This window comes from Neomonachus schauinslandi, chromosome 7 (assembly GCF_002201575.2).
Source record: "Neomonachus schauinslandi chromosome 7, ASM220157v2, whole genome shotgun sequence".
Classification (NCBI taxonomy): domain Eukaryota; kingdom Metazoa; phylum Chordata; class Mammalia; order Carnivora; family Phocidae; genus Neomonachus; species Neomonachus schauinslandi.
This window is the reverse complement of record NC_058409.1, coordinates 37666861-37738949: the sequence shown is the minus strand read 5'-3', so window position 1 is coordinate 37738949 and position 72089 is coordinate 37666861. Positions and strand designations below refer to the sequence as shown.

Below are 72089 nucleotides of genomic sequence, written 5' to 3'. Positions count from 1 at the left end.
TTGATATTTTCTATATCTCCCACTAGTCTACAGTATTCCTTGAAGACAGGGACCATGTCTCCTTCTTCTTTACCTACTTCCATAGTACAAGCGTGGTATTTTTCATAATACCGACTCAGCGCAATTTTATAAAGTAAAACAAAATATAACAATGACTATCATTTGTGGAGCACTGTGTGCCAGGCAGACTTATAAGTGCTTTACCTATTTTATTTTTTTTTATTTTAATTTTATTTATTTTATCCTTACAGCAATCCATTGATGTGGGTGCCTTTGGTCTTGCTTTAAAGAGGAGCAATAGAAGCTTTAGGAAGTTAAATAACTTGCCCAAGGTCACATAATTAGTAACCAGCAAAACTGGGACACAATCCCTATTTTTTCTGATGCAAACACAGAGCAACTTACACACTAATCTAGGCTGCCTCTTTGTACTGTTTCACTTTAAAATTAGAAGAGAAGAGCTGGAAGGTTGAGACAGAGCTAGACAAGCAGCCACTTGCATTAAGGAAGCTGGACCAGTTGAACTGCCAGGCAGAGTCCACATTCTTGATGTGTACCTGGGTATTAGAGGGTGGGCAGGTATCTGTGGGAAGGAACTCATTTCAGATGGTAAGCTAGTTCCCATCCTCTTTTAACACCAGACAAACAAACTGAAAGGGAGCTGCCCTGTGTTCAGTGTACTGAATGTTAATCCTATTTTCCCTGGGAGAAGAGAAGGAGTAGGAGATGCTTTCTACAAGTCCTTGCCTGGTTTTGCAGAGAGCTGAGTCAGAGAGAGAGTTGGCAGAAATTGTGGAAAGACACACTGGCGGCCGAACCCAGGGTGGTGCAGAGCTCTTGATAGTCAACCTTTCCCAGGAGTTGGAGAGCAGGATGCTCTTGTCATACGGTGAGAGTAGATATTTAGTAACTGTGGGAGGTGTATTGGTGGAAGTGGAATATGCCATTGTCACTTTGGAAATCCAAGGTCTTGAAGTTATTGAACAAATTATGGAAGTGAAAAAGCTAAAGACAGCACAAAGGGGGTGTGGTATAGTAGAACAAGCACTAGTTATGGACTTGGTGAAGTTGTGTTTTGGATTTTAAACAACATGAACCTTAAACATCATGAAGATGGATAATATCTTGAAATGTTAATTAATATTCTTTTGTTTCCAGAATTTGCTTTAATCTTTGTTCTTTCCCTCATTTAGTCAGCTAAGCATTCTTCATCATTGTCTTAGAGATGAACTGACAGCAGGAGAGAAAACAAAGAGAGTCAATTGTTGGCTTCTGAGTTTAGCAGCTCACCTGTTCTGACACATGAGATTTTGAAAGAATATATGATACAATAATGATGTGAATAATAAAATTTTCCTACCTTCAAGATAAAGGATGGACTTCCAAGGCTTAGAAGAAAGAGATGGGGGAGACTTAGAGATCAGTTGGACAAAAAATGAGGGGACATAGCCAGAGGGACCATGAGGACAGTATTGAGTCAACATCCAGGGAATGCCCAGTGTCCATCTGAGTGTGCATTACCGGTAGCCAAGGCCCAGGGGCAGAGACTAGTGCCTTCATAAGTGCAGTCTTATGTGTCTGTACTGAGGAGTTATCACGAGGTTCTCTCTTTGACAGAAGTCAGTAACTAGCCCACTGATCATCTAGCAAGAGTGATAGCATTTATATCCTCACCCTTAAGCTTGTTCTGTTCCCATTCATCTTACCCTAGAATTGTCAACTCTTCATCAGCTTCCTGGGACACTTGTATACCAATTAAATGGGCACTGAGAGGGTGGTGATGTACAAGAAAAGACCTGTCACATAGTTTAGGTGGGAATGAATGAAATCATCTAGGGATTTCTCTGTGTAACTGACAGTCCAAAACAACAACAACAACAACAACAGGTTACCACCAATGACAGAATAATGGCCTCCAAAGATGTCCACATCTAATCCCCAGAATCTGTGAATATGTTACTTTATATGGCAAAGGGGATTTTGCAGATGTGATCAGGTTAAGAATCTTGAGATAAAAAGATTTCCCTGGGCTTTCCTGGTGGGTCCAATGTAATCACAAAGTCCTTATAAGAGGAAGGTAGAGTGTCAGAGTCAGCAGGGAGATATGACAACAGAAGCAGAGGCTGAAGCGATGTAAGGCCGTGAACCAAGGACTGTGGTGGAAGCTGGAAAAGCCAAGGAAATAGATTCTTTCCTAGAGCTTCCAGAAGGAAGCAGCTTGTTAGTAACACAGTATCTTGAACCCTTCTTCAGATCTACCGAAGTAGCTGGATTTGGGCCGAGATTTATATATTTTTTAGAAGTTATCCCAGGTTGGGCACCTGGCTAGCTCAGTCAGTAGAGCATGCAACTCTTGATCTCAGGGTTGTGAGTTTGAACCCCACATTGAGTGTTACTTAAAAATGAAATCTTAAAAAAAAAAAAAGTTAGGGGCGCCTGGGTGGCTCAATCGTTAAGCGTCTGCCTTCAGCTCAGGTCATGATCCCAGGGTCCTGGGGTCAAGCCCCACATCGGGCTCCCTGCTCAGCGGGAGACCTGCTTCTCCCTCTCCCACTCCCCCTGCTTGTGTTCCCTCTCTCACTGTGTCTCTCTGTGTCAAATAAATAAAAATAAAATCTAAAAAAAAAAAAAAGTTACACCAGTTTATTCTGATACAGCCAGCCTAAAGGAGCCCATGCACAGCAGGTCGAAAAATACTGAATCTAAACTGACAAATCACTCACCACTATCACATTCAGAAATTCTAATAACCTTTACCACATAAACACCAAGCAGTCACTCAGTTTCACAAGAATACCTAAAGGGATTATGATCTCATCATCTTTTGAATAATAATAACAGCTTCCATCTAGGGAACATATTCTAAGACAATCAATATGCTAATATTTTAAATATTAAATATTTTATGCATTATCACATTTAATCTTGGAGAAAACTTATAAAATAACGATTGAAGTTATAATCTATAACAGAAAAAAAAGACCTAGACAAGTTAACTGTAACTGGATGGGAAGGGTAGGAGAATAGAATTATTGTTTTGAATGAGATTGGGGAAGAGCAGGCTGGATCTCTCTCACCAGTTCTGTTTTCGCACTAAGGCAGAGAAATGAGGCTGCCCGTCCATATAAACATTCCTCCTTTCAGCATTCAGGAGACCTCCTGGCATTTCAACTGGGTCTTAGAACATACCAAACAAAAGCTTTTTCCATTCAGGGCAAGTTGGATGGGGCTAAACAAACTATGGGTCCCAAAGAGTTGTTCCTCTTACAGGACAAAGATAAGCACTCTGCTAGTGTTTCGGTAGAGGGCCTCAAAAGGAGGTGATGAGGATAGCTGATATAGCTCTATGGCAGGATGATTTACAATACTGGTGAAATTGCCTAATGTGATCCCATGATCTGCATTAAGGATTTGGCTCCCACCTTGTGATAGATGATGTTTCCCTATTGGTAGTTGATGAGTCTTGGTGCTGATTCCATTGCTCTGTCCCGGTTCCTCCTGGCACATTGAGCCCCAGGCAGGCTGGGCTCCACCAACCTCCTTCCTCGACATTATCTTTCCTCCACACATGAACCTCTAGCCCATGGAATTTTTATGTGGTCTTAGGGGGTGGTGCAGTGCGACTCCTACCCTATGTTTCCAAACATTATGTTCTAACTCCTTCCAGACATTCTAGCCTTTGATTCTAAAAGCCAGACTTCGGGCACTCAAAACCCTTTTTCTAAAACTACTCTCTTAGTCTTTACTTTCAAACTCCAGGCAGTGTAGGCTGGCAAGGAAACCATGAAGTAGAAGGACATGTGGGAAAGGGGAAAAAAGAGCTATCTAATATGGCAAAATATTGCTCCTCTTCATATCAACAGTCCCCAGGGTCATACAGGCAATAAGGATGGAGCCAGGAACCATACCCACGTCTCTCTGATGTCCAAGTCTCTATGACATCCAGTGCATCATTAGCTCTGACTAGTAAGCCCAACTCTAAATCCCAGCAAATTCTACCCATAGGTTCTAGTTCTGGGCTTATGGAGCAGGTAAGCTCCTCCTCTCTCAGGTTAGTTGTTCGGGTACTTGAAGATAATAATTTTGGCACCTGAGCTTTCTGAGCTAATATCCGCCCCCCCCCACCACCCCCTAGTTTCTTCTACTCTTCATAGTCATGGTGTTTCCCATTTTTTATTATCTTGGACCTTCTTTTAGATATGCATAAGTTTTTATGAATCCCTCCTGACTTGTGACTTTCCTAAATAGGCTGTCTCATTCCAACCAGGAATTCCAATCAAGTCCAAAATCAATTACAGAAACTTCTCCAATCTCTTTGTTCCTGGCACCACACTCCTAAAGCAAAGGATGTTTGTATCATGCAACATGTGTGCAGATTTCTACTGCACCTGTCTATGTGATAGCTGCAAGCTCAGAGAAAATATTTGCGGCCAATTTAGGGTAATCCTCAGCCTCTCCCTAGAACTCAAAGAGCACACAGGTGGCCAAAACATTCAAGACCCATAACAAGACTAGGAAAACGTTTCTTTTAATGTATTATATAGCAATATGTCTAGTGATAGAGTGAATCTGAAGTCCCCACAGGTGAGCCTTACTTCAGAAACCCCAGCCCGGAGGGCAGCAAAGCATGGGTGGGCATGTTTGTAAAATGATGTAGTGAAAAGCATAGGAGCCTGCAGCTGACTCTGCCAATAACTTGCTCTGGGACCTTGAACAATCATTTTTCTCTCTATTGATTTTATTTTTCCCACTTGTGAAACAGTAGCATTAGACTAGAGTGGTTTTCAAATGTATTTGTTTATGTGCTTTGATCAGAAAAACATTTCTGCACATGAAATTTATATATATTTTATATATAAATCATATATATGGAAGAACAACTCTGCTTATAGTTTGTTTTGTTTTCCAAACTGGAGAGATTGCCACGGAGAAAGGAGAAAAAGAGAGAGGAAAGGGAGCAGGGAGGGAGAAAAGGAAAGGTAATTTCAAATGTTCTTTCTAGCTTTGAAGTTCTACTACATTCACTTAAAATGGTGCCAAATCAACAACTCTGGGACTGGACTTCTTGAAATCTAAATATTTGTATATTAGGCTGTATTTTCGTTAGTTCTATTCAGATTTTCCTGAGTTTTGTAATCTAAATTCTTTTCTGCAAATACAAACAGCAATAATGGAAGGTAATTTCCTTACACCTGGGCCTAAAGAACCAGAGGAACAGAGAGCTTTTGGCGCCCTCTTGTGTCCATAATTTGTGATCACAACAGCCAACCCCACTAAGTGTTAGGGACGTCTATTAAGGCCCAAGGCAGTGGAGTAAAATATGAGGAACAAAGAAGTTGAGGTGGTGATAAGGGTTTGTTCATCATTTATACAGATCTGCTCTAATTGAATACATCTTCTACAAACAAAAATGTCCTACAAAGAAAGCTACTTCCTTTCTCCTCTTTATCTAAATGCCACCCATTTTTTGAGAAAGTTGATCACCCTTAGGTGTTTCTTTAGTTCACCATAATGATCCCTTCTCTGTATAATTAGAGCAGGTAAGATCATACGTTCTAACATCAGGTGTCAGTTGGATTCTCAACTGCCCTTCAGTAGCTATCTAAGTCTGGGTAAATCAATTCAGCTTCTCTCCTAAGCATCTCTGCAGCCAATTATCAATGAATGGGAATACACTTAAGCATAATTGCTTCATCTATGATTGAACTAAGCAAATCCACTTCTCCTCAAAAGTTAGAACTGGAGACCTAAGCCACAAAAGAGAGAACAAACAATGTGTACTTCATCCAAATTAAAAACTTTTATGTATCAAAGCACACTGTCAAGTAAGTGACGAGACCTAATAAATAGGAGATAATTTTTGTAAATCATATAGTCTATTCTTGTTATTGGTGAGACATTCTAAAAGTCGCTGCAACCACTGAATTAGCAAACACTGAAACACCGCTCCTAGAAATCTATATAGACCAGGGATATATACAGAGAAGGGACGTAATCACATAGATGATAGTCTTCGATCCTAAAAACAATTCATCCTGGCATTCTTTTTTTTTTTTTTTGAAAATTTTACGTGAGAGAAAACAAGGTTCGGAAGAGTTAAGCAACTTACCTGAGAGCACACTACTAATGGATGGCAGCGCTGGGATTCGAACCCCTCCAGCAGGCCCCAGAGCTGGACTGCTTGTATGACGTTGCCCTGCCCAGCTGTCTCTGTCCTCTGGTCATCTCTGTGTGATAGCTGGAACAAGAAGGTAGAGGGACACTAGATTCTACCTCAGCTGGGAATGTGTGCCTCTGGCAACTAAATTTTTCACTGTTCTGCATGTCTTCAAATGATGACAAAACCATATTGATTTTTGAGTTATGAATAAATTTTAGTAGTAGTAGGCAAATTCACAAATATAGACTCTATGAATAATGAGAATAAACTGTATCGGATAAGGGACTATTATCCAGAAAATATACAGAACTGTTACACTCAATAACAAAAAGGTACACAAACAAATTTTTTAAATGGGCAGTGAATTTAAATAGACATTTCTCCAAAGAAGTACATTAATCGAGTACAAATGGATGTCGGGTACATTAAAAAGTGGCTGACTGTTGGTGGCAATGCAGCCACTATGGAGAACAGTACAGAGGATCCTTAAAAAATTAAAAATAGAACTACCATATGATCTAGCAATCCCACTTCTGGGAATATATCCTAAGGGAACAAAAACACCAACTTGAAAATACCTGTCCTTCCATGTTCACAGCAGTATTATGTGCAATAGCCAAGACATGAAAACAATCTAAGGTCCACTGATGGATGAATGGATAAGGAAGTGGTGGTATATATACACAATGGAATATTATTCAGCCATAAAAATGAAAAAAAAATCACACCATCTGCAGCAACATAGATGAAGCTTGAGGGCATTATGCTACATGAAATAAGTCAGACAGAAAAAAACAAACACAGTATGATCTTTCATATATGTGAAATCTAAAAAAAAAAAAAACAAACTCAAAAAACAAACTCCTAGAAAAAGGGGATCATATTTGTGTTTACCAAAGGTGGGATGGGGGTAGGGGAAAAGGAATTGGAAGAAAGTGGTCAAAAGTTACAAATTTCTAGTTATGAGATAAGTACTAGGGATGCAACGTACAACAGGATGACTGTAGCTAACATTGCTGTATGGGATATAGGAAAGGTGCTAAGAAGGTAAATCTTAAGAGTTCTCATCACAAGGAAAAATCTCTCTTTTCTTTCTTCCTTCTTTTTTGCTTTCTTTTTATTGTATCTATATGAGAAGATGGATGCTAACTAAAGTTATAGTGGTAATCATTTCACTATATATGTAAGTTGAACCATTATGCTGCATATCTTAAACTTATACAATGATGTATGTCCATTATATCTCAATAAAACTGGGGGAGAAATTGCATTCGATTTCTTCAGTCATTAGGGAAATATAAATCACAACCACAGAGATAACATTTTCACTATGTTTTGACTTACTGAGGTCATTATATATTTTTTTTAAAGAAAGAAAACAGCAAGTTTTGGCAAGGATGTGGAGAAGTTAGAGGCCTTGTATGTTGCTGGTAGGATTGTAAAATGGTACAGCCATTGTGGAAAACAGTTTGGCAACTCCTCAGAATGTAAAACATAGAATTTTACCATATGACCCAGCAATCCCACCCCTATGATATGCTTGAAAGAACCTGAAATGAGTATCCACACAAAACCTGTAGCACTATTCACAACAGCCAAAAAGTAGATACAACCCAAATGTGATCAACAGATGAATGGATAAACAAACTGTGGCATATTCATACAATGGAAATTATTTAGCCATAAAAAGGAATGGAATACTGAAACATGCTACAACAACGAAAAACATTTTCCTAAGTGAAGGAAGCCAGACACAAAAGGTCACATACTGTATTATTCCATTTATATAAAACATGCAGAATGTGTAAATCCACAGACAGAAGGCAGATTAGTGATTGTCAGGACCTGGGGGCAGAAGGATGGGAAGTGACTTCTTAATGGGTAAAGGGTCTACTTTGGAGGTGATAAAAATACTTTGGAACTAAATAGAGGTGATGGTTTCAGAACATTGTGAAAATACTAAAGGCCATTGAATTGTACAGTCTAAAATGGTTAATTTTATGTTATTTGAATTTTACCTCATTAAAAAAATTAGTCTTCGACAAAGGAGGAATTAATATACAATGGGAAAAAGGCAGTCTCTTCAACATATGGTATTGGGAAAACTGGACAGCGACATGCAAAAGAATGAAACTGGACCACTTTCATACACCATACACAAAAATAAATTCAAAATGGATTAAGTACCTAAATGTGAGACCTGAAACCATAAAAATCCTCGAAGAGAGCACAGGCAGTAATCTGTCTGATATCAGCTGTAGCAACATTTTTCTAGATAAGTCTCCCGCGGCAAGGGAAATAGAAGCAAAAATAAACTATTGGGACTACACCAAATTAAAAAAAAATTCTGCACAGAGAAGGAAACAATCAACAAAACTAAAAGGCAACCTAATGAATGGGAGAAGATATTTGCAGATGACACATCTGACAAAGAGTTAGTATCCAAAATATATAAAGAACTGACACAACTCAATACCCAACAAAACAAATAATGCAATAAAAAATGGGTGGAAGATATAAGCAGATATTTCCCCAAAGAAGACATCCAGATGACCAACAGACACATGAAAAAATGCTCAACATCACTCATCATCAGGGAAATACAAATCAAAACCACAATGAGATACCCTCTCACACCTGTCAGAATGGTTAAAATTAATGACACAAAAAACAAGTCTTGGCAAGGATGTGGAGAAAAAGGAACCCTTGTGCACTGTTGGTTGTAATGCAAGCTGGTGCAGCTACTCTAGAAAACAGTATGGGGGTTCCTCAAAAGATAAAAATAGAACTACCCTACGATCCAGCAATTGCATTACTGGGTATTTACCCAAAGAATACAAAAACACTAATTCAAAGGGATACATGTACCTCTATGTTTATAGTAGCATTATTTACAGTAGCCAAACTATGGAAGCACCCATGTGTCCACTAGATGAATGGATTAAAAAAATGTGATTAATATATATACATATATATATTTATGGAATATTTTTCAGCTATAATAAAGAATGAATTCTTGCCATTTGCAGTGACATGGATAGAGCTTGAGAGTATTATGCTAAGCGAAATAAGTCAGTCAGGGAAAGACAAATACCATATGATTTCACTCATATGCAGAATTTAAGAAACAAAACAAGAGAATAAACGAAAAAGAGAGAGAGGCAAACCAAGAAACAGACTCTTAACTATAGAGAACAAACTGATGGTAACCAGAGGGGAGATGGGTGGGGGAATGCAGGAAATAGGGGATAGGGATAAAAGAATGTACTTATCATGATGAAATAAAATAAAATCAAGTGATAAAAAAGGCATCACCAAAAAAGTTAGGAATTGAAACCAAAAGTAAGATCTTTTTCTTTGTCAAGATCTCTCTCATCAGAGACATGTCATTTCAGAAACAGTCAAATGGATATCTACTGCCTACCAAGTGGACAAAAGAACAGAGAGAAAGCTGCTCTGCAGAGATGTGGAGAAGAAAGTATAATCTGTGGGCAGGAGCATAAATTCAGGATGGAGAGAGAAAACATGGTATTTCAGACTCCAGTTTCAGCTCTCTTACTCCTGCTTGTGGATTTCTTGAGGTACCTCCTAATCCTTGTAATGAACGTTTTTCTTAAGCCAGTTTTTATTCTACAACTTGTAATCAAAAGTGTACTGTCTAATGCACAAAGCCAGCTGAAGGATCACTTCTTTTTTTTTTTTTCCTAATGGTAACACTAGGGTTTATTAAGCTGTGCCTTAGTACAGTCGCTGGGGCTTGCCTGTGGTGCTCTTGATGTATAAAGCCTAGACGTTCTGCCAATTCATCTTGAGCAAGGACACCAGGAAACTGACAGCTAAGTGGATGTTGTACACAAGCTCATCTCCTGTCATCTGCACGTGGCCAACGGCCACTGCCAGACATAGCACCTTCTTCATCTGGAATTTGATGGTGGACTTCACTTCATCCACTTTGGCCACCATGTTCTCATTGTGCGTCAGCAAGGAAGGGAACTTGCCAGCCTTATGGAGGCCTGGGCCCAGGATTTGTGGGATCTGCTTGATCAGAGATTCTGAAGCCAAAAAGGCATCATACTTCTTGGCCAGCTTCTTGACTAACTTTTTATTCTTGTTGAGTTTCTTCAGTGCCTCAGTGTCCACATGGGGAATATCCACAGCCTTGGCCTCATCACAGTCCTGCTGGTCCCCCCAAAAACATATGGGGAACTTGGGGTGAGAAGTGGACTTAAGTCTGACTGTGCCTGAGAAGGATTTGTCCTTCTGAGGCTCATAGTTTGAGCTGACCTGCAGCTCCACCATCTCCAAAACCTACCCGCACTTGCACTGGCCGCCGGGCAGGACCTCCCGCACCTCCTCGTCCAGGGCGGCTCGGGAGACTTTGCTGCTCGTGGAGACTCACAGCACAACAACAGGAAAAGAGAGCCTGCTGAAGGGTCACTTCTGCCATGAATTTTGAAGTTTATTGTAGAAATAAGGACTCGTAAGATTAGAAAATACCTCAGTGGTCCCTCTCAATTAGACATAATCCCTACACTATCTTTTCCAAATATCAGCAGACTCTGCTTTAAAAACTCTAATAATGGAGACTTTATTATCTCCAAAGGCAGATAAGTTCATATTTGAACAATTCTGGCTATTAGAAAATTGTTCTGTGTAAGTGGGCAGAAATCTAGTCACCTAAAATATTATAACATCTGGGATCATTCAGAAAAAACATGGTATCCCTTTCCCTATGACAACTGTATAGCAGGTTGAAGACAATGACCATAGCTCCACCATTCTTCTTCCTGTTGTTCCCCTTGTGTGTAACACACACACACACACACACACACACACACCACACACACACACCCCCCCCCAAGCACATGCATACATACACACACTGTCTTCTCACTAAAAAATAGAATTTCCTTGCTCAATTCTCTCACAAGAAGCTTAGAGCAGTTAAAATGACATGTTTAATGTCGGACTTGGATTTGATTTCAACTCTGCCTTTGTTGGATGTGTAGCTCTGGACAAATCAGTTATCTCAGAGTCTCAGGTCCCTCACATATGAACTGGGCATAATAAAAGCGTTCAATACAAAGGAGTATTGTGAGGATTGAATGAAATGATTAATGTAAAGAATGAAGCACACACACACACACACACACAGAATGCAGCACAGCATCTGCCCCTGGTAGGCGTTCAGTAAATAGGAGCCATTATTATCCTATTAATAATACTATTGATACTGGTTATTATGATTGCCCTTATCTAGAAATCTGGTCTTATTTGACCAATGCTCTCCAACTGTTAGATATCATGGCAGCAGATTAGTAGCTCTGTGTGCTTACTATAATACCAGACACCACAGAATTGGTAGATTATCTCCCTCTGCAGAGGAAGGGGAGACACAGCTTAAGTAGTTGTCCACAGTCACACAGCTAGTAGGTAGCAGAGCAAGAATCCGAATCCAAGAATTCTGACCCAGACACTGTTGCAACGTGTCAGTTATGCCATCATAGCTCATTAATTATCCACAAAGGTGGTGCTCAGCCATGGACAGTGGCTTTTTCTGCTAAACCCTCTCAAGCAATCAGGTAAGCAATTCAAAATGAGGCCCCGTGGGCGTGAGTCAGCATTTTTAATGGAGGCATCTCCTTCCAAAAGCAGGACTTCAAGTCAGTATTTAAGGAGAGCACATAAGTCATGGGGATGTTACATATATCACGGTGACTACAGTTAATGATACTATACTGCATATTTGAAACTTGCTAAGAGAGTAGAACTTAAAAGTAAACTAATAATAACAAGGAGAGTAGATAGGAGGTGTGGTCAGTAGCACAAATCTAGGGCACAAGAGAGACACTTAAATGCCTGAAGAAAATATGGGCGAAAAACTTCTATGAGTGCGAACCAAAACATAAGCAACTCCCTACAACTAATTTCCCTATGTCTGGTCCCATCACACAAATTTCACATCCTCGTATCCACATTGCTAATTAAGTCGTTCCTTTTGAGAGATGAAAACCAACCATAATAAATTTAGGTGTAAATTAATTTGTAAGTGTTTGTTATGTTTTTCCCTTCCCCAATGTATTCAAGAAAATTCTGCCTTGTTCTGGGCTTTTCACTAGACCTCAATCCCTCCCCACCTTCAAAAAATAGATTCAAAATGCTGCAGTTCTGCTTCTGGCCTATTTTCAACAGACAATTGGCAAATGAGAAGAGAGAAGAATGGAGAAGTGGAGAGAAATTTCATCAGAAAGGCAAATATTTAGTCCATAAATAGCATAAAATACAGGGGCAAAGGATAGGAGAGAAGAAACATGGAGATCACTAAGGCTCGGTTTTGTGTTGTTTTGTGTTTTTACCCAGGTACATTCCATGGAGGATGGAAAGGTTTGGGGTGGATAGAGAGTGTGAGAGACATGAAGATGGGAGGTAGGGCAAAAGGGGGCGTGGAAGAACTGAGTAGGAGTTCCACCCCTGTTGATGTCTGTCAAGGGATTCAAGTCCGGATCGGAATCACTTCTAATCACTTTCAGATGTCACACTTGGTTTCTTTGACGACAGCTGCAGAGAGAACTCCAGCTAGCTGTAGCTCTTGGGTTTATTCTGGTTAGAGCAACACACATCAGAGGCACCCACACACATGCCCACCTTGCTGGAATGAGCAGTTCTTATCCTGTTTGCTTCTCCTTGCCAGCAAGCAGACCTGTCAAATAAATTATTTTCATGATACTGATGAACCAATATTAAGCAAATTACGCTCCCTTGCCACTTCTAAGGATGTACTATAAATACGAATCCCTAATGCACCTGCTGCTCCTTACAGTTTTAAACTTCTGTTTCAACTTGTTTGGACTTTACAACATTCCTGGAAAGCAAGCACGGGTCATTATCACCATTTTACAAGACGAAGGAAAGGCGGTTCATAGAAGATGCATGGCTTTCACAAGATCACAAAGTTGGTGTGTGGCAGAGCCAGATTTTAACTCAATTTCTGACTGCAAGTCCCGCGGGCTCCATGGGATTTGTCACCACACTTCTCCACTGTATGAGCTCCATGAAGCATGTGTTTCACATAATTACCTCATGGAGACGGATAAGCATGGAGAGGCAAAAAGCATTTGGCTTAGAGCTTGGAGGACTTGGTTCTAGTCCCTCCTTTTCTATGACTTTGGATAAGTCATTTTTCCACTCTGAAGTTTATCGACTTCATCTGTTTGTATTGAAGTATAGTTAACACAAACGGTTACATTAGTTTCAGGTGAGCAACATAGTGATTCACTAAGTCTATACATCATGCTGTGCTCATTGACTATATTCCCAATGCTGTATATTTCATCCCTAGTGCTTACTCATTCCATAACTGGAAGCCTGTATCTCTCACTCCCCTTCACCCATCTTGCCCACTCCCCACCCCAAACCCCTCCCCTCTGGCAACCATCAATTCTCTGTACTTATAGGTCCGATTCTGTGTTTTGTTTGTTCCTTTGTTTTGTTTTTTAGATTCCACATATAAGTGAAATCATATAGTATCTGTCTTTCCTTTTTTTATGTTTGCATTTTAGAACTCCAGTATTCCATATTAACAATGATAACAGCTATTATTACTGAAGGCTTATATAAGGTAGACACTAATAATAGGTACATAGATTTGTCATCCATTTAATCTTCATAACCTTGCAAGGTTTCAGAGAGGTTAAAGTAACTCCCAAACTGGCAAATAGCAGAACCAGGATTTGAACAAAGATTCTTTTTTCACAGCACCATGTAGCCTCAAAATCTCCTGTTGAATTATCAAAATATGTGAGTGACTATAAAAGAGGCAGTCCACTCTAGATTGGTGGGTTTAATAAGCAAGAGAACTTACATACAAGCCTTGTCTTGGGTGACAGCAAGACAAGTAGATCTCTGCACCTGTCTGACAGAATCTTACAAGTTTATAGAGGTTTGAACAGGATCCTATCATGTATCTAGTCCAGATGGTCTCAATAACACATTACTGCCTCAAGGCTGTGTCCTTGAAAATAACTCCTAGTGTGGACAGTGGGTGGAACGTACATTCCAAGGATGGGGGTGGGTGGGGTGGGGGAAGGAGGAGCCTCTAATTGCCTGGGTCCAGCTCATGGTTCAACCCATGATCACATCCTCTCAATGACCTCCTTCAACAGGTTTGGATCTGAGTTTGTCTTCCTCAGAGTCCACGTTCTTAGAAACTGCTTTGTATCCCCCAGATACGTGGAGCTTCTGTGTGGTCCCCATACCTGTTTCTGTCTTGAATCTATGTGGTCAGAAGGCTTTCTCTTTTGAATGTGATCAGAAGACTTTCCTCCACTACCTCAGTAGAATTTTTCCGAGTCTACAACCACTTACCTGTTAAACCCCTTGTTAAAATTGCTGGTGCATTACTATCTACCTTCCTTCCCCCCAGCACTAAACCAGGAAATATGTGCATATGCAGTTTCTATTTATTGGTATATAGGAAAGTAAACTCTAGGGAGTAAAACATGATAATAAATGCTTTTTCTTTACATCAAAAGCTTGAGAACTTTATATAGGAGAAGAGATAACCTCCAAATACCTGTTGAGATAAGCTTTGGGCTTGCTTCCTTCTGGATTGTAGTCATATTTCTGAAACACACATTCTAAGCAAGTGGGACAGGGTTGGTCACTTAATTAGGTCAGTAGGCCCTCTTCAAGCCAAATGCAGGACTCTCTAATCCTCACACTGTGAGGGAAAATACCGTTTCCAAGTCAAACAAGAAAAGCACTATCTGAACTTCACGGCCACCAACACACAGACATCTCCTCAGGCAAATAGGCATTTCCAGCCTTAGGTTCTTACACAGCTCGGACATTCCAGACCATGACAGAGTCACCAGGCTGACCCCACACCCTCTCATAGACACAGAAACTGAGGGCCAGAGACTTGCTCAATGTCAGGAGACTCCTAAAGACTGTGCTCTTAATCCCCTGCCCTTTTATTAAAACTTAATGCTTCCTCTTGGGAAACCAAACAACCACTGGGAGTCATCCTGACCAGCCACTATAGAGGACTGCCCTTGGCAAAAATCCTGCCATGGAGGAGCTGGGAAGAAATACCCCATAATACTTTCCTACTGTCCTGTGACTTCTCACCAGAGGTCACCACAAGCCAAAACCAACAGGAAACAGGAGGCAGAAAAGTCCACTGATTTAATCCAGTCAGGTTAGCCTCAGAGGGCAAAGAGCAGAGTAGAGAAAAACAGGGGGCGGCTTGGGAAGGGTACAATGACTCTATCCAAAGCACTTCTGGCTCTCTGTAGAGACTGGACCAAGCTCAATTCCACCTCTTCTTTCACCTAGGGTGGAACAAACATCAAGGGAAAAGAGGAGAGGGAAGGGGGTGTACTTTTCTACTTTGTGTCTGCACGCTTCCCCCAGAACTGGATGACACTACCATCTGTGGAAAAGCAGTATGTCTCTTCACTGGCAGGTTAGACCCTCTGTCAGTGTTCTTGACATCGGCAGAAAAACTTCTCACTCTTCTCTGTCTCTGAGTAGGCATCTCTCACTTCTCTAAGTTCTCGTCCCTCTCAGCCTCTAGAGAATTAGCTCTCAGGATTCCCCTGCTCATTATCTTACTGTTTCTTCTCAGATTCATTCCTAAGTATCTCTTCTTAAATACAGTAGTTTTTAAAAAATGTTTTATCTGCTGAAGGTTCTAACACCCTATCTTTGGGGCTTACTCTCAACCCCATTCCTCCAGTTCCATTGGCCATCTACTTATAGGGAACCCCCACTTAGATGATGAAGCAGCCCTTCAATCTCAAGTGGCCAACTACACTCAGCACCTTTCCCCTGAGCTCCCTCCTTGGCTCCCTTCTCATGATAAAGTCACCATCACCCTCCCACTAATCACCCAGTCTCAAAGCCAACTCTAACAAATTCTAGCTCCATGACATCACTACTACTTATATCCTTAGCTTCCTTCCCATTGACAAGATTGCTGTTTAATTTCTCATTTTTTTCTTTCCTTGGCTAATAAAATAATTTCCTAGTTAATTTCTTGCTTTTTTTTTTTTTTTACCTCTCTGGCCCAATTTACACACACAACCATCAGATTAATATTCCAAAAATACAGTTCTGATTATATCATACTTAAAAAAAAATCACTCAAGCTTTGAATAGCTGTTGAAGGGAAAATAACTGTGAATGTGTGAACAAGGAGGACAGGAGGCAATGTTAGCATCGCACCTCTTTGGACTGCATCTGTTTTTCTGTTCTTTACCTTCTGTATGTTTTTTTGCTGGCGGTCAGTGGTGTATTTGTCTTTCTTTTCTTTCTTTTACACAAGTTTAATATGGTACATTTTTTTCATGTTTTAAACTTATTTTAAGAATGGAAGTTAACAGGGTGCCTGGGTGGCTCAATCGTTAAGCGTTGCAAATTTTGGAGTTGGAGATAGTGCAAGAGGGAAGAAAGGAGAAACAAGATTCATGGTAGTTGAGGAAGAGGGGGGGCAATGAAGACCCTGAGTGACCGAATTGGTCTTTGATAATTGCTAGTCATTCATTGGGAAATTGAAAGCATGAATGGATATTTTAAAAAACCAGGGTTTCTAAATATGGCTAAAGTGGAACTAACTTCATTGACCAGAGTTCTTAGTGTCAATATCAGTTCTAGGGGCTTGGGAGTTCTGAAAGGGAAATGACCAAATTCTAACTACTTCAATCTGAATGGAACCAAAATCAAAGTACTCAGTTCAGTAGATGTTCAGGAAAATATTAAAAAATAGAAAAGTCATGACTTGTTTAACTATGAAATCATAATCCTAATAGTTGAGAGTCTTTGAATGGCTATAGCATAACATAACATATAGCATATAGCATATAGCATATAACATATAGCATATAGCATAACATACTTAAAGGGATTTGAACATCAACTCTGAAGAGGAAGAGGATGAGTATGGAAATAACCATAACAAAGCTAATGGGGAGGATGGAGCTGGTCCACCCAGAGAATATGAGGAAGAGGAGGAAGAGAAGGAGAATGAGGGCAAGATGAAGCAAGTTCAGAATTGGGAAAGGGAAAGTAGGAAATAGATCTCTTATGTTCAAAGAAAGAATTTCAGGATGGATATTGTGATGACTATGTTGACAAGGAGAGAGTAGAAGATGGAGAAGAAGGTCTTCAAGGAAAAAAGAAAAATCAAGATGCAAAGGATGAAAGAGAATGACATGACTAGATCCTTCTTAAACCAGACCCCGTAATGCTACTGGTTTTTCAGTGAAATGGTCAGTACAGTGATTTCCATAGAAAACAAACATGTAACTCTTCATAGAATATGTTTCACTATTTTCATATTGTCTTCATTAAAATAAGCTTTATTAATCTGTTAAGAATAATATGTGGAGAAACATTTTTATTGATGTCATTGTCATATTCCCTAGAAATTCATTTGGAATTTTAATTTTTCTCATTATCTTATTCTTGTCAATCATTACTAGCCAACAATGAAAACATGACTGATTTTACACAAGTTTAATATGGTACATTTTTTTCATGTTTTAAACTTATTTTAAGAATGGAAGTTAACAGGGCGCCTGGGTGGCTCAATCGTTAAGCGTCTGCCTTCAGCTCAGGTCATGATCCCAGAGTCCTGGAATCAAGCCCTGCATTGGGCTCCCTCCTCAGCGGGAAGCCTGCTTCTACCTCTCCCACCCCCCCTTGCTTGTGTTCCCTCTCTCGCTGTGTCTCTGTCAAATAAATAAAATCTTAAGAAAAAAATGGAAGTTAAAGTTGCTATAATATGCAAAGGCAACAGTTTCTCTTTTGAATGGCAAGTTGATTATTTTCATAACCGATCCAGAGACCTCTAGTTGGGAAGCTCTTAGTTTTGTGTTTGTTTGTTTAGTAAGAGTTTTTAAATTTTTGTATGTGTTTGTTTTGTCACATGAGTAGTTTGGAGGATAGGAGTAAAATAATAAAGATTCTATTCAGCCACACAGTTCAAGAATTTTAACACTCTTTGTATCACAGTATATATGTATTGTGTTAAGTTCCTCATGAGTCTCTTCCTAAAAATTTGAAGTTACTACTTTTTGTGCAACTGTTTTTTTCCAACTTTAAAGATTTTTTTTATTTGAGAGAGAGGGAGAAGCAGACTCCCCACTGAGCAGAGAGCCCGACACAGGCCTCAATCCTAGGACCCTGAGATCATGACCTGAATTGAAGGCAGATGCTTAACTGACTGAGCCACCCAGGCACCCCTGTTTTCCAACTTTAGTGGGGAATAATTGACAATTAAAAATTGTATACGTGTAAGGTATACAACACAATGATTTGATATACAGATACACTGTAAAATAATCACCACGTTCAAGCTATATAACATATCAATCTCCTTACATAGTTAGCATCATTTTTGTGTGAGGTAAGAACACTTAAGATCTACTCTCCCAGCAAATTTTGTACACAGTACAGTATCATTAACTATAGCTACAGTGTTGAATATTAGATCTCCAGAACTTATTCACCCAGCATAACTGAAACATTGTACACCTTGACCAACATCTCCCCATTTCCCCCTACCTGAAGGACCATCATTCTCCTCTCTGCTATGTTCCTCAGGGGTATTAGCCTGTAGTTTTCTTTCCTTGTAGTGCCTTTGCCTGGTTTTGGTATCAGGGTGATGCTGGTCTCATAAAGTGAGTTTGGAAGTGCTCCCTCATCTTCAATTTCCTGAAAGAGTTTAAGAAAGATTGGTCCTGGGCTTTTCATGGCTGGGGGGGTTTTTGATTACTGATCTCCTCTCCTTATTTGTTATTGGTCTGTTCAGGTTGTCAATTTCTCCTTGATTGAGTTTGGTACGTCATATGTTTCTAGGAATTTATCCATTCCTTCTAGGTTATCCAGGTTTTTGGCATGTGATTCTTCATAATAGTCCCTATGATCCTTTTTATTTTTAAGACATCTATTGTAATGTCTCCTCTTTCAGTCCTGATTTTATTTATTTGAATCTTCCCTTTTCTTTTTCTTAGTCTAGCTAAAGTTTTATCAATTTTGTTTATTTAAAAAAAAAAACCACAACTCTTAGTTTTATTGATTTTTCCATTTTTATTCATATTTGATTTATTTCTGCTCTAATCTTTATTATTTCCTTCCTTCTGCTAACTTTGAGTCAAATTTGTTTTTCTTTTTCCAGTTCCTTGAGGTATAATGTTAGGTTATTCATTTGAGATCTTTCTTCTTCCTTAGTGTAGGTATCTATCACTAAAAACTTCCCTCTTAAAATGTTTGTGGTGCATCCCATAAATTTTGGTATGTTCTGTTTTCATTTTTGTTTGTCTCAAGATACTTTTTAAATTGTTATTATATATTTCAGGTATATGACATTCTAATCTGACATCTGTATACACGACAGAGTGATCACCCCCAAAAGTCTATTTACCATCCATCACCCTACAAAGCCACCCCCAACTCCTTTCCCTCTGGTAACCACTGATCTGTTCTCTTTATCAAGATACTTTAAAAATTCCCTTTGATTTCCTCTGACTCAATAGTGGCTCAAGAGCACGTTCTTTAGTTTCCACATATTTGTGGAGCTGGGGTCTAGTGCACAGGCATGCATGGAGGGGCAGCAGTGCCAGGATCCAGAGTACAGGTGCACATGGAGCAGGTGTGCAGCCAGGTCCCAGTCATGTGCCAGAATGGGGCAGGTGGGTCAACAGCGCTGGCACCAATGGGGCTGGGAGCAGTGGCTGCTCTGGCCTGGGATGAGGGGTGCAAAGCAGCTCGTACTTCCCAGGCAGCTTCACCAGCTGAGGTCAACGTCAGCAAAAACTGTAGGGATATTTGGTGGCAAAAACTGGCAAAAGCTGTGTGGAAAAGGTTGCTGGGGTCTTCTATGGTGAAGGCTGCTGGGATCTTCCTGCTCGTGCTTTCCCCCATAGTGAGGAAGTCATGGACAAGGGGATCTTTCTTGGTGCTAAGCAATGCAAGACTGGATGATGGGATGATGAAGGTAAAATGCTTCCTCTACTTTTTTTTTTTAATTTATTTTATTATGTTATGTTAGTCACCATACATTACATCATTAGTTTTTGATATAGTGATCCATGATTCATTGTTTGCATGTAACACCCAGTACTCCATGCAATATGTGCCCTCCTTAATACCCATCACTGGGCTAACCCATCCCCCCACCAAGCCCCCCTCTAAAACCCTCAGTTTGTTTCTCAAAGTCCATAGTCTCTCATGGTTCGTCTCCCCTTCCGATTTCCCCCTTCATTTTTCCCTTCATTTTTTTGTTTGTTTGTTTGTTTGAACATATAATGTATTATTTGTTCCAGGGGTACAGGTCTGTGATCCATCAGTCTTACACAGTTCATAGCGCTCACCATAGTACATACCCTCCCCAATGTCCATCACCCAGCCACCCCATCCCTCCCACCCCCCACCGCTCCAGCAACCCTCAGTTTGTTTCCTAAGATTCAGAGTCTTATGGTTTGTTTCCCTCTCTGGTTTCATCTTGTTTCATTTTTTCCTCCCTTCCCCTATGATCCTCTGTCTTGTTTCTCAAATTCCTCATATCAGTGAGATCATATGATCTTGTCTTTCTCTTATTGACTTATTTTGCTTACCATAATATCCCCTAGTTCCATCCACATCATTGCAGATGGCAAGATTTCGGGGGTTTTTTGATGGCTGCACAATATTCCATTGTGTATATATACCACATCTTCTTTATCCAGTCATCTGTCGATGGACATCTTGGCTCTTTCCATAGTGTGGCTATTGTGGACTTTGCTTCTGTAAACATTAGGGTCCACGTACCCCTTTGATCACTACATTTGTATCTTTGGGGTAAATACCCAGTGGTGCAATTGCTGGGTCGTAGGGTAGCTCTATTTTCAACTTCTTGAGGAATGTCCATACTTTTTTCCAGAGTGACTGCACCAGCTTGCATTCCCGCCAACAGTGTAGGAGGGTTCCCCTTTCTCCACATCCTCACCAACATCTGTCATTTCCTGACTTGTTAATTTTAGCCATTCTCACTGGTGTGAGGTGGCATCTCATTGAGGTTTTGATTTGGATTTTCTTGATGCCAAGTGATGTTGAACACTTTTTCATGTGTCTGTTGGCCATTTGGATGTCTTCTTTGCAGAAATGTCTGTTCATGTCTTCTGTCCATTTCTTGATTGGATTATTTGTTGTTTGGGTGTTGAGTTTGATAAGTTCTTTATAGATTTTGGATACTAGCCCTTTATCTGATATGTCATTTGTGAATATCTTCTCCCATTCTGTCAGTTGTCTTTTGGTTTTGTTGACTGTTCCCTTTGCTGTGCAAAAGCTTTTTATCTTGAAAATAGTTCATTTTTGTCCTTGCTTCCCTTGCCTCTGGTGATGTGTCTAGGAAGAAGTTGCTGCAGGCTGAGGTCGAAGAAGTTGCTGCCTGTGTTCTCCTCTAGGATTTTGATGGATTCCTGACTCACACTTAGGTCTTTCATCCATTTTGAGTCTATTTTTGTGTGTGGTGTAAGAAAATGGTCTAGTTTCATTCTTCTGCATGTGGCTGTCCAATTTTCCCAACACCATTTGTTGAAGAGACTGTCTTTTTTCCATTGGACATTCTTTCCTGCTTTGTCAAAGATTAGTTGACCATAGAGTTGAGGATCCATTTCTGGGTTCTCTATTCTGTTCCATTGATCTATGTGTCTGTTTTTGTGCCAATACCATACTGTCTTGATGATGACAGCTTTGCAATAGAGCTTGAAGTCCGGAATTGTGATGTCACCAGCTTTGCTTTGCTTTTTCAACATTCCTCTGGCTATGCGGGGTCTTTTCTGGTTCCATACAAATTTTAGGATTATTTGTTCCATTTCTTTGAAAAAAGTGGATGGTATTTTGATAGGGATTGCATTAAATGTGTAGATTGCTCTAGGTAGCATAGACATCTTCACAATATTTGTTCTTCCAATCCATGAGCATGGAACGTTTTTCCATTTCTTTGTGTCTTCCTCAATTTCTTTCATGAGTATTCTATAGTTTTCTGAGTATAGATTCTGCCTCTTTGGTTAGATTTATTCCTAGGTATCTTATGGTTTTGGGTGCAATTGTAAATGGGATTGACTCAAATTTTCTCTTTCTTCTGTCTTGTTGGTGTATAAGAATGCCACTGATTTCTGTGCATTGATTTTTTATCCTGCCACTTTACTGAATTCCTGTATGAGTTCTAGCAGTTTTGGGGTGGAGTCTTTTGGGTTTTCCACATAAAGTATCATATCATCTGCAAAGAGTGAGAGTTTGACTTCTTTGCCAATTCAGATGCCTTTTATTTCTTTTTGTTGTCTGACTGCTGAGACTAGGACTTCTAGTACTTTGTTGAATAGCAGCGGTGATAGTGGACATCCCTGCCGTGTTCCTGACCTTAGGGGAAAAGCTCTCAGTTTTTCCCCATTGAGAATGGTATTTGCTGTGGGTTTTTCATAGATGGCTTTTATGATATTGAGGTATGTACCTTCTATCCCTACACTGTGAAGAGTTTTAATCAAGAAAGGATGCTGTACTTTGTCAAATGCTTTTCTGCATCTATTGAGAGGATTTTATGATTCTTGTACTTTCTTTTATTAATATATTGTATCACACTGATTGATTTGCGGATGTTGAACCAAACTTGCAGCCTGGGAATAAATCCTACTTGGTCGTGGTGAATAATCCTTTGAATGTACTGTTGGATCCTAGTGGCTAGTGTTTTGGTGAGAATTTTTGCATCCATGTTCATCAGGGATATTGCTCTGTAGTTCTCTTTTTTGATGGGGCCTTTGTCCGGTTTTGGGATCAAGGTAATGCTGGCCTCATAAAATGAGTTTGGAAGTTTTCCTTCCATTTCTGTTTTTTGGAACAGTTTCAGAAAAATAGGTATTAATTCTCCTTTAAATATTTGGTAGAATTCCCCTGGGAAGCCATCTGGCCCTGGGCTCCTGTTTGTTAGGAGATTTTTGATAACTGCTTCAATTTCCTTACTGGTTATAGGTCTGTTCAGGTTTTCTATTTCTTCCTGGTTCAGTTTTGGTAGTTTATAAGTCTCTCGGAATGCATCCATTTCTTCCAGATTGTCTAATTTGCTGGCATAGAGTTGCTCATAATATGTTCTTATAATTGTACTTCTTTAGTGTTGGTTGTGACCTCTCCTCTTTCATTCATGATTTTATTTATTTGGGTCATTTCTCTTTTCTTTTTGGTAAGTCTGGCCAGGGGTTTATCAGTCTTATTAATTCTTTCAAAGAACCAGCTCCTAGTTTCATTGATCTGTTCTACTGTTCTTTTGGTTTCTATTTCATTGATTTCTGCTCTGATCTTGATTATTTCTCTTCTCCTGCTGGGTTTAGGCTTTATTTGCTGTTCTTTCTCCAGCTCCTTTAGGTGTACAGTTAGGTTCTGTATTTGAGACCTTTCTTGTTTCTTGAGAAGGCTATATATTTTCTCTTAGGACTGCCTTTGCTGCATCCCAAAGATTTTGAACAATTCTATTTTCATTTTCATTGGTTTCCATGAAATTTTTTAATTTCCTGGTTGACCCATTCTTTCTTTAGTAGGATGCTCTTTATTCTCCATGCATTTGAGTTCTTTCCAACTTTCCTCTTATGATTGAGTTCTAGTTTCAAAGCACTGTGGTCCAAAAATATGCAGGGAATGATCCAAATCTTTTGGTACCAGTTGAGACCTGATTTGTGACCTATGATGTGATCTATTCTGGAGAATGTTCCATGGGCACTAGAGAAGAATGTGTATTCTGTTGCTTTGGGATGGAATATTCTGAATATACCTGTGAAGTCCATTTGGTCCAGTGTGTCATTTAAAGTCTTTATTTCCTTGTTGATCTTTTGCTTAGATGATGTGTCCATTTCAGTGAGGGGGTGTTAAAGTTCCCCACTATTATTGTATTGTTGTCAATGTGTTTCTTTGATTTTGTTATTAATTGGCTTATATAATTGGCTGCTCCATGTTAGGGGCATAGATATTTATAATTGTTAGATCTTCTTTTTGGATAAACCCTTTAAGCAGGATACAGTGTCCTTCCTCATCTCTTATTACAGTCTTTGGTTTAAAATCTAATTTGTCTGATATAAAGATTGCCACCCCAGCTTTTTTTTTTTTTTATGTCCATTAGCATGGTAAATGGTTTTCTACCCCCTACTTTCAATCTGGAGGTGCCTTTGCATCTAAAATGGGTCTCTTGCAGGCAGCATATCAATGGGTCTTGTTTTTTTTTTTTTATCCAATCTGATACCCTGTGTCTTTTGATTGGGGCATTTAGCCCATTTACATTCAGGGAAACTATTGAAAGATATGAATTTAGTGCCACTGTACTGCCTGTAAGGTGACTATTACTGTATATTGTCTGTGTTCCTTTCTGGTCTATGTTACTTTTATTTTTTAAAGATTTTATTTATTTGACAGAGAGAGACACAGTAAGAGAGGGAACACAACCAGGGGGAGTGGGAGAGGGAGAAACAGGCTTCCCACGGAGCAGGGAGCCTGATGTGGGACTTGATCCCAGGACCCTAGGTTCATGACCTGAGCAGACGCTTAATGACTGAGCCACCAGGCGCCCCTGGTCTATGTTACTTTTAGGCTCTCTCTTTGCTTAGAGGACCCCTTTCAATATTTCTTGTAGGGCTGGTTTGGTGTTTGCAAATTCTTTTAGTTTTTGTTTGTCCTGGAAGCTTTTTATCTCTCCTTCTATTTTCAATGACAGCCTAGCTGGATATAGTATTCTTTGCTGCATATTTTTCTCATTTAATGCTCTGAATACATCATGCCAGTCCTTTCTGGCCTGCCAGGTCTCTGTGGATAGGTCTGTTGCCAATCTAATGTTTCTGCCATTGTAGATCTCTTGTTCTGAGCTGCTTTCAGAATATTCTCTTTGTCTCTGAGTCTTGTAAGTTTTACTATTAGATGTCGGGGTGTTGACCTATTTTTATTGATTTTGAGAGGGGTTCTCTGTGCCTCCTGGATTTTGATGCCTGTTTCCTTCCCCAAATTTGGGAAGTTCTCTGCTATAATTTGGTCCATTATACCTTCTGCCCTCTCTCTCTTTCTTCTTCTTCTGGGATCCCAATTATTCTAATATTGTTCCATCTTATGGTATCACTTATCTCTCGAATTCTGCCCTCATGATCCAGTAGTTTTTTATCTCTCTTTTTCTCAGCTTCTTTATTCTCCATCATTTGGTCTTCTATATCACTAATTCTGGCTTCTGCCTCATTTATCCTAGCAGTTAGTGCCTCTATTTTTGATTGCACCTCATTAATAGCCTTTTTGATTTGGACTTGGTTAGATTTTAGTTCTTTTATTTCTCTAGAAAGGGATTCTCTAGTATCTTCCATGCTCTTTTCAAGCCCAGCTAGTATCTTTATAATCGTCATTCTGAACTCTAGTTCGGACATCTTACTAATGTCCATATTGATTAGATCCCTGGCAATCGGTACTGCCTCTTGTTCTTTTTTTTGAGGTGAGTTTTTCCATCTTGTCATTTTGTCCAGAGGAGAATAGATGAATGAGAGAACAAAATGCTAAAAGGGTAACAACTACCCCAGAAAAATATACACTAAACAAATCAGAAGAGACCCAAAACCAGGGGGAAAAAAAAGGAAAAGAAAAAAAAAAAGAATATGATCAGAGCCACACACTAGATTTTGGGTGTATTTTGGTCTGTTAGAAGAAACAGCCTCCCAAAATTTTAAAGAAAGAAAAACTTATAGATGTACAAAAATAAGGGTAAAAACAATGAAGGGATGGAATACGACTGTAAAGATGAAGATTATAAAAGATTTTATAAAAGGAATTGATAAGATAAGAAGTTGGTTGAAAAAAGAAAGAAGAAAAATTTAAAATAAAACAAAACAAAAAAAAAGGGGGGCGAGAATGTGATCAGGCAGGAGACTAGAACAAAGCCATACACTAGAGATTTAGGGTGTATTTTGTTCTGTTAGAAGAAACTGTATCCCAAAATTTCTAAAGAGAAAAACATATATATAAAAAAAATAAGGTTAACTACAATGAAGGGATATAATATGACTCTAAAAATGAAAATTTAAAAAGATTAAAAAAAAGGAATTGATAAGATGTTAGTTGAAAAAGGGAAAAAGAAAAATTCAAAAAAAAAAGAAAAAGAAAAAAAGAAAATTAAAAAATTTAACTTTGAAAGACTAAAGAATCATGGGGGAAAAATCCATGAATTCTATGTGCAGTATTCCCCTAGCGCTGGAGTTCTGCTGTCCTCATTGATCGGTAAACTTGGTCTTGGTTGGCTGTTCTTGCTCATCTGGGGGAGGGGCCTGTTGCCGTCGTTCCCAAATGTCTTTGCCAGAGGCAGAATTGCCCCGCCATTGCCGGGTCTGGGCTAAGTAATCTGCTCGGGTTTGCTCTTGGGAGCTTTTTTTCCCTGCAAGCTTTCGGTACAGCTTTGGAGAATGAGAGTGAAAATGGCAGCCTTCCAATCTCCGCCCGGAGGAGCCAAGAACTCGGGGCCCTGCTCCTCAGTGAGCCCCCAGAAAAAAACAGTCAGTCACTCCCGTCTCCCCAGTCTCCGGCCACACTCTGCTCACCCGGCCTGTGACCGAGCGTTTCTATCTCTGGCACCTGACCCTGTATGGAGTCTCCAAACCCGGCAGATCCCTGCAGTGTGCTCCCGTGCCACTCTTCCCAGGGTAGAAAGGGGAGTCTCCCCGGATCTGCTGCTTGTTGGGTCACTGCTGGAAGAGCGGTGGCCCAACTGTGCCTCGGATCTCGGTTTATGGCAACCCCGAGCTGAGAGCCCGCTCCTTGGCTCCATCTCTGCAGCCGGCTTCCCTGCTCTGATACCTGGGAGCTCTGCTGCACTCAGGCACCCCTGGTCTTTCTGTGACCCCAAGGGTCCTGAGACCACACTGTCCCAGCAAGGGTCCCACCCCCCAGCTTAGCCCCTGGAGGGACATCCCTCAGCAGAGCCAACTTCAAAAAGTTCCGATTTTGTGCTCCGCAGCTCTATCACTTGCTGGTAGCCGGCTCTCTCCCCCCATGGTCTGTCTTCCCAAATATAGCCTCAGATTCACTTCTCCCCACGTCCTACCTTCCGGAAAGTGGTCGCTTTTCTGTTCAGAGAGTTGCTGCTATTCTTTTCTTCGATCTTCTGTTGAGTTTGTAGGTGTTCAGAATGGTTTGATACCTATCTAGCTGAATTCCTGGGACCAGACGAAATCCAGGTCTCCTCCTCTGCCATCTTGCTCCTCTTCTGCTTCCTCTGCTTTTTAATACAACCAACCTCGGTTTATGTGTTCCACTGATTTGCTGCAACTTTCTCATTATGCTTTTCCTCATTTCCCATTAAATAGCTCTTCTATGGTGAACATCTCAAGTTCTTCAAACTTTGCTTAAAGGCCATGTTTTTAAAGCCCCTCTGCATCACTGTTGCTTTTTTTTTTTTTTTTTGAGAGAGAGAGAGACAAGGCTCGATCTCACAACCCTGAGATCACAAAGTGAGCCTAAGTCAAGAGTCAGAGGCTTAACTGACTGAGTTACCCATCTCTTTTTAAAAATATATTCTCTGTGCCAGAGGCTGTGCTATTTGCTCTCCATGCATCATTACATTTGAGTCTCTTAATGAGTCTGAGAGTTAGTTACTATAATCTCCATTTTACAGATAAGAAATGGAAGTTTTGAGAGTTCAAATAACTTGCCCAAGATATAATTGACTGAGTAGCATCCAAATTGAGTTCTGTCTGATTTCAGAGTCTATGCTATGCAGTATCCACTATGTTGTCCCAAGAGGTAGCAGACTGCCCATCTTCAGAAGTGTAATCATAAAATCTGAACAATAGAATGAGGGGTGCCTGGGTGGCTTAGTCAGTTGAGTGCCCGACTCAGTTTTGGCTCAGGTCATGATCTCGAGGTCCTGAGATCAAGCCCTGCATTGTGCTCCATCCTTGGCACAGAGCCTGCTTGAGATTCTCTCTCCTTCTGCACCTCCCCCTGCTCACGCTCTGTCTCTCTAAATAAATAAATAAATAAATAAATAAATAAATAAATAAATAAATAAATAAAATCTTAAAAAAAAAAAAGAATGAAGCTCTAAGCAGCTGGTGAATTGAATGAGACCTCTGAGAATAATTTTGGCCTTCTCAATCACATGAGACTTTGAATTTTAAATAGTTTTATAATATGCAGTGATGAATTTAACAGGACATTTAAGATGGAAGCAGCAAAACTAGCAAGAACAGAATATGATTTCTCCCTTACTCCTCTGTACATGAGGATTATAATGATCATATTCTGCCTTATATTAAGGTTCTTTGCATTTCATATCTTTCTGAAATAGAGAAGGCTGTGGATAGATGTTTCACAGATAAAGAAACCAGCCCTGAGAGAGATGCATGGAATCGACTTTCTTGACTCTCTAACAACAGACAGTGAGGTATTATCACCACTGCTACATGAGCACTCCTCCTGCAAGTGACCAAAGGCTCCTTGCCATGAGATTAATGAAACATCATAACCCTATCTCTGAGCAGTATCCAACAAAGACAGCTCTCCCTTTCATAAAGCCTTTCTTCCCTTGGTTTACACAGCATCTAAATATCCTCTTTTTTCCTTCTGCCCTTCTGATAGCTTTTTCTAAACTTCTCCTCCAGGGCCTTCTAGCTTTGTGGGGCCTTTAAAGTTGGATGTTCCTTAAGCATCTGGTGAAGTGCTCTTCTCTTCTAATCTCCCCTCTATCCTTGAATTATCCCATCTATTCCCATGGCTTTATCTTTCAGTGATGACTTCCAGGCCCATATCTCATGTAAAGTCTCCTCTTTCCAAGGTCAGAAAGTATTTGTTGATAAATGAGTAAATGTAGGAATGGATAATTAAGTATAGGAGAAATAACTGGGTTCCTGTATTTCAGACTGGAACCCAGTAAAATGCATTCTTATCACTGGTTTTCATATCAGATAGAATTAAGTTCAAGTCCAATCTTGGCCCCTTAATAGTAGAATGATGTTAGATTAGGGAATTAAAATGCCCACACCTTAGTTTATTTTCTCATTGTTGCTGCTAGTTTGTTTTGCTTTGTTTTTAACAATTTACAAAATGAGGATAATTATACCCATCCTGACCTACATTTCAAGTAGGGTAATTATGAGGAATGCATCAGTTCTCACATGGGAGAGGGCCTTAGGAATGAGAATTATTCTTACTAAACAGTATTGAGCTACTCATTCAAGAGAGACAGAGGGCAGGATGCCTATCAGTGTGCAAGACAGATGTTTTCTTTTGTTTATCCTAAAGGTCTAGGTAGCTGTTGATGGCAGCTATTCACAGCTCATCCATAAAAAGTCTGCTGAAGGAAGGGTATGAAGGATAAAGGGTGGTGGCCACACTAAGTCCAGCCCTAGACATCCACAACACACACCTGCCTGTTGTATATGGTAATGCCTCAGACAGAACACAGGCCTAGCCCAGACCTCAGCTAAAGCACCTGGTCTCAAAGATGGAGGGAATACAAAAGCAACCAGTGAGACTACCTCTTTAGTCATCACAGAGTGCCAAGGCTAGAGGCATTCTAGTCATTGTTCCATTCAACAATCTCATTGGAAAAATGGAGACATTTGGGCCCTGGAAGGGAAAAAAACAAGTGCCCAAGGTCACCCAGCAAGTTAGTTGCAGAGCTGGAATATAAATGTCAGCCACCAGTTCACTATACATTCTAACCACTCTGACTACAAGACTATTACAATTATTTTTCATCCAGAAGGCTATTATAATTATTTTTATTTTCCCTTATTAGGTTATAATTTACATGTACTAAGATACTAAGGTATAATTTACATGCAATTTAAATTTACCATTTTTATTTTTTTAAGTTTTAATTTAAATCCAGTTAACATACAGTATTATATTAGTCTCAGGTATACGATATAGTGATTCAACACTTCCCTACAACACCCAGTGCTCACCCCAACAAATGCACTCCTTAATCCCCATCACCTATTTCACCTGTCCTCCCATCCACCTCCCTCTGGTGACCATCAATTTGTTCTCTATTGATAAGAGTCTCTTTCTTGGTTTGCCCCCCTCCCCATTTTTCCCCTTTGCTCATTTGTTTCATTTCTTAAATTGCACATGAGTGAAATCATATTAAATTTACCTTTTTAAATATCAAGTTCTGTGTCTTTTGCCAAATAGAAAATTTTATGATATAAGCATATTTATTGCATAAAGTGTCCATCATCCTGAACAATTCCCTCAGACCCATTTACAGGAAGCCCTTCCCTCCCTGTTCAATGCACATATCTGTCTCCTGTCCCTAGATTTTTTCCTTTTTCAGAACATCATATAAATAAAATAAGAAATAGTATGCAGTATTTTGAGTTTCACTTAGAATAATGTGTTTGAGGAGCACCTGGGTGGCTCAGTCTATTAAGCATCTGACTTGAGCTCAACTCAGGTCTTGATCTCAGGGTCATGAGTTCAAGCCCCGTGTTGGGCTCTGCACTGGGCATGGATCCTACTTAAATAATAAAATTGATAATAATAATAATAATAATAATAATAATAATTTGGAAATTAATCCATGCTGTTGCATGTATCAGGAGTTTGATCCTATTAATACTAAGTAGTACTTTTTTTAAAACTATTTTAATTCAATTAATTAACATATAATGTATTATTGGTCTCAGAGGTATAGGTCTGTGATTCATCAGTCTTATATAATACCCAGTGCTCATTACATCACATGCCCTCCTTAATGTCCATTACCCAGTTACCCCATCCTTCCACTCCCCTCCCCTCCAGCAACCCTCAGTTTGTTTCTTATGATTAAGTCTCTTATGGTTTGTCTCCCTCTCTGGTTTCATCTTGTTTTATTTTTTCCTCTCTTCCCTGATGAGCCTCTGTTTTGTTTCTTAAATTCCACATGTCAGTGAGATCCTATGATTATTGTCTTTCTCTGAATGATTTATTTCGCTTAGCATAATGCCCTCTAGTTCCATCCATGTCATTGCAAATGGCAAGATTTCAATTTTTTGATGGCTGAATAGGATTCCATTGTGTATATATATATATATATATATATACCACCTCTTCTTTATCCATTCATTTGTTGATGGACATCTGGACTCTTTCCATAGTTTGGCTATTGTGGACATTGCTGCTATAAACATCGGGGTGCACGTGCCCCTTTGGATCACTACATTTGTATCTTTGGGGTAAATACCCAGTAGTGCAATTGCTGGGTCATAGGGTAGCTCTATTTTCAACTTTTTGAGGAAGCTTCATATTGTTTTCCAAAGTGGCTGCACCAGCTTGCATTCCCACCAACAGTGTAGGAGGGTTCCCCTTTATCTGCATCCTCGCCAACATCTGTCATTTCCTGACTTGTTAATTCTAGCCATTCTAACTGGTGTGAGGTGGCATCTCATTGTGGGGTTTTTTTTTGTTTTTTTTTAAAGATTTTATTTATTTATTTGACAGAGAGACACAGAGAGAGAGGGAACACAAGCAGGGGGAGTGGGAGAGGGAGAAGCAGGCTTCCTGCTGAGCAGGGAGCCCGATGCGGGGCTCGATCCCAGGACCCTGGGATCATGACCTGAGCCGAAGGCAGGCGCTTAATGACTGAGCCACCCAGGCGCCCCTCATTGTGGTTTTGATTTGTATTTCCCTGATGCCAAGGAATGTGGAGCATTTTTCATGTGTCTGTTGGCCATTTATATGTCTTTGCAGAAATGTCTGTTCATGTCTTCTGTCCATTTCTTGATTGGATTATTTGTTGTTTGGGTGTTGAGTTTGATAAGTTCTTTATAGATTTTGGATACTAGCCCTTTATCTGATATGTCATTTGTAAATATCTTCTCCCTTTCTGTTGGTTGTCTTTTGGTTTTGTTGACTGTTTCTTTTGCTGTGCAAAAGCTTTTTATCTTGATGAAGTCCCAATAGTTCATTTTTGTCCTTGCTTCCCTTGCCTTTGGAGACATGTCTCACAAGAAGTTGCTGCAGCTGAGGTTGAAGAGGTTGCTGGTTATGTTCTCCTCTAGGATTTTGATGGATTCCTGTCTTGCATTTAAGTCTTTCAACCATTTTGAGTCTATTTTAGTGTATGGTGTAAGGAAATGGTCCAGTTTCAATCTTCTGCATGTGGCTGTCCAATTTTCCCAACACCATTTGTTGAAGAGACTGTCTTTTTTCCATTGGACATTCTTTCCTGCTTTGTCGAAGATTAGTTGACCATAGAGTTGAGGGTCCATTTCTGGGTTCTCTATTCTGTTCCATTGATCTATGTGTCTGTTTTTGTGCCAATACCATACTGTCTTGATGATGACAGCTTTGTAATGAGCTTGATAAGTAGTACTTCTTTATGTGGATGCACCACATTTGTTTATCCATTCACCAGTTCAAGAACATTAGAATTATTTCCATTTTGGGGCTATTACCAGTAAAGCCACTATAAACTGGCATGTATGTTTTTTCTCTGAACATAAACATATATTTCACTTGATTATATACCTAGAAGACTGCTCGGTCACATGGTTAAGGATATATTTAATTTTATACAAAACTGCCAAACTGTTTTCCCATTTTACATTTCCTCCAGCAATCCATGAGAGTTCTAGTTTATCTGTATACTATCTAGCAGTTACTATGATCAGTTTTGGTTTTTTCTTTTTTAATTATAGTGATTCAGATAAGTGGGTAGTGATACCTCATTGTGGTTTTTAATTTGTATTTCTCTGATGACAAATGGTGCAAAATATATCTTTTTATGTGTTTGTCAACCACATACCTACTTTGATGAAATATATGTTCAGATCTTTTGCCCTTTCCTTTTAATCAAGTCATTTTCCTATCACTTAGTTTTGAGAAAAATTTATGTATTCTGGCTATAAATCCTTTAATAGATATGTGAGTTTTCTCCTACTGTCTGGCTTGTCTTTGCTTTTTAGCAAAGTGTCTTTTTGTGTATGTGGGATCATGTTGTTGGTGTTATATCTAAGAAATCTTCACCTAACCCAAGGACATAAAACTTTTTCTCTATATTTTTTCTAGAAATTTTAGAGTTTACATTTTTACATGTAATTCTCTGACATATTTTGAATTAATTTTTCTATATTGTATAAGGTATAGAAAGTTTATTTATTTTTTTAGTATGGATGTCCAAATGTTTCAGTACCATATATTGAGAAGACTACTGTTTCTGCATTGAATGACCTTTGTACCTTTGTTCAAAATCAGTTGATCATATAAGTGTGAATATATTTCTAGACTCTGTTTCATCAACATGTCTATCCTTTCTCCAATACAATACTGTCTTAGTTAATGAGCTTTATAGAAGTCTTGAAAGCAGGTAGAATGACTCCTCAAACTTTGTTCTTTTTTCCCTCAAAATTATTTTAGTTATTCTAGTTCTTCGCCTTTCCATATATATTTTAAAATCACTGTGTCAATTTCTATATAAAATTACTTTGGAAACAATTGACATCTTAGCAATATTTAGTATTCCAGTCAATGAAAAAAATCTGTTGGTTTATTTTGGTCATTTTTTATTTCTTTCAACAAAATTGTATAGTTATCAGCGTACATACCATGTAATATTTTGTTAGATTTATACCTGAGTATTTTTTTTTTTGGTGCTATTGGAAATGACATATTTTAATTTCCATTTGTGCTTTGCAAGTAGTGAGACATGTAATTGATATTTGCAAGTTAACCTTGTGTCCTGCAACCTTCTTAAATGTACTTATCAGTTCTACTCGCACTTTAATATTTTATGTGGGATTTTCTACATAGACAGTCATGTCTCCTGTGAATAGAAACAGTTTTATTTCTCCCTTTCCAATCAGTATGCTGTTTACTTCTTTTTCTTGTCATATTGCACTGGTAAGGACCTCTAGTACAATACTGAAAAGGAATAATGAGAAAGGATATCTTTGTCTTGTTCCTGATTTCAGTGAAAAAACGTTTATCTTTCAACATTAAACATGATGTTAGCTGTGGGTGGTTTTTAGATACTCTCAAGTTGAAGAATTTCCTTTTTATTCCTACTTTGCTGAGAGGTATATGTATATAATGAATATTGAATTTTATTAATTATTTCTGTACTTATTGATATGATTATATGGTTTTTCTTCTTTGGCTAGCCATATAGTAAACTGCATTTATTGATTTTCAAATACTGAAAAGCTTTGCAGTCCAGGTATAAGCATTACTCAATCTGCTAGTACTTTCTTTGGGGGTTTTATGTTTATGTTTCCAAGGGATATTTTTCTTGTATGATACAAGATTAGGACAAGTCCAATGCAGGACTTGTAATCTGTAATTTTTCTTGTATGATACTTTCTTTTTCTGATTGTGGTAGCTGAGTAATGTTGGTCTCATAAAATGGCCAAGAAGCACAATGAAAGATGCTCAGTATTACTAGCTATTAGGGAAATCCAAATCAAAATCAAAATTAGATAACACTTGGGGCACCTGGATGGCTCAGTCAGTTAAGCATCTTCCTTTGGCTCAGGTCATGATCCCAGGGTTCTGGGATCAAGCCCCACATTGGGCTCCCTGATCAGCAGAGAGCCTGCTTCTCCCCCTCCCTCTGCTGCTCCCCCTGCTTGTGTTCTCTCTCTCTTTCTCTCTCTCTCTCTGTGTCAAATAAATAAATAAAATCTTAAAGAAAAAAGAAAAAAATTAGATAACACTTCACACCTACTAGAATGATTAGAATTAAGAAGACATAGTAAAAAGCATTGGTTCTGATATGGAGAAACTGGACCCCTCATACCTTGCTAGTGAGAATGTAAAATGGTGTAGATGTATTGGAAGAGTGGCAGTTTCTCAAGAGATTAAACTTGGAGTTATATGACACAGCAATTTCATTCCTATGTATACTTAAGAGAAATGAAAACATATATTTATTCAAATACTTATAAAGGGAATGTTCACAGCAGCATTATCTGTAATAGCCAATTAGTGGAAACAACCCAAATTCCTATTAACTAATAAATTATTAAACAAAATTCAGTATGTCCATACGTTGGAATATTATTTGGCAATACAAAAGAATGAAGTATGATGCATGCTACCATATAAATTAACCTTGTAAACATTATGCTAAGTGAAAGAAGCTGGATACAAAAGGCCACATATTGTATGATTACATTTACATGAAATGTCCATAATAAGCAAATCTGTAGAGATCAAAAGCAGATTAGTGATTGCCTAGGGCTGGAGGAGAAGAGGATTAGGGAGAGGTGGGAAGTGGCTGATAATGGGGATGGGTTTTTTGGGGAGTAATGAAAAAAGCTATAAAATTGGTTATGACAACTCTGTGAATGTACTAAAAAACACTGAACTGCACATTTTAAATGGTTGAACTGTATGGTATGTGAATTATATCTCAATAAAGCACTTAAAACATTTAGTTAGGAACTGGTCCCTCCTCTTCTATATTCTAAACGAGTTTTCTGTAGATCTATTATTATCAGTTCCCTGAATGTTTGATAGAATTCATTAGTGAAACTATCTTATCCTAGAGTTTCCTCTATTGAAAAGTTTTCAAATATGGATTTCATTCTTTAATAGATACAGAACTGTTCAAATTAGCTATTTCTTTCTGAATGACTTTCTTTCGTTTGTGTCAAGGAATGTCCATTTCATCTAAGTTGTCACATCTATGGACATAGAGCTGTTCATATTATTCCTTCTTATTCTTAAATAACTGGGTCCTGATATTTGTAGTTTTTGTCTTCAATTTATCTCTGCCTTTCTCTTTCTCTTTCCTTCTCTTTTTCCATCTCCCTCTCATTGACAAGTCCATTCAGATGTTTATCACTTTTTCAAAAGAAGTTTTTAATTATTTATTTGAGAGAGAGTGAGAGTGAGAGAGAGAGAAAGAGAGAGAGAAAACCCAAGCAGAGGGGAGGGGCAGAGAGATGGAGAAGCAGACTCCCTGCTGAGCAGGGAGCCCAATGCAGGACTCCATCCCAGGACCCTGGGATCATGACCAGAGCCAAAGGCAGACACTTAACCAACAGAGCCACCCAGGTGCCCCAGCTGTTTATCACCTTTATTATTTTTTCAAAGGGTCAGATTCTTACTTCATGAATTTTTCTCTATTCTCAACTTAATGGATTTATGCTCTTATCTTTATTAGGTTATTTATTTTATTTGTTTTGAGTTTAACTTGCTCTTGTTTTTTAGTTTCTTATGGTGGATGCTGAGCTCATTGCTTTCCTTCTCTTTTAGTACAACTCTTTAATGCTATAAATTTACTGCTAAACATTATATTAGCTGCCTCCCACAAATTTTCATGTTTATTTTTATCCACTTCAAAATATATTTCAGTATCTCTTGGGACATCCTCTTTGACTCATGGATTATATGACTTTTTAAATTTAATTTCCAAATATTTGGAAACTTTTGACATAGTTGATTACTTGATTTCTAGTTTGATTCCATTACAGTAAAAAATATATTTTGTATTATTTCAATTATTTTAAATGCATTAAGGCTTATTTAATGATCCAGCAAAGTCTATCTTGAACAATGTTTCCTTTGCAAAAGAAAAAAGGGTATTCCATTGTTTGGTGCAGAGTATTTTATAATGTAATTTAGGTTAATCTGGTTAATAGTGGTATTCAGGTTCTCTATATCCTTCCTGATTTTCTATGTTTGTTCTATCAATCTGTAGATTGATCTCTAGTTTCTTTTAATCCCAAATTTCTTTTGATTAATGTTTGATGATATATATTTTTGCATTCACTTACTCTTACCTATGTCTTTATATTTAAGGTAAGTTTCTGTATACAGTATAGTCTGACAATCTCTGCCTTATTATTGATGTATTTAGAATGTTTACATTTAATGTAATTATTGATATGATTGCATTAAAATCCACAATGTTGCTAGATTTTTAAAAAATTCCATCTATTCTTTCTTTTCCCCTCCTTTTCACATACTTTTTAAAAAAAGATTTTATTTATTTACTTGAGAGGGGGACAGAAAGAGAGGGAAAGAGAGTGCACAAGACTGCAAGAGCAGGGGGAGGGAGAAGCTGACTCCCCACTGAGCAGGGAATCTGATGCAGGACTTGACCTCATGCCAGGATCATGACATGAGCCAAAGGCAGATGCTTAACTGACTGAGCCACCCAGGCACCCCTCACCTACTTTTGGATTAAATGAGTATCTTTTATGGATCTATTTTATCTCTATTATTGACTCAACAGACTCAATCAGTTTTCCATCAATGTATAATTTTCAAATTATAATTTGACAATTTATAGTTTTCAAATCATTCTGTATTCACTACCTCATTTGATACCCAAAAAACCCTGTGATTTAAGTGTTATTATACTTTTATCTGGTGTGGATAAATTAAATTATATATGACTGACATAGGAATATTTATACTGTGAATTTAATGCTAGGTTTTTCATAATTCAGGGTAAAATTACAATTTTCATGTAATCAATTTATGCTTAATTTTTTTTAAAGTCCCCTTCATTCTATCCCATGTGCCAAAGTGAGGCATGACCAAGTAAGTACCTATTCTGGAATGTTGCCTCCACCCTCGGCCACAGCTCTAGCTGCTAGAAAAACAAAATCCACTGGACTCTTTTTTTTTTTTAAAGATTTATTTATTTATTTATTTGACAGAGAGAGATACAGCAAGAGAGGGAACACAAGCAGGGGGAGTGGGAGAGGGAGAAGCAGGCTTCCTGTGGAGTGGGGAGCCCGATGTGGGGCTCGATCCCAGGACCCTGGGATCATGACCTGAGCCAAAGGCAGACGCTCAGCCACTGAGCCACTCAGGTGCCCCAAAATCCACTGGACTCTTAAGTACCTTTCTATTTATACCTCATCTCCTGGCCTGAGTTTTGGCTCTCATTTCAGTGGGAATCTAGGATCCTCTGCCACTAGCCCCAGTTGTCCATTCACACATCTAATGAACATCCATTGAATATCCACTGCATTTATTCAACACTGTCTACTTGCCAGTCATGATTGTAGGCAAAGAGTATCTGAGGATAAATAAAGTACGGCTCATGCTTGAGGAGCCTATAATTTAATGAAGGTGTCAAAAATAAAACAATAGCTTAGGACTCAAAATAATGCTTACTGTAATAGCGGTGTGTGCAAATGAGCCCACAGCAGAAGTGATTAATTTTGCCATGCATTAGGCCAGGGATGTGGTCACAATGTTTTTCTGAAGGATGAGTTGGTGGGAGTTGGATATTCCAAGTAAAATTAATGGAGTGATGGAATAACTAATACTCTGGAGGTATGCCTGGTAAGGCAAGAGGGGAAGCTGTATTCAAGAGTGGTGGGAGGTTATAATGCAAAGAGTAACATGTATTAGACACACATTGTGCTAAGCTCTTTATAGCATGATCTCATTTATGCTCATAAAAATTTTATGAAGCTGACACTTGTTATCTTCATATTCAGGATGGAAAACTAAAGTTCTCTAGTCACTATTAGGAACTGGAAAGATATTATATAATAAATAATTATATAATAAAATAATGAAGGGACAGAGACTGATCCTCCTTAGTGGACTGGATATAAACAATCTGTGTGAGCATTTCAGTACTTGCCAGGTAAATACTAGTCCTTATGAAGTCAGAAATGAAATCCAGGCCATCTGACTGCACACCTGTGCTCTAAGACTCATTCTATACTATGACTAAGATAAAGTAAAACTATTGATTGAAAATAATTTATGAAGGGCTTTCTCCACAAGCAGTAAGGAGCCATGGAAATTATTAGAGAAGAGAAATGACAAGGATATTAACATAATCATGTTTAGAAACATAAAAATGACAGCAATGTTGAGGTGATAGGAGAGGTGTACATCAGGAAGACAAGTTGTTATTTCAACAGTCAAGACAAAGTCCCAAACTATGACACTTATGGTGGAAATGAAGAGAATTTGATAAATGTGAAGGCTATTTAATAGGAGAATTGATAGGACTTTGTGAACAAATGGGCTCCATAGTGAAAAAAGAGTTAAAGAAAATTTGCATTTCTAGGGGTGCCTGGGTGGCTAAGTCAAGTTAAATGTTGGCCTTCAGCTCAGCTCATGATCTCAGGGTCCTGGGATTGAGCCACTCATGGGGCTCCCTGCTCAGTGGGGAGTCTGCTTCTTCCTCTGACCCTCCCCCCCATATGTGCTTTCCCTCTCTCTCTCTCTATCAAATGAATAAGTAAAATCTTAAAAAAAAAAAAAAGAAATTTGAATTTCTAACTCTTAAATTGATGGATGGCCATGTGCTTATCTGAGATTGTAATAGGGAAATAAGAACAGAGGAAAAACTAACTATGAACTTTAATACTTAGTGATTTGTGATTTCTTACACTTCCCAATATCCTGTTTCCTCTTCTCCCTCCTTCCCTCTCTCTCTATTATTTCTTCTTGGCATGTTTGTTAATTAAAGCAAACTTCAAGATTCAGTTAGCTCATTTTAATGTTCACTTCTAATACTACTGAAGAGTCTGAAGGTTCATTCCTAGAAATATGTTACGCTCTTCCATGCTTCTGTGCTTTTGTAGATGTCATGTCTCCCACGTGAAGTGTCTTCTCCACAACTTGCTTGCATAGTGAACACCCATAGACCCGTTTTTCAAGGCCCCAAACAAATGATACCTCCATGATTGCCTCTTGAGACAATGTTAACCACTATATGATACACTCCCATAGGAATCTGTTCATAGCTCCCTTAGCATGTCTCATATTTAAATTATAATCATTTGGTTACATATTTGCCTCCTCAACAAAGGTGAGGTCAGGGACTAGTGTTTTACATTTTCTTGTCCCTCATGCCTAGCAGAACACCTGGCAAATAGCACAAGCTCAATAAATGTCCATTGAATAAGAAATTAATAAATTGATCAGTGGCATAAGGATTGACTAAGACAGAAGCTACATGTAGAAAGGTGACAAAGAGTATGGTCACTCCTCAGCACATGGTCACGAAGGCCTGGGGAGCCCTTCCTAAAGCCACATTCATTCCTTCCAGAGCTGGTCTAAAATTTTAGCTAGAGTGAACCAAAAACAAGAGAGAGGCTAATGATTTGCTTATGAGGAACACAGGGGAAATATATGTCCCTGATGTGACATTAAAGAGGAACTAGGCCCCTCGATAACCTCCGACTTCCACTTTCCACACGTGATTTTCCCTTCTCATGTACTAACTTTTAATCATTTATTTGACTTCCTCATCCTTGTCGTTCCCTCTCTGATCTGGGGTTAAATGCAAGAAAACACTGACGAGTGCCTACCCCTGTAGGGTTGCCAAGATTGGGCAGATACAAGTATAGGACACTCAGTTAAATTTAAATTTCAGCTGAACAACAAATATTTTTAGTATAAGTTTGTCCTGTGAAATATTTGGGATGTACTTATATGAAAAAATTATTCAGTATTTATCTGATATTCAAATTTAATTGGACATCTTGTGTTTTATTCTATAGCCCTATCTCCAGTTTACTTTCTGCCAAGGATTAAGACACTCCATATCCTGCACTTCTGATACATCAAGCTGAGCTACAATAGAGGTGAATAAGGTGGGTCAGAGCTTCATCCAGGAATCAGTGGGAAACCTACAGACTAATGGGAAAAACAAAGCAGACACAGATGGATCTGTAAGCAAGCAGGCTAGTGAGTGCAAGCTTCCTTGTTTGACCCAGGCTCTTTGTCAGTAGTAGCCCTGAGCACATGCCAATGCAACATAATATAATAGGAGTGCAAACTTTGAAATCACACATCCTTGAGTTCAATTCCTTACTGTGGCTCACACATGATTTGTAAGCCTGGACAAATTATTTAATTTCTCCAAGCTTGAATTCCTTATATAAATTAGAATAATAACAGCAGCCTCCCACCAGCTTCACCGATATGTTGCATCTAGTATGATACCTGGACAGAGTTATCCACATTAGCCTATTACTATTATTAGCCCTAATGCTGCTTACATGGCTAACTGTCACTCCATCCTCTGGGACAACCCAAGGTAGAACAGGATAGGATAAGACAGGAGAGAAGAGCATAGGACAGAACAGAATAGGATAGGACAGGGTAGAATAATAGGATAGGGTAGGGTAGAATGGAATGGAATAGAATAGAATGATTAGTCTACCACTTATTTTTTACTTAGCATGCTCAAGGCACTGTGCTAACTGTATGCCTATATTTTCTCATCAAATACTTGTAACAACCCTGAGAGATATCATTATTCCTATTTTATAAATATTGGATTCAAAGCATAAAGAGATTAGGAAATACTTCTAAGGTGACAAGGTCAAACAACTTATAAGTGGCAAATCTGAAACTTCTGTCTGATCCCAAAGCCCATGCTTAACCAATAACACATACATCAAAATCCTTCTGTGAGATTTCCAACCCAGATTGCAATTCTTTCCTGTATTAAGAACCCTGATAACTGTCATTTATGCATGGAAATGTCCATAGGAATTAAAGAGTTCCATATTCCTTTCATTCTCATATCTTCTTACCACACTAGAATGGCATTCCAAGAGAAGGACCTTATCTTTGTCTTCCCAGCTTGGAGAAACCATCTTTCATAACTTCAGTTTCTTCTCTACCTAAAGGCAAATTCATTTGCTTATGCCGGTGGAGTATAAGTCACATCTTCTAAACTGCTATTAATATGGCACACATTATAGGCTCCTTATTTACAATAGCCAAGACATAGAAACAACCTAACTGGCCATCAGTGGATGGCCAGAGATCGTCTTACACACACACACACACACACAGTGGAATATTATTAAGCCATAAAAAAAAAACACAAGGAAATCCTATCACTTGTAACAACATGGTTGGACCTTGAAGGCATTATGCTAAGTCAAATAAGTCAGACAGATGAAGATAAATATCGTGTGATCTCACTTACATGTGGAATTTAAAAAACAACAATAAAAAACCAAACTCAGAGAAAATGAGATCAGACTTGTAGTTACCAGAGGCATAAGGTGGGGAGAGAAGAAATTGGAGGAAGGTGGTCAAAAGGTACAAACTCCCATTTATGAGATACGAAGTACTAGAGTACAGGACTCTAACCAACACTATTACATGATACATAGGAAAGTTGTTAATAAATCCTATGAGTTATCACAAGGATAAAATATTTTTCCTTTTTCCTTTCTTTATATTGTATCTACATGAGAAGATGGATGTCAGCTAAACCTATTGCAGTAATCATTTCACAATATATGTAAATCAAAACATCATGCTATATGCTTTGAACTGATATAGTGATGTATGTGAAGTATATCTCAATAAAACTGGGAAAACAAATAAATAAAGATTCTTTACAGCTTATCAGGTATTTTATCTGTTATCTCTCATATCCTTAAATACTGCAGACAAGTAGGCAGAAAATTATAATATGTCCCAGTTTCACAGATGATAAATTATTCATTTATTTGGTATGTATTTTTTGGGTATCTTCTACATACACTATTCTGGAAACCAGAGCTGTCTCAGTGAACAACATAGACCAGAGTCCTTCCATCCTGGATTTTAACATCTCTGGGAAGAGACACTTAAATAATGAAACAAAAAATAATATTTAAATGCTAAGAAAGAAGAACACAGAGTATACAAAAGATTACAATAGAGGGATCTGAGTTACATTAGAGAGTCACAGTTTTCCTCAGAAAAGAGGCATTTTAACTGAAATCTGAAACTAAAAGGAATAAACCAACAGAAAAGAAGAGATAAAAATACAGCGAACACAGAAAACTGAGCATCAGGCCCAGAGAGTATTTAATCAGGGTCATACAATGAGTCAGTGGTACCGACAGGAATAGCATCCAGCTATCCTGCCCCCTCAGTGTGGTGTTTTTTCCTTGATACCAGACCAATGAAAGCTGATTCAGGAACTTGTCTGCATGCCCCATTTAGCTGGTATCCTTGAGAACAGTAGGCCTCTCTTCCAGGTTGCAATATTAGAGTCTTTGCTTGCCTGTACAGTGTTCTTATGGTGAATAAGAGCCCCCTGAGGGCTCAAAGCTTGTACAAAGCAGAAGGTATTGTTAGTCTTTCCCATGCAAATACAGCCACATATCAGGGACCACAGCATGGCTAAAAGAGGAAGCTTGAGTGTTATTTTCCCCCTAAGACCACTGGACAAGCACAGTGCTCTGCTAAGCAGTGACCCTGATGGCATTAATCTAACTCATTGAAAGCTTCCTACTATGGACCACTATCTCTAGCTCACAACACTTTGTATAGGAGTAACAGGATCGGGGTCTTCTTAATAAGGTAGTTTGGAGTGGGGCACCTGGGTGGGGTGCTTGGGTAGCTGAGTTGGTTAAGCGTCTGACTCTTGATTTCAGCTCAGGTCATGATCTCAGGGTTCTGAGATCAAGCCCCATGTTGTGCTCTGTGCTGGGTGTGGAAACTGCTTAAGATTCTCTCTTTCCCTCTGCCTCCCCACCCCCCAACTCTCTCTTAAAGAAGAAGCAGAAGCAGAAGCAGAAGCAGAGGAAGAAGAGGAAGAGGAAGAGGAAGAAGGAGAAGGGGACGGGGAAGGGGAAGAAGAAAGAAGAAAGAAGAAGCAGAAGCGGAAGAGGAAGAAGAAGAAGAAGAAGAAGAAGAAGAAGAAGAAGAAGAAGAAGAAGAAGAAGAAGAAAGAAGAAGGAGGAAGAAGAGGAGGAGGAGGAAGAAGAAGAAGAAAATAGGTTGGAGTGGGAGAGAAGACCTGGAAGGGTCCAAGCAGAGCTGCTTGATTGCTTTCAAGTGCAGCCTGGTGTCTACAGAGAAGTACTAACCTGAGTTAGAGAGCCATGTCCTGGCTCTGTGACACCAGACAAGCCTCCTGTTTCCATATCTCAATTAATACAATAGGGCCCTCTGATACTCACAGTGTATATGTTTTGGTCAATCTGTAAGTTTAGGAACTAAAGCCTCATCCTAATTAACTAAATTTATAGCAGTTATCAGGATAACCAATATCATATAGACTTGAACTAAATTTAACCCCTGAGTGTCTCATCTCAACCCCAATATTCTTTTTTACAGAGTGCAAAAATTTATTTTTCTTTACTTTTTTAAATGTTTGCTATATGCCTTGAGTAACATGTATTCAACTCTGAAAAAGACAGTCTTGCCCTGAAGGAACCTACAGCATATTGGCGGAGACATTTAGACACACACCTATCAGGCACATAGAGGAGCATCTACCTCTACCAGGAAGAACCAGAACAAGCTTCCCAAGGACGCGAAGTCAAAGCTGAGAACAATTAGAAGAGCCATACGAAGCTCCCTGAAGATTCAGTAGTGAATAAAACACTCTGCCCTTAAGAGATTCATGGGCTAAAGAAGAAGGGAGCTCGTCAAGAACTTCATTCTCAAATAATATGTCAGGGTTCCAGAAGGCAGACGATAGAGCAGTTGTCTGGAGTGGGGTGGAATCATCATCATGAAGCTTTCACAGGGAAGGGGGCATTTGAACTTGAGCCTGAGGAATAGGAGGAATGTTCTTAGGGGAGATGATGGGGAGGATATCCTGGGACAAAGAGCATGAGCTAAGGGCATGAGGGTGTGAATGGGCATGCCCACGTGGGGACAAGTAATTAGTTCAGAGCATGGAAAAACAAGCAGAGTACACAGGGAGGAGAGTAGGCACACCTCACTAATCTGATTTGTTGCCTGTTCCTTAGCCCTGCATAGTCATTCTGCCTGAGAGCCATCGGATAATCAATGCTGGCATTGTAACTACCTGTAAAGAGCTACTCCAGTGCTCTTTATAAAATACACATTAGAAACACTGACAGGGTTTTTCTTTCCCTATATGAAAAACTTTTGGTTTAAAAGATAGGGCAGGGTTCATTATAGAAATCCAAGCACAAGCTGTGCAGATATCTTGTGCAACAACCTAAATTCCATAGCAGATGATGTCACCTATAAATGCCTTATAAATGGAGCAAGTCTCTGGGAGCATCTGAACAGGTGATCTGCACCAATACCCAGCGCTACAGGCATGGCTGTCTCAGTGCTGCGGCTGACAATTGTCCTGGGACTACTCGTCTTAATCCTGACTTGCCAGGCCGGTGAGTGCTTCTGAATGCGGCTCATGCAATATGCAGTAGTCAGCCAGGAGTCCAGGGAGGCAGCAGCACTGATCCAGAACATAAAGGGGAAAGAGGGAAAGGGGGCTTTGGGCAGTGCAGAAAGAGCATTGGACTAGGGAACTAGAGGCAGATCTAACAAAAAGAAAGTAGGATTTTCATTCTAACGTGCTTCAGTTACAGCCTCTATCCTCAGTGAGTGTATGAAGTTCGGGATGATCTTTTTTCTTATATATTCATGTAATACAGTGACACTATTATATTATAAATTTCTTGACAGCGGGGGGGGGGAGATTTATTTTTTGATGATTCTAACAAATAATGTTTAAAGGTAAAGAATATATACCTGGAGGGGCGCCTGGGTGGCTCAGTTGGTTAAGCCGCTGCCTTCAGCTCAGATCATGATTCCAGAGTCCTGGGATCGAGCCCCACATGGGGCTCCTTGCTCTGCGGGGAGCCTGCTTCTCCCTCTCCCTCTGCCTGCTGCTCCCCCTGCTTGTGATCTCTCTCTCTCTCTCACTATCTCTCTCTGTGTGTCAAATAAATAAATAAAATCTTTAAAAAAATATATTAAAAAAAAAAGAATATATACCCCGGAATAAGACTCCTAGGCCTGGCTCTACACTGATCAGGAATGTGACTTCAGGCATGTTATTTCACCTCTCTGGGCCTCACATGTTAAAGGGAATATCAGTAGTTAACTTTCTCATAAAGTTATCATGAAAATTGAATAAAATTGAACAAGAGACAAAAGTCCGGTCCTTAATAAGCACCCAGTAAATAGTAACTGTTACTGTTATCATGTATTATTTCATTTGAGTCTCATAATAATCCTCTTAAGTAAATATTCAAAGTTTTATCATTTCCCTCTCAGCAGGTTAACAAACAAAGCTTGCAGAAGGAAAGTCACTTGGGCAAAGACACAGGTAGAAGAGGCATACCTGGGACTGAAACCCCAGGTCCTTCGATTCTGTCCATTATGACTAAGCGCCTACTTCTTTCATGTCTGTCCCAAGCACATAGAGGACCACAAGGCAGCTTGTAAGATTCCCCTTAACTTATTTTTGGCCTGCAGAAGGTGGTGAGCTCTTGACTTGTCTTTATTCAGAAGGATAGGTCAGAAAACACAGCCAGTGCAAATAGTTTAGTAACAGAGCCTTTTGAAATGTTCTAAATGTAACCTGGCAGAACTCAACACTATTAGCCAGCCACTGTGCACCAGCAGAACATAGAGGCAGGTACCCTAATGGAACTGCCACAGAGATGGCCTCAGACACCACCGTGACCATCAACATCCGGAGTCATTGCTACAGTAAAGCGAAAGATGAGATTTATATTCTAAGGACCAGTCCCCAGCTCTGTCTCTCACGAACTCTGAAACTGGTTAAATCAGTCCATTGCTTTGAACCTCAGTTTCTTCATCTATAAAATGCGGTAACAATCAACTTCACCAGGTCAAATGACTATGCTTTTGTAATCACTTCGTAAACTATAAACACTATACAAATACCAGCAGTACTGTATTTTTTCCCTGAACTTTATGGTAACATTTACTGAAAAACTCAACCAAGTAGTTAATATAAATAAAGGCTAGTCCATATTATATTTGAAAAGAAAAAATATTCAACTATTAGCTTTGCTAATTTGTTTCTAGTATGTCAGACTTCTTAATTTTTATTATTTTTATTTATTTTTCTGTTTTTCAACATTTTCAAATGCCTTAATATTTTAACCACATTTTTCAATTTTCATAATCTCCTAAAGCACAAGAGAAAGAAGCTACTATGAATCATTTTGTTACTATTACTATTAATATATTTTATTATATATATATATGCACCCATTATTATGGTTATATATCCATAGTAATGCAGCAAATGCAGCAAGCATTTATTGTGGGTTTACCTTGGACCCGGTGATAAGTGGTATATATGTATGTAGATACGGGTATATACATATATATGCATATATATATACACATACATGATATATGTGAAAGATATATAAAGTATCTTTCAATACTGACAATAACACAATGAAGAAACTGAGAAAAAGAGTGGTTAAGTATTGTGTGCAAGGTTACATGGTGGATTTTTTTGCTGAAGACAGGAATCAAACTCAGGTATATAGGACTCCAAAACATATGGTCCACCATACTCTAAAACCTCTTAATATAGCTATGGTCCAAGGGCTGGAGCCAAATATCCAATCTTCACACATATTCCAAACCAGAGCTCTTTGTATAATGAAAAGCTAGCATTTAGTGTCATATTAAAATAAAAGGTCAGTAAAATTAACTTGTTATGCAAGTATGCATATAGCAACATAGGAAAAAGGAACTTACTTTTCATGCAAGAAATTGCTGTTTTGTACCTGGTAAATGTCTTCAGGGGAAAACTGCTTGAAGATAGTACTATATCATGTAAATAATGTGCTCTGTGGAGTTAAAACAATTTAGGCTCAAACCTTGGCTCAGCCAGATTCTAGAGGTGTGATGTTAGGTGAGTCATTTAATTTCTCTGAGCATCTGTTTTCTATAAAACCGTGATATTTTCACTGAACTAAATAAAGATTAAAGCATGTCATGCTTTAATCAATATCCCAGTAATACAATATCCCAGTACCTGCTCAACAGGCACATCACAAATTTCCATTCTCTTTCCTTCTTCCTGTGATGAAAACACAGCAATTCTGGTCACTGTGGTGGCCCTGCACTCCATGTAAGGATCATGTCTATATATGTTCATTCATACCTTAACTCTTAGCATATGCTATGCACATCATGGTAGGCTCAAAAAATACTTGCTGAATGAAAACACCAACAGCTAAAGGAACAAATCTTGTGTTGTTGTTTGGTAAACAACAAATGCTTGCAGATTTGAAAGCCATATTTTTTGACTAAGAGTTTCCATTTTAGGACATAATATAGATACGAGGCTTCTAACATAATTTTTGATAGCCTCCACACAAGAAGCTAGTTACATCTCCTTCATTCAGAGTCATGGGGAACAAGGTCTAGATGTTGGGACTTTTTGAGTTAAAACTTGTGGTGGGGTTGGCAAAGGAAATACAGGATACCCAGTTAAATTTGAATTTCAGATAAACAATGAGCAATTTTTTGGTTTAAGTATGACCTAAATATTGCATGGTCATTCTTACACACAAAAAAAGTATTTGTTGTTTATCTGATATTTAACTTTATTTGGGTAGCCTATATTTTTATTTACCAAATCTGGCAACACTACTTGTGAGGCTACAATAAAACTGAAAGATAAGGGTCCCACTTCATCCAGGCACCAGAGTCCAGGGGGGAGGCCACTTGAAGCTGCTGACACTCTTCCCTTACTTTTAATCTCTTGAACAGACTACAAAGCAAAGCCAAAACCCCCCAAGGGACCTTGCATGTCCCCAGCCTCACTCTCTGGATCCTTAGTCCTCATTCCAAAAGGCACTTGACTAAGAGTTAAGAGTAAGAAGCCTGAATTTAGAACTCCATCCTCTATTTTTTTTTAATTTTTTATTGTTATGTTAATCACCATACATTACATCATTAGTTTTAGATGTAGTGTTCCATGATTCATTGTTTGTGCATAACACCCAGTGCTCCATGCAGAACGTGCCCTCCTCAATACCCACCACCAGGCTAACCCATCCTCCCACCCCCCTCCCCTCTAGAACCCTCAGTTTGTTTTTCAGAGTCCATCGTCTCTCATGGTTCGTCTACCCCTCCGATTTCCCCCGCTTCATTCTTCCCCTCCCGCTACCTTCTTCTTCTTTTTTTTTTTCTTAACATATATTGCATTATTTGTTTCAGAGGTACAGATCTGAGATTCAACAGTCTTGCACAATTCACAGCGCTTACCAGAGCACATACCCTCCCCAGTGTCTATCACCCAGTCACCCCATCCCTCCCACCCCACCCCCCACTCCAGCAACCCTCAGTTTGTTTCCTGCGATTAAGAATTCCTCATATCAGTGAGGTCATATGATATATGTCTTTCTCTGATTGACTTATTTCGCTCAGCATAATATCCTCCAGTTCCATTCACGTCGTTGCAAATGGCAAGATTTCATTCCTTTTGATGGCTGCATAATATTCCATTGTATATATATACCACATCTTCTTTACCCATTCATCTGTCGATGGACATCTTGGCTCTTTCCACAGTTTGGCTATTGTGGACATTGCTGCTCTAAACATCGGGGTGCACATACTCCTTCGGATCCCTACATTTGTATCTTTGGGGTAAATACCCAGTAGTGCAATTGCTGGATCATATGGTAGCTCTATTTTCAACTTCTTGAGGAACCTCCATACTTTTTTCCAGAGTGACTGCACCAGCTTGCATTCCCACCAACAGTGTAGGAGGGTTCCCCTTTCTCCACATCCTCACCAACATCTGTCATTTCGTGACTTGTTAATTTTAGCCATTCTGACTGGTGTGAGGTGGCATCTCATTGAGGTTTTGATTTGGATTTCCCTGATGCCGAGTGATATTGAGCACTTTTTCATGTGTCTGTTGGCCATTTGGATGTCTTCTTTGGAAAAATGTCTGTTCATGTCTTCTGCCCATTTCTTGACTGGATTCTTTGTTCTTTGGGTGTTGAGTTTGATAAGTTCTTTATAGATTTTGGATACTAGCCCTTTATCTGATATGTCATTTGCAAATATCTTCTCCCATTCTGTCGGTTGTCTTTTGGTTTTGTTGACTGTTTCCTTTGCTTTGCAAAAGCTTTTTATCTTGATGAAGTCCCAATAGTTCATTTTTGCCCTTGCTTCCCTTGCCTTTGGTGATGTTTCTAGGAAGAAGTTGCTGCGGCTGAAGTCAAAGAGGTTGCTGCCTGTGTTCTCCCTTAGGATTTTGATGGACTCCTGTCTCACATTTAGGTCTTTCAACCATTTTGAGTCTATTTTTGTGTGTGGTGTAAGGAAATGGTCCAGTTTCATTCTTCTGCATGTGGCTGTCCAATTTTCCCAACACCATTTGTTGAAGAGACTGTCTTTTTTCCATTGGACATTCCTGCTTTGTCAAAGATAAGTTGACCATAGAGTTGAAGGTCCATTTCTGGGCTCTCTATTCTGTTCCATTGATCTATGTGTCTGTTTTTGTGCCAATACCATACTGTCTTGATGATGACAGCTTTGTAATAGAGCTGGAAGTCTGGAATTGTGATGCCACCAGCTTTTCTTTTCTTTTTCAATATTCCTCTGGCTATTCGGGGTCTTTTCTGGTTCCATACAAATTTTAGGATTATTTGTTCCATTTCTTTGAAAAAAGTGGATGGTATTTTGATGGGGATTGCATTGAATGTGTAGATTGCTCTAGGTAGCATAGACATCTTCACAATATTTTTTCTTCCAATCCATGAGCATGGAATGTTTTTCCATTTCTTTGTGTCTTCCTCAATTTCTTTCATGAGTATTTTATAGTTTTCTGAGTATAGATCCTTTGCCTCTTTGGTTAGATTTATTCCTAGATATCTTATGGTTTTGGGTGCAATTGTAAATGGGATCAACTCCTTAATTTCTCTTTCTTTTGTCTTGTTGTTGGTGTATAGGAATGCCACTGATTTCTGTGCACTGATTTTTTATCCTGCCACTTTACTGAATTCCTGTATGAGAACTCCATCCTCTCTTACTATTTGTGAGACCCCTGCAAGTCACTTAATCTTTTCAGTTTCTTAGTCCAGTGAGCTAAGAACTGCATACCCTATAAGAATGGTCAAGGGTAAAATCACACGGCATTTGTAAAGTCATTATTTACAGAACTACCAAATGATGTACAAGTGATAGAATTTCTCCTTGCCATCATTCTTATTATACTACTTTCAATCTTATAACATACTTGTGGTTAGATCATAACTTTTCTGTCAAAGGCCATACAGCTCATTTTTGTTGTTGTGGATATCTTGTATTTTATAAGTAATCTATGTTTGCTGTAGAAAAATTAGAGAATATAAAGAAACAGAGGTATTTCCATTGTGGGGAGGGTGGGGAACAAGGCTATGCAGTTCAGCACTGAGTGCTTTTGGATCCAGATTTTAATACCAGTCCGACATGGGATTGAACTCTATTTTGGCCACTCACTAACTCTGTGCTTTGCACTAGCTCCTAAACTTCTCTCAACTTCAACTTCTTGACCTTTAGCTTGAGATAATAGTTTTGCGTACTTCATAGTGCTGCTGTGAGGATAAAATGATGTGACCATGCATGCAGATCATCTGTCATAGGTCTATGTGTAACAAATGCTACCCATTATTATGTCATCATTATTATTACAACAGGTCAGGGATTGCATGGAGAAAAATACATTAAAATGGGCATTCTGGGGGTGCCGGGGTGGCTCAGTCCATTAAGTGGCTGACTCTTGATTTCGTCTCAAGTCATGATCTCAGGCTCATGGAATTGAGTCCCGTGTCTGGCTCCTCGCTCAGTGGGGAGTCTGCTAAAGACTCTCTCCTTCTGCCCTTCCCTCCACTCACTCTCACACTCTCTCTCTAAGATAAATAAATAAATCTTTTTTAAAAGGTGGGGGGCATTCTATATTTCAATCCTGGCACTGGCATTTTTAACTCTGGACAAGTTACTTAACTTCCATGAGCTTCAATTTTCTCCATCAGAAAGGAAACCCATGTCTAAGAAGTATTGATATATGCTGTTTTTAGGAATAAGCGAGATGATGCATGTGAAGACTTTGTCAGGGCAGGCATTAAATGTTCAATAAATATAACTGTACCAAGCTGTATAATTAACAAGAGGGGATACAAAGCGGTCTAGGGGCTCCCTTCAAAGAAAAGAATCTTCCCTTTCTTATTGCTGAGAATCACCTGAGATTCTGTTCTGTTTTTCAGATGACAAACCAGATGACAAGCCAGATGACTCAGACAAAAACCCAGAGCAAGAATTCCCCAAATTCCTAAACCTCTTGGGCACAGAGATCATTGAGAATGCAGTGGAGTTCATCCTCCGCTCCATAACTAGGAGCACGTAAGCCCTGAGACAAACCTTGCTTTTGTCTGGTTCGCTGTCAGTAATGACCACATTGTATTAAAATGAATAAGAAACAAAACTGTGCATGACAATATATTATTTGAGTTGAAAAGTATTGCCCTACCTTAAGATATATTTGCATCTGAGTGAATTTCCCTAAATTCTTTTGGAGTGTGCACATTCCCAACAAGTGGTTCCATAATTTTTTATTTCCGGATCAAGTAGGAAGGAGGAAGAGCACCGGACCAGGGAACAGAAGGCCAGGTTCTGGTCTCCCCACGTGTGCTACTTGACTGGGTGACCCTGATCAAGGCCCTCCTTCTCTGAGTGCCTCAGTTTTCTCATCTGTAAAGTTAAAAGAATAAAGGACCCACCCAGTGCAGGCACTGTAATTCTTTGGTGAAGGTGGTGAGTAGTGATGTGTGCACTAGGGAGAGGTGTGATGAGTCCTGCCTTTATTTTCTAGTTTGAGAAACTCAAGAGGGTTAGCAGAGAGAGTAGCTGATACCTCTTCAGAGACAATCTAGAGAACCTCTCATATGAGTGTTGATCATGAGGGATTGCCATGGTGGCAGAGCATACAGCCCAGAATCTTCCCAGGGTTCTCTATCTCCTTCCAAGCCCCCCTGTGCCCAACACCTAACACATCTTACTCCAATCTACACAGCTCTGATTTTCACTTCTACTTCACTCTGTTTTCATTCAACCCACCGTAAGCTCCCTACTTTCAGCTCTCCAAGATCCAATTTGTTCTGAATTTCCAGGTGCTTTCAATTTCCACTTCACTGAGCCTCTGTCTCTAATTCTCTCCTTCATAGACCCCAAAGCCCAGTTTGACAAAGTGTGGTCTAGAAACCCTGGAGAATTTGTACAAAATGAAGTTTCCTTCATCTCATCTTGTGTCTTCCTAGGACAAAGCTAAGGGTATGCTTTTTAACAAGCTTGCTGGTGATTCTGATATCCCAACAATTTTGAAAGCCCTTGATTAGATGCTCTGCACTACATGGCTTCCCCTTAAAGGTCCACATATCCTTTAAATTTTTATTCATATTTTGTGTAAATGTGCATCTTAGCTTTTTTTTTTTAAGGGAAATGCTTCTGACTTTTTTTTAGATTCTCCAGGGGGTCTATGACTAATAACATTAAGAAACACTTCTATAGAGAAGTAATCAGGGGCCATGTTGTAATCTCTGATTTGCTTAAATCAATATATCATCATGTGATGGGCAGGATTCTGCATGCCATCTTCATGCACAAATTATTGAAACTCACAGATGTTTATTTTTGTATGGTTATTTTTCCTATTGGTGTTGCTTTTGCAACTGTTGAGTTTCAGTGATTGTTAATGTAAACAAGGAGGAAGCTGACAAGGAAGCAAGAGTAATACCCATTATGTACAAAGTACACATTACACTCCAGTTGAATTCACATTGTTACAAAGCACAACAATAGCAATGCAAGGAGTTGAAGCAATAATATTTCTTTTTATTCCTTCCTTTGAGAATTCCCCAGACATAAAATAACACTTTTTTTCCCCTCTGTTAACCCTGAAAGCTCATTATCTGAAATACAAGACAATTGCTGTCAGCTCTGGATTCGGGAATGGCACTTCGACTTCAACCATTTCCTTTTTTCCTCATTAGTAAACAATGTTCTTTCTGTTTCTGGAGCTTAAAACCATCTCAGGCTCTCTGCCCTTGCTTACATTTCCTAAAATGTTCTTTCCTTCTCTTGTGGCTAGTGCTTTGTCTCACAGCTCATCTAAAAGTCACCTCCTCAGAAAACAGTTCTATGACCACTCTTATTCACACTATCTTCTCTCATTCCCTAGTTCTTCTCTCTTACTTTACCTTATCATAGTGTCGTTATAACATGTATCACCATCTCTATTTATTTGTAGTCATGCAGCTATGTGAAAGTAGGGATCAGGTCTATCTAGCTCATGGCTCTAGCACAGTACCTTATAGATTGAATGAGACACTCAGCAAATAGTTGAATTGATTAATTAAGGAAAGGTATCTTAGAGATCAGATCTAAAACCCATTACTGCAATTTGACTGAGAAATCCTGAGGGATCTTTGTAGCAAGACACAGCAGTCCTTGCTCAAGGGAAAAATCTAGCTGTCCTTTCTCTGTCCAAGGGAAGACCATAAATATAATGGGGATAGGGAATGGGAGGAGACCATCAAGAAGTGTTTCTAAGCACTTAGTATATACAAAGTTGGGGCAGAAATTGTGAAGGAAAAATCTAGAATGCAAATCCCTTCTCAAAGATTTGCAGTCCTTATGGTAAGATGACACAGCAAATGCCGTGATGACTAACATGCTAACTAAGATAAATGTCAGTAAAACATCACAGGTAATTTCTGGAGAATGGAGCTACTGACACCAGGATGTTTAGGGGAGTGTTTATAGCAAGGATGAGATGCAATTTGAGCCTTAAAAGACAAAATTTGATTAGAGACAATGACAGGAATGAGGGAATTTCATAAAGATGAGAATTTCCTTTATTTACTCCAATATATCTGATACCAAAGTACTGTGTCAGGCACATAATAAATGCTAGATATGTGCTTTCAGGACATTGAATAGAAGAGCTCACCTCCTCCACTCTGGATTACTTTAGAGCTGTGTAAACTGGATTCTGGTCACCATTGTTCTGAAAAAATATACCTATTCTTAAATCCTCTGACCCCTTGAGAAGGCTCCAATCCTTGTGAATTTCCCCTCACCTGCTGAATTTCCATGACACGACAATTTCCTTGTTCTCTCCCTACCTCTAACCATTCTTTCTCATTCTTTTTATCTGACTCATGACTTCCAATGACTTCCAAAATCAGATGTCTATTGTGTTCTTTTTACTGAGCTTCAGACTGAAATGATTAACTGTTTGCTAGAAAATTACACCTACGTTTTCCACCAATACCTGAAATTTAGCTGGTCTAAACCCAAACCCATCACCCCACAAACCTGTTCCTCCTCCCATGTTCCTTATTTCAGGAATCACATCCCCACCCACCAGAATCCAGAAACCTCGGGGTCTTCTTGGATCTTTCCTGCTTGTCAACACCTTCCTCAAACTGCTGAATATTCTACCTCTAATTTTTTTCCTGTGTCAATGCTTTTCTTCAACTTCACTGACTAGCTGGCCTAGTAGAGTTTTTTCGTCACCTCCTTCCTGAGCTCTTTTTATTAGATTTATGATTAGTTCCACTGTTTCTGTCTGTCCCCTCCCTCCAAACCATCCTCTACTTACTATCAGAGTTATATAACAAAAACACAAGTTGGGTTCTATTACTGCCATGCTTGAAACCCTTTTGTAAATTTCCATAGCCTTCAAAATCAGAACAAACGCATTTGGCTGAAGTTAAATGTTCTTTCCTGAAGCCTGTGTATCTATTAATCACGTATCTCACTCCTGAAGTCAAACACCTGATGCCCCCAATACCAAATGATTTGTTTCAGAACTGGTCATGTTTGTATAAACCCCCAACATCTTTGTACATGGCTCTTCTCTCTGCCAGCAAGGCCTTGCTAGGTAGACTTGTCCGCCTGGCAAGTTTAATCATTTCTAAAGTGCAATCCAAAGACAAGGTCTGTGAAGACCCCTATGATTACAAACTGCAGGTATTCATACTCCAGATTTCCTAATGCTTTGTAGGAACCCTCAATCAATTTTTTTTCTCCCCTCATTGTTTTAAATTACTAGTTCATTGTTTTAAATTACTTGTATCTGATTGTGTCTATTTTCTCCACTAGACTATAAACTTCTCACAGGCCACATTTTAATCATTTTACCTTTCCAGCAGCTACTGTGTACCCTATCCTTCAACAGTATAGTGCTTCTAGGATTAATTCCTGATTCTAGACATCTCAGTTTTAGACTTTGCTTTGCAGTTTACCAGCTATGTGATTTAGACAGGTTGTTTAATCTCTTTGAGCTTTAGAAGTTTCTTCATATGTAAAAAGAAATAAAAATTCATTCATTTATCCATTTATTTATTATTTATTTAATTCAAACATTTATTAATTTATACTATATGCCAGATGCTGGGGATATATTACTAAACAAATATACCAAAATATCTGTCTTATGCAGTTTATGTATGAATAGACAGTTAATGAATAGATTTGTTGGCAGATTCAAAGAGATAATTATGCATAAATAGCTTGCAACTACAAACTGTTATGAAAGTCTTGCATCTTATTAACTTATGACATAGGAAAATCTGCAGAACAAAATTGTGGCTCAAACATTATAAGACATCCTAGTGATCATTCTAACATTCTTGTTCAATCTCAGTCATAATTCATTTTTTCTCTTTTTTTTCTTTTCAAGAGGATTTGTGGAATTTGATGATAAAGAAGGAGAACATTCAGCAAAGTGACTTCCCCAGGTGATTTTAACTTATAATTCACAAGTAAAATAATAGCATATTGAACAAAAAAGGGGGGTCTGCGTTATTTTATTTAATTCATTTGGGCACGCCTGTGCCTACCTATAAGCAGAAAAGGTGTATTTTTTCATTTTTACTGTAGTTTCTTAAAATTAATTTTAAATACATGTATTTTTTCTTTATCATCATAAAGTCACCGACCTAATCAGATTATCTTAAGAGAGGAGGCAAACTGTGGGTTGAAACACGTAAGCACTGGGAGTTAGGGGACCTGGTCCTGCCACAACACTGCTCACTTGCTTTGTGCGCTTGGCACCTATGACATGAGGGGATTGTGTTCACTAATGTAGAAGAGCCCATGCAATTGTGCAATTAGTTACTCATGAGAAGAGTGAGATTTGCTGAACCTAATTCCAGGAGAAAAGACTAACAAGCTCTCTAATCCCACGGAGTTGGATTTATAGTAGTCTGCCCCCTTACCTGGGAGGGATAAGTTCCAAGATGCCAGTGGATGCCTGACACTGTGGATAGTACGAATCCCTTATATATGTTGCTTTTTCTTACACATACATACCTATAATAAAGTTTAATTTACAAATTAGGCACAGTTAGAAATGAACAACAGTAATAATAAAACAGGAGAATTTTAATAAACTAATAAAAGTTATGCAAATGTGGTCTCTTTCTCAGAATATCTTACTATACTGTCCTCACCTTTCCTCTTCTTACGATGATGTGAGACAATAAAATGTCTCCATGATGAGATGAAGTGACGTGAACTACACAGGCACTGTGATACAGCATTAGGCTACTACTGATGTTCTGACATTATGTCAGAAAGAGGATCATCTGTTTCCAGACCTCAGTTGACTGTGGGTAACTGGAACTGTGGAAAGCAAAACCACAAATAAGGGGTAACTACAAACAATATGGTTTGAGTACTCAGAAACACCCACTATTTCCTTATTCTATTCTCTCCTGAGAATGGATATTGAAATATAAGAACAGAAATGATATAGCTGGGAATGTAATTATTATATCAGTAGCTAGCATGAACTGAGTACATACTCTGTTTTAAGCATTAAGCTAAGTGCTGTATATGTAGTACCTAATTTCATTCTAACATCACTATGAAAAATGGGTATTCTTCTTTAATTTTGTAAGTAAGGAATGTGACCAAGTCACTAACGTTGGCAAGTTAGTAAGAGAAGAGGGAAGGATTTGAACTTAGGCAGCCTGATTCCAGAGTGTGCATTCTATCACTAAGCAGTAGTGCTAGTGGAGAACAAAGAACAGTGTAGAAGGAGGCAGTTGAAAAGAGTGAGCAAGCTATGTGATCTTACACATGCCTTCCAGGTGCCCATAGAAACAAAACACTACCCCTTTGGTTAACGAGTTACCTTACATGCATCTCCAAGAAGCATGGTCTTTCCTAACTTCTATTTCATATCTGATCTGGGAATGCTCCTTTTCCCTACTGCCTTCATTTTATAACCCGGGTGTTATTAACGTAAGCTCAGCAGGTTACTATCATATTACCCAGGAACATAGCCCACTCTTCTCCATAAGCTTCTAAAGACAGAAATCAGTTTTGGGCTTTGGAATCAAGAAATGCCCAACCCAGACACGTCTGACTCTCACCCCAAATCCAACTAAGCTTCTAAGAACATTCACTTAGGTTTGCATTTTCCATTTCCATCTTCTCAGAGAACAACTTACCTCTTGTTGCAAGTGTCCCAACCCTTAGCTGGTTCATTCAGGCTGCTGGTACACATCTCCACCCATTGGTACCCACACCCTGAATCTTTAGAGTGCTATACTAACAGTTCATGTCTGTCAATGAGACAGACATGTCCAACAGACAAGGTGCCACAAAGGAGTAGAAAGAGCGAAAGACATAGAGAGGAAAGAAGTTCAAATTCTAACTTGTCTGCTATTGGTTGTGTGATCCTGTGAAGGTCACTTGGCCTCCTTGAGTTTCACTCTACTCCTTATTAATGTTAAAAATCTCGGGAACTTAATTGTTCCAGATCTTAATGCCCGAATTTTTTTTTACTCCATATAAAAAAACTTTGAGTGAATTCATGAACCAATTGTAGATGTTCTAATGGTCAGTGAGGAATGACTCAATTTAGGGATATAAAAAAATTGGTCTAGAGAGAAGGAAGCCTCTAAGGCAAAGATGAAATTTTGAATGGTTTGATCAGAAGTATCTCTTTAAACCCTAGTGACTGTGCATTTAATAAGTAGCTTTAAAAGTTTCACATGTATGATAATTGCCGCAGCAAATCAAAAGCAAGTCACCACTTTAGAATTAAATGACCACAGCAATGCCTATTTCTCCAGTACAGAAAATGTGGCCGAAGTTCTAGGTATTTCCTAAATTAAGACAGACATATAAACAGATAGATATCTAGATATCCCACCTTTCTCCTATAACACATGCCCCTTTCTTACATATCCCTTTAGTGCTTATTTATTTTTTTAAAAAGATTTTATTTATTTATTTGACAGAGAGAGACACAGCGAGAAAGGGAACACAAGCAGGGGGAGTGGGAGAGGGAGAAGCAGGCTTCCCGCAGAGCAGGGAGCCGGATGTGGGACTCGATCCCAGGACCCTGGGATCATGACCTGAGCTGAAGGCAGACGTAGTGCTTATTTGATCTGTACCTACTATGTGTCAGATTCTGCCAGTACTCTCAAGATAAATAATGATGTCCAGCCATTGAGCAGTTGATAGTGATAGTCTGGGCTATCACTTAGCACTGTGTCCCCCAGGACTGTGGAGGGAAATGATAGAGTTATGTATAAAAGTGCCTTGGACATGCCTTGAAAGGAGGTAAGGGACATGCCTGGAGGAGGGTGTGGGTACTAAAAGGGCTTTACAAAGAAGGTGAACTTGCACACACATTCTCAGATGATTAACAGAGAGGGGCAAGGTCTCAAAAGCAACTCATCCAATAGTTGGACACTTAGTCAATCTGAGACCCTCCCAACCTCTGCTCAATCACATTGGTACAATTTCCTCATGTTAATAGACTTAAACTCTTATTTCCTCTTGTCCAGCATCACTTGAAATAAATCCCAGGGATTCAAGTCCCTAGTGTCTTAAATCACTAGATGTCTTAAAGTATACATTTCTTTTCTTGTATTAAAAAAAAATCTGATGAACCTCACCAGTCTATTGTCAAGTAAAAATTGGGAAAGTACTTCACGAATTCTTAATTTCTAATTATGTGTTTTGAATAAAGAAAAAATGTACTGTGGACCCACTAGATCACATGTTTAGAGTTGCTGAGTCAGAAATTCCAAGAGAAGAACATGAGAATAAATACATTTTGGGGTGGGGTGGGGCTAATAAATACATTTAACAGGAAATCCTCATGCTGCTGATGAGCAAAACTGCAGTTGGGTGTGACATTACTTAATATCCACTCCAGGATGTCTTATGGGAAAAGTTTCTTGCTGAATTTAGAGAAAGAAAAAATTTGCCTTCCCTAAAAACTGCTTCTTCTTTTCTCATTGTAAGATTTATGTAGCATGGTCTATTCTTTTATTTTTTTTTCCTGCCTATCCAGAAACTCAAAGTAAAACTGATTACTCATTTTATCCCTGAGTTTAACCTGTGTGCATCCTCTCCTCATCCTTGTCACTGATTCTTGCCACATATACCTTGCATTTTCATTTTTATTGTTGTTGCTTATTTCATCAAATATGTATTATAGTTGATTTCATTATAAATCATCTAGCATTTTAAAGTGCAAAAGCATAAAAATGTTAGAGAAAAGATTAAAAACTCTGTATTTTTCTTAAACCCTCTCTAGTTGGTAATTGTTTCCCTCTATCTGGCTTGTGTTTCTAAGGACACACCCACAAGGCTCCAGAATAACCTAAGGGCAGCCAATCCTGCTTTTCCAGTTCTGCTTTATGAGTCCTCCAGAACAGAGGCCCCAAAAGGAGCTCCAAGCAAGTTCTCAGGATTCAGGACCTGGCTCAGCCAAACACAACTTATTTTGAACATCCTGACTGCATTCTTACCTCTAGAAATCAGAATAAATGTGTCTCCTTAGGGGTCACATATCCTAGGGAACTGAGAAGATTTTTATTGGTAGCAGTAGTAACTTTCCTGAGCATATTTAAAGTTTTTAATTATGCCAAAAAATATATATATATACAAAAGTTATTATGAGCCAGAAAAACCAAAGAATGGTTCAAAATAAGGAAGCTAATGCCCAGATAAAGTAACACATCCAAAGTCACAGAATTAGGAAATGACAGAAAGGGAATTTGAACCTGACTCCAAAGAACTAACTCTTAACCCATAAAAATATATGAAGTTTCAGAGTTCAAAGCTTCATATGTTCTTTCTGGAAAGTCTTTCAGATACATCTGAGCCCACTCTCCTCGCTAGGTAAACTAAAAACCAACCATTTTTCAAATAAACAAGCTTATTACTTGTTCCAGAGAGTCTTCATTATTCTTACAGAATAGCAGAGTGCCGGGGATGGGAGAGTCCTGGAAAAGTCTCACGGAGCTCTTAATTTGCTCTACCACCCATTACACCGAGGCGGGGCCTGGTAGCCATTGCTACAGAACTTGCCAACTTGGTAATAGAAGATGGAACCCCTGTATAACCTGACCCAGCTGAGCCAGAAAGATTCTCCCAGAATTATTTGTGTGGCCAGTAAGACCAGACTGAAATCATGGAGCATGATGATAATTATGGCAGTGCTCTAGAATAAAGGATGTCTGTACTTCTGCTACTGGGTTCTCAACAGCTGTCCTGCGTCTGGCCTTTCCTAAGCACTCTGACTCTGAAAGAAACACCAGTGTTTCAATAAATCTTTTGTTTGTCTTGTTTCCTATTTTAGTAGCCAGAATATGTCTGCATGCGACACAAAGAACCTTTAATAATATAGATAACTAAACAAAGAGTGAACACCTACAAAATACCAAAAATACACGTTACTCTCTACAATAAATTCAGACAACCCACCTTCTGCATTTTCCAGAGATTGTGCCAATTTCTTCTTTTTTTTTACTGTGATATAATTGACATATAATATATGTAGTTTTAAGGTATAAACATGATGATTTGTTATACATGTGCAAAATGATCATAAGAATAAGGTTATTTAACACATCTATCACTCACATATTTACCATTTTTTTGCAGTAAAAAATTTTTTTAAAATATTTTATTTATTTATTTGACAGAGAGAGAGACAGGAACACAAGCAGGGGGAGTGGGAGAGGGAAAAGCAGGCTCCCCGCGGAGCAGGGAGCCCGATGCGGGGCTCGATCCCAGGACCCCAGGATCATGACCCAAAGCTGAAGGCAGATGCTCAACGACTGAGCCACCCAGGTGCCCCAAGGAGTAAAAATTTTTAAGATATACTCTCTTAGCAACTTACAAGTCCAAGATACAGTATTGCTAACTACAGCCACCATGCTGCACCTTACATCCCCAGAATGTACCGATCTTGTAACAGCAAGTTTGTATTCTTTGACAACCTTCACCTATTTCCCCCACCACCTTCTGCCCATGGCAACCATCAAACTACTCTGTTTCTCTGAGTTCCATTTTTTAGATTCCACATATAAATGAGATCATACAGTACTTGTCTTTTTCTGACTGACTTATTTCATTGAGCTTAACACTCTCAAGATTCATCCATATGGTTGTAAATGGCAGGATTTTCTTTTTTTAGGCTGAATAATATTCCTCTGTGTGTGTGTGTGTGTGTATTACATTTCTCTATCCATTAATTCATCAATAGACACTTAAACTGTTTCCATGTCTAGGCTATTGTAAATAATGTTGCAGTGAACATGGGAGTATACGTATCTTTTCAAGATAGTGATTTCATTTCCTTGGGATATATACCCAAAAGTGAGATTGCTAGATCATATGGTATTTCTACTTTTAATTTTTTGAGGAACCTGCATACTGTTTTCCAGAATGGCTGCACCAGTTTGCATTCCCATCAACAGTGCACAAGAGTTACCTTTTTTCCATGTTCTTTTTTTTTTTTTAAAGATATTATTTATTTATTTGAAGAGAGAGACACAGCGAGAGAGGGAACACAAGCAGGGGGAGTCGCAGAGGGAGAAGCAGGCTTCCCGCCAAGCAGGGAGCCCGACGCGGGGCTCAATCCCAGGACCCTGGGATCATGACCTGAGCCGAAGGCAGACGCTTAACAACTGAGCCACCCAGGCGCCCCTCTCCATGTTCTTGTCAGTACTTGTTTTCTCTTATCTTTTGATAATAGCCTTTCTAACAGGTGTGAGGTGATATTGTGATTTTGATTTGCATTTCCTTGATGAATACTGATGTTGAGTACTTTCTCATATACCTGTTTGACATTTGTGTAGCCACTTTGGAAAAATATCTATTCAGGTCCTTTGCCCATTTTTAAAATCAGATTACTTGTTTCATTTTGTTTTGTTTTTGCTATTGAGCTATATGAGTTCCTTATACATGTTGGATATTAACACCTTATCAGATATAGGATTTGCAAATATTTTCTCCCATTCCACAGGTGGCCTTTTTACATTGGTGATCATTTGGAGACTCTGCTAATTTCAAATATCACATCCTCTTAACCAAAATTACCCCAGATTTCTATTCTGTTCAGCATCTGACATACCGACTGCTTCTCCCCAACAAATGTGACCCCAAAATCCCTTTTCAGATTCTGGGTACTTAGTTTGTGCCTAGGAAATATATTTCCTGTAGCTACAATAATCAGTACACTACTTTTTTTTTGAGAGACATGTCCCATCAGAGTTTCTCTGTCTTTATATTCACGTGTTTGTTGTACAATTTGAAATCACTCTTCCATACCGGGAAAAAACAAAACAAAACAAAACAAAAACAGATGCCAAATCAGTCCTGGATTTGATTCACTACTAAGAAGTAACTGTCCACGACCTCTAAGAATATACAGAGATTCTGAAGATTTTCCATTTGCTTTAAAATATGTTTCCTCTTTCTACATTCTGTTACTTTGTCTTCCTACCCTCTAATAAGACCCCTCTCTGCAGCCAGGAGGCACCCCTGTTTCTGAGGATCAAGAATCTCTTGCACCTGCAGAGTATTTTTCTTTTATGTTCTCTTCATATTGTTATCTCACTGTAAACTCACAACCACAGTATGATTGAAGCAAGATGATCAGACATTATTTCCTTCATATGACAGGTGAAGAAACTGAGGTTTGGGGAGGCTAACCAGCATCGTGCCTAAGATAGGATTGTTGGTAAAGGATGAGTGGGAACTCCAGCCAGCTTTGTGTCACCTCCAACTCAGTGCTCCCTGTGACAGCCTGATGGCACAGTCCACAGTATCACTCCTCTGTCTTCAATCCCAGGGTTCCTACCATGACATCAGTGCTTGAGGGAATTTACATCTTGCACTTTACAGAACTGCTGAGCAGAAAAAGTCCTTCAATTAAAATATAACTTGAACCGGATCAATTCCTTCTGCTACTTTCCATCTCATTCTGAGCAAAACTGTATTTTTTAAATTTCCTAGCAATGATTAAGATCTCACCTAAGCTACCTGCTTCTCATCTCTTCTACTACTAATTCCATCACTCCACCCATTTGGGATCCTTCTCTTCCTTAAACGCTCTAGTCACATTCTTTCCACAGAGCCTTGCATTTACTCTTCCTTCTGCCTGAAATACCCTTCCAAGGACAGCCACATGGCCTGCCCCCTCACTTCTAGAAGTCTTTTCTCAGAGATCGCCTTCCCAGTGAGAACTTTTTGAGCACTCAACTTAAAATCGACTTAAAGTCGTTCCCTCTGGCCCACCATTTCTTATCTGCTTTGGGCTGCTGCATTTTTTCCCTCCATTTCACACATATTTTAACACAGTGTTAAAACTTGTTTATATGTTTTGTTCCTTTTTTGCTCCAGCCCCAATAGAATGTAAGCTCCATGAGGCAAGAATTTTGCCTTTTGCTCAATATTCCCGGTACAATAGTGAGCAATTAGAACAGTGTCTGGAATAGAGTAGCTGATCAATAAGTATTTGTTGTTTTCTGTATTAATTAAAGAAATTGAAATCAGAGAACGTTTGCCTAAGAACAAGAAAGCGAGGATGCAAAGTTGAAGGTCTCATGGTTCTGAACTGCAGGTACCTCACCATCTTGATACAAAAGATATAAGCACATAATTAACTAACTGCATTCAGCATGGTGTCATATAAAGGGGGCACAGACATGGCAGCATGGGAACCAGGACAAAGAGCCATTAATGCTCCCTTAGGAGGTCAGGGAAGACTTTTCAGAGATAGCAACATTTGAGCTGTATCTTGGTAGGTGAGGAAAGATTTGGAGACATGGAGGAGGAAGGGCAGAGAAGACAGCTTAGATCAAAACTCAGACTGTGACAAGGCTTGTCATTCAAGGATGGCCCTGCAAAAGCTACTTAACACAGCAAAGAAACAGATATCATTGGGACATTTCCTAGGCTTGGTCCTTCATAAATGTTATCTCCTTTAATCTTCACATCAAGTACAAAAGTTACATATTATTATTCCATTTTAAAATAATGAATTTGAGAATCTGCAAGTTTAAGGAATCCATTCAAACCACTCAGATCATTAATGCTGGAGCCTGCGCTTGAATGAAAATCTGCGTGGGCCTGAAATCCCTGCTTTTTACTGCACTGCTTTTCTGTGATAGCATTTCCTTTTGTTATTTTGTTTTTACTTTGAGAGGGAGGGAAACTGACTAATATGTGTTGATAAAATGTTTTCTTCAAAATTCTGCTTCAAAAATTATTAAAGCAGGGGCACCTGGGTGGCTCAGTCAGTTGAGCATCCAACTCTTGGTTTTGGCTCAGGTCATGATCTCATGGGTCATGGGATCAACCCCCACGTGGGGCTCTGCACTCAGCAGGGAGTCTGCTTGAGAGTCTCTCTCTCCCTCCCTTTGCCCCTCCCCACCCAAATAAATAAATAAATCTTTAAAAAAAATTATTAAAGCAGCATGTGCTCATGTCAAGGGGAAAAATGAGGGGGACAGTGGAAAAAATGTATGTATATTTTTCGGATTTTTTTAAAATTTAAATTCAATTAATTAACATGTAACGTATTATTTGTTTCAGGGGTACAATTTTTAAAAGCTACCCATCTCTGATTCTAACACCATTATCCCCAAACCAGCCCTCGCAGCAACTAATATTGACTCCATTCTTCCTATCCATTCAAACGTATATGTGGAGAGAGTTTGGGGTGTGCACTTTACTCTTTAGTTTGCCTTTCTTATTAACAACATCTCATGGTATTTAATTCAGGTAATTAATACAAATCTTTAAGAATCTACTTGAGGGGTACCTGGCCGGTTCAGTCAGTGAAACATGTCACTCAGTCTCAGGATTGTGATTCAAGCCCCATGTTGGGTGTAAAGATTACTTAAAAATAAAATCTTTAATATCTGCAAATTACATATCAGATAAAGGGCTAGTATCCAAAATCTATAAAGAACTTATCAAACTCAACACCCAGAAAAACAAAGAATCCAGTCAAGAAATGGGCAGAAGACATGAACAGACATTTCTCCAAAGAAGACATATAAATGGCCAACAGACACATGAAAAAGTGCTGAACATCACTCGGCATCAGGGAAATACAAATCAAAATCACAATGAGATACCACCTCACACCAGTCAGAATGGCTAAAGTTAACAACTCAGGAAACAACAGATGTTGGCGAGGATGCAGAGAAAGGGGAACCCTCTTACACTGTTGGTGGGAATGCAAACTGATGTAGCCACTCTGGAAAACAGTATGGAGGTTCCTCAAAAAGTTAAAAATACGGGCGCCTGGGTGGCTCAGTTGGTTAAACAACTGCCTTCGGCTCAGGTCATGATCCTGGAGTCCCGGGATCAAGTCCCGCATCGGGCTCCCTGCTCAGCGAGGAGCCTGCTTCTCCCTCTGACCCTCCCCCCTCTCATGTACTCTCTCTCAGTCTCGCTCTCTCAAATAAATAAATAAAATCTTTTAAAAAAAAAAGTTAAAAATACAACTATCCTACAACCCAGAAATTGCACTTCTAGGTATTTATCCAAAGGATACAAATACACACCCCCCAATGTTTATAGTAGCAATGTCCACAATATTCAAACTATGGAAAGAGCCCAGATGTTCATTGACAGATGAATGAATAAAGAAGATGTGAGATAGATAGATACAGATATATAGATATAGATACAGATATAGATATAGATATAGATAGATAGATAGATAATGCAATATTATTCAGCCATCAAAAAGAATGAAATCTTACCATTTGCAATGACATGGGTGGAACTAAGGGTATTATGCTAAGTGAAGTAAGTCAGTCAGAGAAAGACAAATACCTTATGATTTCACTCATATGTGGAAATTAAGAAACAAAACAGATGAGGGCGCCTGGGTGGCTCAGTCGGTTAAGCGACTGCCTTCGGCTCAGGTCATGGTCCTGGAGTCCCGGGATCGAGTCCCGCATCGGGCTCCCTGCTAGGCGGGGAGCCTGCTTCTCCCTCTGCCTCTCTCTCTCTCTCTCTGACTCTCATGAATAAATAAATAAAACATTAAAAAAAAAAGAAACAAAACAGATGAACATAGGGGAAGAGAAAGAAAAATAAAATAAGATACAAACAGAGAGGGAGGCAAACCATAAGAGACTCTTAACTATAGGAAACAAACTAAGGGTTGCTGGAGGGGCGGTGGGTGGGGGATGGGGTAACTAGATGATGGGCATTAAGGAGGGCACTTGATGTAGTGAGCAACAGTGTTATATGTAACTGATGAATCACTAAATTCTACCCCTAAAACTAATAATACACTGTGTTAACTAAGAAAACAATGAATCATGGAATACTACATCAAAAACTAATGATACAGTAGTATGGTGACTAACATAACATAATAAAATAAAATAAAAAAAGAAATGTTATATAAAGTTTTTAGTAAAATAAAGGCTAAAATTTTGTGAAAAATATAAATAAAAAATTTTTAAAAATAAAATTATATAAATTATATAAACTTACAATTAAATGATATTGAAATAAAGATAATAAATATAAAATAAAATAAAATCTTTCAAAAGAAAAAAGAGAATCGACTTGAGCGCTCATAATTTAAGATACCATTTTTCCCTATTGTTGGGCATTCATATTGTTTCCATTTTTTTGGCCCTTCAGAGACTGCTGCAATAAACATCTTTATACATATAAACTTGTGCACTGATGTTTTTATTTCTTCATAAAAGATTTCCAAAAACTGAATTGCTAGATCAAAGGACATTTTTCAAACTTTTAAATATTGTAATAGATGTTGCTACCTTCAAAAGACAGTAATTCTCTTATTGACCCGAATTGACACTTTATTGACAAAAATCAGCTTAGGTCAATATCTCACAGTTTTTTTGTTTGTTTGTTTGTTTGTTTTTTACTGGATGGACTTTTATTTTAAAGTCAAAGGCACAGCCTGGATGGGCTGAGGCAGTGACTGTGGATGCCCAGCCTAGACCCTCAAGGCCCTGCCCCCAGCCAGAGGCAGCTGTGCCAAGGGGGGTTGGGAGGGGGGGAGAAGGGGCCTCCCCTTATAGGGGTCGCCTACTTCCTTCCTTTGCCCCAAACAGGGGAGAAGCAGGTGACATAAAGTGAGGCAGAAATGCTTCAGAGGCCTCTCCTTGAACCCCCCCCCCCCACCCCCAGCACAGGTCTTTGGTGGACGTAATTGCACAGACAGTCCATAAAGTGACAGCTAGAGGGGCGCTCCCTCCCAAGAGCAGGGCCTCAAGGGAGGGCAGGGGAGAGGTCCCAGTTTCTCCCCGTGGCAACTCAGTGCGGAGAATGGAGAAACGGGGGAGGAGCCCTTCGGGTGGAGCAGCCCCCTGGGGGAGAAGTGCCTTCTGCCAGATGAGGCACGGTCTTGGCAGAGGCCCCTCCCTCCCTGCATCTCTAACTCTATCTGGTAAGACATAAAAAATTCTCTGCTTATAAAAATACTTCTGCTCTGTCTGGGAGTGGGGTGGGGGGGAAGGCGAGGGAAGGGCAATCCCTGGGGATGGGGCGGGGCCGATACCGAGGCTCCCAGGTCACAGCCCCTATGGGGGGAAGGAGGGGTCGCTGTGGCGGGGGCTAGGAGGGCGGCATGGGGCCGTTGGCTCGTCTGGGGGCTCCCTTGGCGGCGGGGGCCCTGCCCGGGGCGGCGGGAGGTGGCGGCGCTCCGCAGCTTCTGTTTCCGCCGCTTGGCCAGCGGCGCGTTCTCCACGCTCTTCAGGAAGAAGCCCTCGCGCTTGCCCGGGTTGAAGGCCACGAAAGTGGCGTTGAGCCCGGAGCGCACAGCTGGCCCCGAGGACTCCAGCACGTCGGGTGTCCGGAGTGGGGGCGAGGAGCGGGCGCTGCCGTCCTGCAGCCATGAGCTGCCCCGCAGCCCCTCGAGCTTCAGCCGCTTGGCGGGGTCCACCGTCAGGAGCCCTCGGACCAGCTCCTTGGCTTCCTCAGACACGCCCTGCCAGGCCTCCCCGTCAAGAGAGAAGCGCCCCTCGCGGATCTTGCACATGATCTCTGCCGCCTGGCTCTGCCCACCCTGGCCTGAGGCCCCCTGGAAGGGGACCTGCCCCGACAGCATCATGTACAGAATGACACCGAGGCTCCAGAGGTCGCAGGACTCGTCGTAGCCCTGCTGCGCCAACAGCTTGGGAGCTGCATACTGCAGCGTGAAGCAGGGCGTCTGCATGGGCCCCGCGGGGCTCTGCGGGCGCAGCCGCGCGAACTCAAAGTCGATGATCTTCATGGGGGCTCCGGGCGTGTCATCGGCGTACAGAATGTTCTCGGGCTTGAGGTCCCGATGCACCACGCCCGCCTCCTCGTGCATGAAGCTCACTGCCGACACGAGGCTGCGCAGGATCTGGCTCGCTTCGGACTCGCTGAAGTGCCGCTTCTTGCGGATGTGCTCCAGCAGCTCCCCGCCCCGCAGCAGCTCCAGAACCAGGTACGTGTGCAGCTGGTCGTGATGCACGTCATGCAACTTCACCACGTTTGGGTGCAACTGGCAAAGCCGTAGGGCGGCCACTTCTCGCTGCGTGTTCTCCTCCAGCCTGCGGCTGAGGATCTTGACCGCGAACTCCTGGCCACTCTGGCGCTGGCGACAGCGGCGACACACGGAGAAGCTGCCCTGGCCGAGCGCGGGCTCCCGCAGGTCCAGCTCGTACTGCTGGAAGAAGGGCGAGTCCTGCATCATGGCGCTCCTGGCCACCGCTGCCCGGCCAGGCCGGTCTCCAGCGCCAGATGCTTCCAGCACATCCGTCATCAACTTTACTGAGGTACAATTGATATATAATTACTCGACATATTGAAAGTATACAATTTGAAGTTTTGACATATGTATATACCCACAAAACCATCCCCACAATCAAGATAATGAACACACCTGTTAACCCCAAAAAGCTTTCTCATGCCACTTATAATCATCCCTCCCTCCCACCATCTCCTATTCTACCCACAGTCAACCACTGATTTACTTTTTGACACTATGGATTAGTTTGAATTTTCTAGAATTACGAGATAGATTTTGAAGTACTTATTTGTCCCTTACCATGTATTCAACCCTGTCTCATACTTGGCAGTATCATATTCTTAGTTGGCTTATGTGGGTACTGAGCTACCCTGGGTAAGCCAAATCTGCTACTGATCCACCTCTAACTCGAGGTAAAGTGCCAGGAAATAAGGGAGACCTCTGGCTTTTCATACTATCAGTACAATCTTCTTACCGCTGTGGATGAAGAATGTAGTGTTACAACTTAAAGTCAGGCTGATGCTAGAAACCTAAAGAAGGTTAATACAGTCTCCTACCCTTTCTTTAAATAAAACACATCCTAGAATATCTAGGAAATGGGTCATCTAATAGATGTATGTTAATTTATGTCACTCATAAAATACTTAAGAGAATATTGCTATGCTCCTTTACTATGCTAGGTACTGGACTTGGCCTCGTTGCAGCTCACAAACAAGTAGGAGATGTAAGTAACAATCACATAATCATACATAAGTATATAATTTTTTAAAGTTTTTATTTAATTTTAAAGATTTTATTTATTTATTTGAAAGAGAGAGAGAGAGCAAACATGAGCAGGGAGAGGGGTGGAGAGAGAAGCAGACTCGCCGCTGAGCAGGGAGGCCGATGCGGGGCTTGACCCTGGGATCATGACCTGAACCAAAGGCACATGTTTAACCAACTGAGCCAACCAGGCACCTCTAAGTTTTTACTTAAATTCCAGTTAGTTAACCTACAGTGTAATATTAGTTTCAGGTGTACAGTATAGTGATTGAACACTTGCATACAACACCCAGTGCTCATCACAAGCACACTCCTTAATCCCCATCACCTGTGTCACCCAGTTCCCTACCCAGTATATAATTATTTTTGAGAGACATGCTCAGGAAGGATGAAACATGGTTCTCTTAGGGCCTATAACAAATTTATCTTGCCTGCACGGGTGATCTGAGAGGGTTTCCTAAGAAAGTGAGACTTGAACTAAGATGTGAAAAAAATGATTTGGAGGTTAAATAGGAGAAAACTCAGGAGAAGAAAATGAAGGAGAAGAGGTTTTTTTTTTTTTTTTTTAAAGATTTTATTTATTTGAGAGAGAGAGAATGAGAGACAGAGAGCATGAGAGAGAGGAGGGTCAGAGGGAGAAGCAGACTCCTTGCTGAGCAGGAAGCCCGATGTGGGACTCGATTCCGGGACTCCAGGATCATGACCTGGGCCGAAGGCAGTCGCTTAACCAACTGAGCCACCCAGGCGCCCCGAGAAGAGGTTTTTTTATAACTGCGTAAAGAGCATTTGCAAAAACCCTGTATCAGGTATCCTGTTGCCAGCAGTAAAAAGAAGGCCAGGGCAGCTAGGAAGCAAATGGAGCAAATGAGAACAAGGGAGGCAAACAAGCACTTAGGCCTTACAGGACCTCATAGGTGTGGTATTTTATTCTTAACTTTGAGAACAGTGGAAAGATACCAAAAGACTTTTATGATTAGAATGAGAAAGATCATTGTAGCATTTTGAAAAGATCCCTGCCTCCTGTGCAGACCACACTGTAGGAGTCAAAGCAGGAAGCCTGCTAGGAAGCTCTTGCAAGAGATGAGAGACTTGGAGGAGGGAGGGCTAGTGTGGGGAGGGGCAGAGGAGAAGCAGAGAGAGAAGCAGAGTCCTCGCTGAGCAGGAAGCCTGATGTGGGACTCCATCTCATGAACCTGAGATCATGACCTGAGCTGAAGGCAGACGCTTAACCAACTGAGCTACCCAGGTGCCCCTCCTTTATTGTGCTTATCATAATTTGTAATAATCTATTTACTCATGTTTACTCAGTTTATTTTTTTATTTTTTTATTATTTTTAAAATTTAAATTCAATTAATTAACATACAGTGTATTATTAGTGTTTCAGGTCAGTGATTCATCAG

The 72089-nt window shown here is 39.6% G+C and overlaps 3 protein-coding genes across 4 annotated transcripts; 1 reads left to right on the top strand and 2 right to left on the bottom strand.

The window, feature by feature from the left end:
• Positions 1-9946: 9946 nt before the first annotated feature.
• LOC110591091 (60S ribosomal protein L10a-like) lies at positions 9947-10459 on the bottom strand. The gene has a single exon (XM_044916856.1). It carries the CDS (start codon positions 10457-10459, stop codon positions 9947-9949), a length of 513 nt encoding a protein of 170 aa, XP_044772791.1.
• Positions 10460-45121: 34662 nt separating this feature from the next.
• Positions 45122-61449, top strand: C7H5orf46 (chromosome 7 C5orf46 homolog). 2 transcript variants are annotated; one of them, XM_044916871.1, is made up of 5 exons: positions 45122-45225; positions 51921-51929; positions 52096-52231; positions 56574-56631; positions 60495-61449. In XM_044916871.1, the coding sequence occupies exons 1-4, from the start codon at positions 45156-45158 to the stop codon at positions 56620-56622; spliced, it is 264 nt and encodes an 87-aa protein (XP_044772806.1). In that variant the 5' UTR covers positions 45122-45155; the 3' UTR covers positions 56623-56631; positions 60495-61449. The 2 variants fall into 2 exon arrangements, with proteins under 2 accessions (XP_044772806.1, XP_021557626.1); XM_021701951.1 differs by lacking the exon at positions 51921-51929 and having other exon boundaries at positions 60495-61446.
• Positions 61450-68357: 6908 nt separating this feature from the next.
• On the bottom strand, positions 68358-69941 carry LOC110591245 (ribosomal protein S6 kinase alpha-4-like). Its single transcript, XM_044916832.1, is given in 2 exon segments — positions 68358-68849; positions 68851-69941. Coding segments are annotated over 2 exon segments (1173 nt in total). The 3' UTR covers positions 68358-68767.
• Positions 69942-72089: the final 2148 nt, after the last annotated feature.

Bases quoted from the DNA above. Each gene is read 5' to 3' on its own strand.
- LOC110591091 (XM_044916856.1), bottom strand. From the start codon at position 10,459: ATGGTGGAGCTGCAGGTCAGCTCAAACTATGAGCCTCAGAAGGACAAA.
- C7H5orf46 (XM_044916871.1), top strand. From the start codon at position 45,156: ATGGCTGTCTCAGTGCTGCGGCTGACAATTGTCCTGGGACTACTCGTC. The intron at 52,232-56,573 runs GTAAGCCCTGAG...TTTCTTTTCAAG, and splicing joins CGCTCCATAACTAGGAGCAC to AGGATTTGTGGAATTTGATG.